This window comes from Capra hircus, chromosome 7 (assembly GCF_001704415.2).
Source record: "Capra hircus breed San Clemente chromosome 7, ASM170441v1, whole genome shotgun sequence".
Taxonomy (NCBI): Eukaryota; Metazoa; Chordata; class Mammalia; order Artiodactyla; family Bovidae; genus Capra; species Capra hircus.
In genome coordinates, this window is record NC_030814.1 from 69,935,835 (window position 1) to 70,007,923 (window position 72,089).

General features: G+C 44.0%; 1 protein-coding gene and 1 pseudogene across 3 annotated transcripts; both read left to right on the forward strand.

Moving 5' to 3' along the window:
* ZNF496 (zinc finger protein 496) lies at positions 3,411–49,354 on the forward strand. Of its 3 annotated transcripts, none has more exons than XM_018050545.1 (10): positions 3,411–3,585; positions 3,745–3,970; positions 5,398–5,514; positions 5,863–6,289; positions 6,711–6,894; positions 13,228–13,304; positions 38,100–38,232; positions 38,746–38,853; positions 39,930–40,043; positions 45,899–49,354. In XM_018050545.1, the coding sequence occupies exons 4-10, from the start codon at positions 5,900–5,902 to the stop codon at positions 46,654–46,656; spliced, it is 1,764 nt and encodes a 587-aa protein (XP_017906034.1). In that variant the 5' UTR covers positions 3,411–3,585; positions 3,745–3,970; positions 5,398–5,514; positions 5,863–5,899; the 3' UTR covers positions 46,657–49,354. The 3 variants fall into 3 exon arrangements, with proteins under 3 accessions (XP_017906034.1, XP_017906036.1, XP_017906035.1); XM_018050547.1 differs by having other exon boundaries at positions 38,121–38,232; XM_018050546.1 differs by having other exon boundaries at positions 3,427–3,585; positions 3,780–3,970.
* Positions 52,417–55,264, forward strand: LOC108633311 (annotated as a pseudogene).

Genomic DNA, 72,089 nt, shown 5'->3' on the forward strand with positions numbered 1-72,089 from the left:
CAAAAATAGCCTCTGCCTCCCTCCATTCAGATCCAATCTGCTCTGCACAGTGAAAATTAAAACCCCATCAAGCCATGCCCTCACTTGAAAACTTCTAAGTGTAAAATTCATGGTCACTCCATTCCAGTCTCCCCTTTCTCTAGCCAGGGGACAAGCCTCCTTCTTTATGGCCTTTGCATATGCTGTTCCTCTGCTGGAATGATCTTCTTGCACACCTCTGTTCAATTTGCCCTCCACCTGCTCTCTGCTCAAATGTTATCTTATGAAGGTCCTACCCAACCACCCTAGCAGGCTCCTTCTTACCTTGTTTTATTTTTTCATGCCATCTATTCATTTGATTCCTCTTCTAGCTCCTAAAAGCCAGGATTGTCTATCCACTATGATCTCCCCAAGGTTGACAAAATTGGTGGCACACAGCAAGCACTTTATAAAAATACATTCAATCAGCAACATAATAGAAACTAAATGAAACATTACTTTTGAGATGGCTCAATGGTCCTGAAGTAGCATTTACATTCAGGGTTTTCTTTCTGTTGCTTACTCGTGTCATCTGTCATAATCCCATTTGATGTCAAAGAAAGTACCTTCCCATGATCTCCCAGTTGCCTCCCCACCACCACCCCAAGCTGACACACCATGGCCCTCACTCACTAACTGCCTCCCTGTGCTTCTACATGTTTAGGGCCTTTGCTGTCATGGTGGCCTCCACTTGGGACCCTGTTTTCACCCATGCTTGGGCTTGATCAACTCCCTCATCTCAGATGTCACCATCACAATGGAACCTGCCCTGACCTCTTTCTTAATACTGTGACCATCCCCAGCTCATCCCCAGCATCCATTACCTGATATTGCTCAACGTTCTTCTTCCTCTGCAGTGCGAATCAAACACAGCAGATCACATTATTGATTTTGTCCTGCCCTTCTCACCAATCCCCTCAGCCAATTGTGTTCACAGATGCACCCTGAGACCCTGGAATAGAACCCAGCACCATGAATGCCTAGTGAGTACTCGGTACACATTTGTCAAATAACTGAATGGCCCCACACATTCAGTAAGATAGACAGCATTATCCATTTTTTTGGGTGAAGAAACTGAGGCACAGAAAGGTTAAGTATAGCCAAGATCATCTGGTTAGGAATTGACGAGGCAGGTTTTAACCTGGGTGCTCTGACTTATAACCACTGCATTGAGCAAAATTCAGTAAATAAACACAAAGCTTCTAAGAGATAGTTCACAGAGAGGTGTCAGTTCAGGGGAAGGAACTAGACAGGGCAGTGAGGACTGATCTGATGCTGTGAGTTAAGGATTTCTGGGCTCTGAATTTACCTGCTTTAGAACAACAGTGGACAAAACTATGAGCTCAGATTACCAACACTTAACAGGTAGTTCCCTCACCCAACCGATCACAGAGCTGGGAACTCAGGCATACAGCATCTGGACTTTTAGGGAAGGCTGCACTATTTGCCAAAGCACCTTAGTCTGACCTGCCTTGGCTAATCTTTGGTTCCTCCCCTAACTCTCCTCCAAGCCATGGTGCCTGGCTGGTGCTCCTAGGAAAGGGGTGCACCTGAGTTCTGTTGAATCCAGTTAAATCTGACAGGGGTAGTTCCCACTGGTATCTGCAGGTTCCAGGGAGATGGGAGACCCTGCCTACACCTGGCTGTCATTTGGGGAACCAATCACTGTTCACAAAAATGAATTCTACTCCTTTGCTTTATCTCCTGCAAAAGTCACAGAATCCAAGCATATCCCAAACAGTGGCTCCCTGTTAACTCCCTTACTCAGGAATGATTATTTGTTATTTAGAGGAAGAAACAAAAGGCTCCCAAGTCCTTGAAATGAGGAAAGCAATGCCAAGAAATCCAGTTCCAGACCCCCACTTGGTGGTCCAGTGGTTTAGATTCTGGGCTTCCAATTCAGAGGGTGCAGGTTCCACCCCTGGTTGGGGAACTAAGATGCCACATGCCAGGCAGCACCACCAAAAAATAAATAAATAGTTTCACGGTCCATCCACCTCTTTCACATCTGCTCAACCAGCCTACTTCCTTTCTTTAGGGGAACTGGTATTGTTCTGCTTGATCTGACCAGACATCAGTTATCTGCAGTAGTGTATCCTCTCCAGTCTCCCTCTACATGCTCATTCATGGCAAGAATACTGGAGTGGGTTGCCATCTCCTCCTTCAGGGGATCCTCCAGACCCAGAATCCAATCCGCATATTCAGTGGCTCCTGCACTGGCAGGCGGATTCTTTACCAATTCTTTACCACTGAGCCACCTGGGAAGCCCATCCTCTTTACCAGATAGACATCTCTTTGCCTTCTTCTATGGGAAAGTTCAACTTCAGTGCTCAGCAGATGAAAAAAGAGAAGTGTTGGTGTCAACCAGCTCTGCTCAGGACCTCCAGACATGCTTTCTCCCAAGCTCCAGAACCTGGAAGATTAAGGATGGTACCCGGAAGACCTGTCTTCGAGCTACATGTTCAGCATAGTGTGGTGGCAAGGAGCCCTGGCTAGACGTCCAGAGGCCTTTACTTCCTGGCCTTCGCTGCGACTCGACTTCAAGTCAAAGTCCATTAGCCCGTTCCCCTGACCCCGTGTGAACAGCTAGCTACACCCTACACTTAAGGGAGCAATAAGCACCCCGACCACCCACTGGGGGCCAAGACGGACAGAAGTCCCTCTGGGCCCTCCCTGGGTTGTCCTGATGCCCAGAAGGGACGTGTAACGGGTAGCTGTGAAACTCCGCAAACCCTCCGAAAGCCAGGGCATCCGATAGAGGACAGAGGAGGGAGGTGAGTCTTCCTTTCCCGAGCCTTCCTCGCCTCTCCAGCGGCCGCGGGTCGAGAGTAGAGGAGGGGTTTCGGCTGGAAGGAGGTTGGGCCTGCAGGCGTGGGGTGGGGGGTGGGGGTGCCACACGGGAATTCTGAAATGTAACGGCCCGCGGTGCGCCGCAGCCTGCTTCCACCGCTCCCCCTCCCAACTCCAGCATTCAGCCTCGGCTACCGGGTCGGCCCTTCTGGGAGTAAACAAGCCCCTTGTACGAGTCCCAAGGGGGAGAACAGAGAAGAGAGGAGCCCCAAGACCAACCTTCCCACACCGGCGGCCGCCCACAGCAGGGCGCACCCGCGCGAGCCCTCCCGCTGACCCGGTTCTCTGCCCCGCCGCTCCGCCACCCGCCTCCAGGCGCGGTCCCCGACGCTCCTTCGAGGCCCCTGCCTCCCGCCCCGCCTCGACGCGCGCCCCCGGCGCAAGCCCGCGGGGAGGCCCGGCAAAGGCGGCTTGACGGACCCACAAAGCCCCCGGCCAGGCGCCGAGGCCTGGGCGCGCGCGAAGCGGGGCGTGGCAGGGCGGGGCGCGCCGGCCGGGCCGGGCCGGGGGTGTCGAATGTCACCCCTAGCGCACACCTCGGCCGGGGGGCGGAGGAGAGAACCACTGAGATGCGGAGACCTCCCCGGTCCTAGAGCGGAGCAGGAAGTGTCCCAGGGGAGGGAGCCGGAGGGCTTCGGCCTTTCCTTTCCTCAGCGTCCGGCGGGCTCCGGAGGCGGTCAGGCCTGTACGGCCCGCCAACTGGGACTCGGCGAGGAGGTGAGTGCGGCCCGGGCGGCCCCGGCTTCTGCGGCCCGCGCACGCGACTGCGCGCTCCTCGGTCCCCTGGCTCCCAGCCCCGCGCGCTCCGGCCTCCCTTCACAGAGCTGAGCTTTGAATCTCTGGGCAGGGGGATGAGACGACACAAATGTTTTTCAGGCGCCTGCATTTGATCCCACTTCTTCCCTCTTAAGCGGAGCCGTGGTTTTCTGGATGAGCAGGAGACGGGGTCTTGGCTAGCCGGGGACAGAGTGGCCCTTGCAGAGAACCCGCCTCAGGAAGGACACCCGGGAGACCGGGCTGGAAGGATGAGGAGCTGCCGCCGTAGACTTCCGCCGCCGGAGGGCTTTGAGGTAGACGCTGAGAAGGAGTTCCATGCTGTGAGGTGAGGAGCCGGGAGCTGGCTAGAGTGGAGGTGGGTGCGGGTGTACAGGGAGGGAATAAGCGAGAGAAACCTGGATCAAAGGAAAGCTTGCCCCTTTCCCTGGCATACGGTATGCTCATCCCCTTCCCTTTTAGCTCATCCAGCTCCGTTCCTTCTCGTAGAGCTGCTTTTAAGTACGCCCCGCCCCCTGTTGGATCCTCTTGAATTAATCAACGTTAATTCATTCATCTCTCATCATCTCTGAGCTTCCTACGTGCCGCTGCCAGGGTGACAGGAACACGGCTCTCTGGTTAGGCATGATGGGCTAAGCCCAGAGCCAGATGCCCTAGAGTACTAAGGGTGGGTGCAGACCTGAGGAACCTTGAGGCCCTGGAGGTGTGTGATGGCCGAGTTCAGGGAAGGTGGAGTTGAGTAGGGCTGAGATTGGGTGTCAGATGCATGAGCAGACACTGGAGGAAATCCGGTGGTGGGGCAAACTGTAATGTGTGCTGGCATGCTGGGGAGCCTCCTAAACCGGGTGTTGGACCACATCCGAGGATCTCAGAGGCCTGATGGTGGGGGAGGGGACTGTGTGGGACCGTATTTGCCATTCGTTTTCCCTGGGTCCCGTACTCTGGTTTAGTGGCTGCTACTGTGATGTTGCCCTGCATATGTTCACTGAGGAGTTGCAGGGGCTCCTGAGCCCCTTCTCTTCATATGTGGAGGCTGTGCCATTAGTGCCCCCCCTCTGTCCTGCCTGGGGAAGGTATGTGAGATGTGTGTGGTTTTGTTCATTGTGGTTTGAAGATGACAAGAGAAGAGAAGGCAAGATGGGTGGAGGCCAGGTCGAAGGTCCAGACATCTTTAAATATATACTGAAGTTTACTATTCAGAATTACTATTCAGTAATACTATTCACTATTTACTTTAGTGAATTGGATAGACGCTCCTTTTAAAACACTGGTGCTTTTAAATACTTACTGTTATTTTTCTCTAGTAAACTCAGGATGTGCCTCTTTTGACTCTCCCCATCTCTTGTTTGGGAGCTTACCTGGTGGCTCAGCAGTAAAGAATCTGCCTGTAATTCAGGAGATGCAGGTTAGATCCCTGGGTAGGGAAGATCCTCTGGAGGAGGACATGGCAACCCACTCCAGTATTGTTGCCTAGAGAATCCCCATGGACAGAGGAGCCTGGCGGGTTACAGTCCACCGCATCACAAAGAGTTGAACACAACTGAGCAACTGAGCATGCACACACGCATCTTTTGTCTGGGTGTCTTCTGGGCTGTCTGCTTTCTTCCCTGCTTCCTGGTGCATACTCCACTGAGCAAGGCTTACTCGCTCTGTGTTGGTCTAACTCTGATAGCACTCACTACCAGCAGGGTGAATTTCCTGTCTTGGATCAGCTTTGAAGGCTTTTCCTGTGCATGTCTGTCTTTGTCTTTTCAGCTCATTTTGTAAAGGTCTCAAGGGCAAGGACGGTGACTTTGGCTCTGAAGCCTCAAGATAGCGGCCTTCTCGACTCGTCCATTTCAGGTCCCTTCCAGGAGGACCTGGCCATCGAAGGTACCACAGAGTGTTAATTACCATCTCTCTCCTGCATGCGGCCCCATTGGTCTCCTGGGATGCTTGAAACACCAGTGCCACGTTGAAATGTCACTGCTTTTCTCCTGGACTGCCTGCCTTGTTCATCCAATCCTCAGTTAGGGAAATCATATAATGATGCTTTTGGGAATGGGTTTGTTCCTTCTCTGCCTTTGTGTAAGGATCATCCACACTGACACTTGTCACATATCCTGGTGCTTCTCCCAAAGGCTGATCTCTGTGGGCTTTTTCACTTTTCCCATCACCAACCCCAGAAAACTACTACAGGAAACCAGAACATTGAAGCCAGTGATTTCTGTTTGGAAATAGGGTCGTCTTCTGCTGCTGACCCCCATCAAATCCCATCATGCCCACAGCCCTGTGCCCCCGAGTCTTGGCTCCAAAGGAAAGTGAGGAGCCCAGGAAAATGAGGAGCCCACCGGGAGAGAACCCTTCCTCCCAGGGTGAGCTTCCCAGTCCCGAGTCCTCCCGCCGCCTCTTCCGACGTTTCTGCTACCAGGAGGCTGCAGGCCCCCGGGAGGCCCTACACCGTCTCTGGGACCTGTGCCGGGGCTGGCTGCGACCTGAAAGGCACACCAAGGAGCAAATCCTGGAGCTGCTGGTGCTGGAGCAGTTCTTGGCCATCCTGCCCCGGGAGGTCCAGGGCTGGGTGCGGGCCCAGGAACCTGAGAGTGGTGATCAGGCTGTGTCCGCTGTGGAGGCCCTGGAACGAGAGCCAGGGAGACCCTGGCAATGGGTGAGCAGAGGGGGCTGGGCTAGGCTGGCTGGGAGGATGGGAAGGGAGAGGGAGAGAGTGGGGCTGGGCAGCAGATGTGGAGAGGGTGGCCACCTTGCGCATTGATGCTTTGGTGGGGTCACGTATTCCCTGGCCAGGGATGAGGAATTCCATCTAGAGCCATGTGCTTTCGTTATGTCCACGTTGAAGTTTGATAACCCCAAAAGACAGAATCCATTACCTAAAGGCTCTAATTTGTGACATGAGTATGTCGTCCCTCTTTATAGCCCTTAACAAGGTGGGTCTGTGCTTCTAGTGGTTGAGTTAATGGTCAGCAGGCCCAGGGAGTGGGAAGTTTGCCCAATCCCTGGCACAGTTGCTGGTCCTCATCTGGCCAGGGACCTCTCCACCGAGCTCTAAAGAGCCCTCTCTGGGATTGCAGCTCAAGCATTGTGAAGACCCTGTGGTGATTGACGATGGGGACAGCCCTCCAGACCAAGAGCAAGAGCAGCTGCCAGCAGATCCCCACAGTGACCTTGCAAAGAGCCAGGATGCCCAGCCCATAGCTCTGGCTCAGAGCCCTGGGCTTCCAAGCAGGCTCTCAGGCCACCTCAGCGGGGACCCAGGTAGGGTGCCCATGGGAGTGGGGGAGGGGCGTTTGTACCTGGCCCTGTGCACTTGGAAGTAGCTCTTGACATTTTTGGTTCTCTCCTGCCCCCCTGAGTGGCTCTGAACCTTTTCCAGAGTCTGGTCCTTCCCTAGAACAATTCAGTGAGAATCTCATGAGAGTGTCCTTTTCATGGTGCCAGGTCTGCCCAGAGGGACCTCTGCTGTGAGTAGGTGTATTTTGAGGCTGCATCATCTCACTGCTTTGAGGGCACATCTCTGAGTTTGTTTTGTTGGTTTGGAGATAGCTGGGCACCATCACTGTCCAGATAGGGCCTGCGTGGGGAGCTGAGTAAAGCCATGTCCTTTTCTCTCTCTGAACATCTCTTTTCTCAGCTAAATAGCTTCTGCTTTGAAGATTTTATAATGTTGAAAGAAAATATAAAAATGCCCCCTAGGGAATGGGTGATGTCTTTAGGACTTGGGGCATGAATGGTGGCTAGCCATGTCTGTACAAAGTGCACTAATGGCCACAAGCAGTTGGCTTTGGCAGCAGATACACTTGGCTTTTAATCCTCCAGCTATGACCCAGGTCTTGCTTCTAAACTCTGCAAACCTCAGTGTCCTAGTCTGTCCAATGGACATAATAAAGTGAATCACATGAACTTGTGGTTTTCCAGTACATAAGAAATTTTTATTTACACTGTAGTTTGTTACATGCACAATAACATTTATGTCTCAAAAAAACTGTACTTATTTTAATTGAAAATATTTTATTGTTAACCATTGTGTGAGCCTTCAGCAAGTTGAAATCTTTTTGCTGATGAAAGGTCTTGCCTCCATGTTGGTGGCTGCTGACTTATCAAAATGGCAGTTGCTGAAAGTTGGGGTAACTGGCAGTATCTTAAAATGAGACAGTAATTAACTTTTGCCTCATCGATTGAATCATTCCTTTCAGGAACAATTTTTCTACAGTATATAATGCTGTTTCATAGCATTTTACCCACAGAACGTCTTTCTTTTTAAAATAGAATCAGTCCTCTCACTGTCATTGTTGTATCAATTCAGTTCATGTAATATTCATCTCAAGAAACGGCTTTCTCTACTCATCCATAAGAAGCGACTCTTCAAGTTTTATCATAAGAGTTTCACAATTCAATCACATCTTCAAGCTCCACTTCTAATTCTGTTTCTTTGCTGTTTCTACCACATCTGCCATCTCTTCCTCCACTCAAGCCTTGAACCACTCGAAGTCATCCATGAGGATTGGTGTCAGCTTCTTTCAAACTCCTGTTGTGTTGATGTTGATATTTTGGTATCTTCCCATGAGTGGTTTTTTTTTTTTTTTTTTTCTGGCTGTGCTGGCTTGTGGGATTTTTGTTCCCCAACCAGCTGTTGAACCTGAGCCCTGGTAGTGAAAGCGCTGAGTCCTAAGCGCTGGTGGTGGTGGTTTAGTCACTAAGTTGTGTCTAACTCTTATGACCCCATGGACTGGAGCCTGCCAGACTCCTCTGTCCATGGGATTCTCCAAGCAAGAATACTGGAGTGGGTTGCCATTTCCTTCTCCAAGGAATCTTCCTGATCCAGGTATCAAACCTAGGTCTCCTGCATTGCAGACAGATTCTCTACCGACTGAGCTATGTGGGAAGACCCTAACTACTAGACCACCGGGAATGTTCTCATGAATGTTCTAATGGCATCTAGAACAGTGAATCCCTTCCGGGAGATTTTCAGTTTCCTTTGTTCAGATCCATCAGAAGAATCACTGTGTATGGCAGCTATAGCTTTGTGAAATGTATTTCTTACCTTAAATAATAAGACTTGAAAGTTGAAACTACTCTTTGATCTAGGAGCTTCAGAATGGATGTTGTGTTAGTAGGCATGAAAACAACATTAATCTTGGATATCTCCATCAGAGATCTCCCGGGTGACTATTCAAAAAGCAGTACTATTTTGAAAGGAATCTTTATTTCTGAGCAGGAAGTCTCAACAGTGGGGCTTAAAATATTCAGTAAACCATGTTGTAACCAGATGTGCTGTCATCTAGGCTTTGTTCCATTTATAGAGCACAGGCGGAGTGGCTTTAGCATAATTCTTCAGGGTCCTAGGAGTTTTGGAATGGTAAATGAGCATTGGTTTCAACTTACAGTCACCAGCTGCATTAGTGCCTAACAAGAGAGTCAGCCTGTTCTTTAAAGCTTTGAAGCCAGGCATTGCCCTTTCTGTAGCTATGAAAGTCCTATGTGGCATCTTCTTCCAATATAAGGCTGCTTTATCCACACTGAAAATCTGTTGTGCAGTGTAGGCACCATCGTTAATGATCTTAACTTGATCTTCTGGATAACTTGTTGTTTCACCTTGCACTTTTATATTATGGAGAAGAGCTTTTTTCCTTGAACTTTGTGAAACAGCATTTGCTAGTTTCAAACATTTTATTTATGGCTTTTTTACCTCTCTCAGCCTTTGTAGAATAAAAAGAACCACGACCTTGTTCTGGATTAGGTTTTGGCTTAAGGGAATGTTGTGGCTTGTTTGATCTATCCAGACCACTAAAACTTCCACTGTATCAGCAATAAGGCTATTGCACTTTCTTGTGTGTTCATTGGAATAGCACTTTTAATTTCTTGCAATAACTTTTTGTTTGCATTCACAACTTGGCTGTTTGATGCAAGAGGCCTAGCTTTTAGCCTGCCTCAGCTTTTTTTATTTTTAATATTTATTTACTTGGTTGGTGGCATGCAGAATCTTTAATTGCTGCATGCAAACTCTTAGTTGCTACTTGTGGGATCTAGTTCCCTAACCAGGGATTGCACCCAGGCCCCCTACATTGGGAGTGCAGTCTTAGCCACTGGGCCGTACAGGGGAAGTCCCTCAGTCTGTTTCAGCTTTTGATATGCCTTCCTCACTGTTTTAAATCTTTTAATGTGAGAAGTATGTGGCTCTTCCTTTCATTTGAACACTCAGGCCATTGTAGGATTGTTCATTGTCCTTATTTCAGTATTGTGTCTCACATAACAGAGGTCCAAGAAGAGGGGGAGAAATGAGGGAGCCAGCACAACACACACATTTATCTGTTAAATTTGCTGTCTTATGTGGGCATAGTTTATGGCCCCCCAAACAATTACAATAGTAGCCAAAGTTACTGTATAGTAATAGTTATCAAAGATCACTGATCACAGGTCACTGTGACAAATATGATAATAATGAAAAAGTTTGAAATATTATGAGAACTCTCAAAATGTGACACAGAAACTTGAAGTAAGCAAATGCTGTTGGGAAATTGGCACCAGTAAGATTGCTTTGATTCCGAGTTGCCAGAAATCTTTACTTTTTAAAACACATAATATCTGCAAAGTGCAATAAAATGAGGTATGCCTGGCTACCCATAAAATACTGACTAGGGGGCCTGAGTTGCCCTTGAATTTTTTTTTTTTTTTGGCTATACTGTGGCGTTCACACTCTTAGTTATGGCATGCAAACTCCTAGGGTTTTTTGTTTTTTAATTTTACTTATTTCTTTTTGCCTGTGCCAGATCTTTGTTGCTGTGAGGGTTTTTCTCCAGTTACGGTACATGGGCTTTTCATGCAGAGCCCAGACCCTAAGATGTGTTTCAGTAGTTGCAGCGCATGAGCTCAGTAGTTGTAGTTCCCAGACTCTAGAGCACAGGCTCAGTAGTTGTACTGCACAGACTTAGTTGCTCCGAGACTTGTGGAATCTTCCTAGACCAGGGATTGAACATGTGTCTTCTGCATTGACAGGTGGATTCTTTGCCACTGATCCACCATGAAAGTCCAGGGAGTTTTTTTGTTTAAGATTTTTTTTTGCAGCACTGTGTAGCATGTGGGATCTAGTTCCCTAATCAGTGATTGAATCTGAGCCCCTACATTTGGAGCATGGAGTCTTAAACGCTGGACCACCAGGGAAGTCCCCTGCCCATGATTTTTCGTTGTGATCACCATGGAAAAAAATTTGTGCTCTCAGGTTGAAGAGAGTGACCTGTATGGTGTGAGGGTTAGCTCAGGTGGACTTATCACTTTGTACTACACTTATAGATGGCAGAAGAAAGTATAAGGAGACCAGAAATCCATTCTTGGTGATTCACAGAAATTGTCTTTACTGTAATAAGCTTTGGAATGTAGAAAAGTTACATATTACGATCCTTTATGTGTGAAACTATACTGATTTTTGTACAAATCAAATAAACTCCAACCTTTCCTTGGTTGAAAGTCAAGACAGATGTGCTAGTGTTTTGGGGCTGCTGTAATACAGTCCCACAGACTGGGCAGCTGAAACAACAGAAATTTCTGTGTCCTAACATGGTCTTCGTTGTGTATGTCTGTGTCTTAATCTCCTGTTATGAGAGCATGAGGCATATTGGATTAGGGCTCATTCCCATTACCTCATTTTAACTTAATTACTGCTTAAAAAATCCTATGTCCAAATATATTCCCGTTCTGAGGTATTGGGGGTTGGGACTTTAATATGAATTCAGCGGAGATGCAATTCAGCCCACAACCACAGGCATGAGAAACAACCATTTGCCCAGATAAACAATGCTTCCCAGGTGGCACTAGTGGCAAAGAATCCGCCTGCCGTTGCAGGAGACCCAAGAAACGCAGATTCAGTCCCTGGGTTGGAAAGATCCCCTGGAGGAGAAAATGGCAACCCACTCCAATATTCTTGCCTGGAGAATCCCATGGATAGAGGAGCTTGGTGGTCTGTAGCCCATAACGTTGCAGAGAGTCAGACATGACTGAAGTGACCTAGCATGCATGCCCATGCCAGCAGCCTAGGTTTTGCAGGTTCTACAGGTGTCTATGAGAGGGTCTTAAGGAACTGTGTCAGCCTGCTCACTTCCTGGTAGAGTTCTGAGATAAGCCAGCTGCTGCATGTCAAAAGGGTCAGTGCTGCCATTTCCCTGAGCAATAATAAATGGACAAAGAAAGCGTGATGAGAGTTAGCTATTAGCAGTACCTTAAACGTTCAGGTGATTGATCACTGGGAAGAACTTCCAGTAAAAACCATATAGTTACTAGTCTTGAAGATTTTCCCCAAAATATAGTTTTTATTTAGAGGCTGAAAGCTTTTCAAAGTAATCCTCAAAGTATTGATATGCTCATTTATCATGCTGAAAGGTAGGGTAGGGCTGTGTTTTATCCCTCAGAAGGTGGTAGGTATGAAAGCAAAATTAAAACATCCCTTCTTCAAGGGACTTCCTGGGTGGTCCAGTGACTGATACTCTATGCTCACAATGCAGGTGTTTCAAGTTTGATTCCTGGTCAGGGAACTAGATCCCACATGCTGCAACTAAGAGTTCACATGCCGCAACAAAGATAAAAGATCCAGAGTGCCACAGCTAAGACCTGACACAGCCAAATAAATAAAATAATTTTTTTTTTTTTTTTTTAAGAAAATCCCTTCCTCAAATCCATGCCCACCAACCCTGAGCTTCTGGCAGCAGAGTGATGAGGCTGCCTCCCATAGGGAACTGCTCCCCAAATGTCACTCTGGCTGAGCTGGCTCCTGTCTTAGGCTCTTGTTCCAAGTAGTCACACCTGCCCCTGTTTGCAGAAAGCTTTGCATCCCAGGTGTGAAAGGTGAGGAGCATTGGCTTCTATTTGGCACTGATTTTGCTTTATGAGCTGGGGTTAATCTGAATTTTCTCTAACCTGAGAGATGATAGTGCATCCTTCCAAGTTTATTCTATAAAGGAGGACTTTGTGAAACACAGCTCATTTGACATGACTGCACCATAGGCCAGGTATATGGCTCACTTCTTGCAGAAGCGCAGGCAGGAGCTTGTCAGGGGAGAAAAATCACATGAGAATATAGCAGAGTCTCTTGGTAGCCCAGGATAAGGGAGAGTGAGATGATCCCAATGCTACACTCTACATTTTTTGTGTACATTTTTGTGTGATTAGTGGGTAGGGTATTGATACTCTTCCAGGAGCATCTAATAGAGATAAGAAAGATAGATTTCCTTAGGAAGCTTTGCAATTTATAAGCTTATAAATGTATAAATTTACATGACACTAGAGTCCCACAAAGTCTTTGTTGCCAATAGCTCTTACTGACCTTTTACTCCATGGAGTTTTAACCTTTATTTCCCTCATATTATGGATGATAGAGCTGAGGTCCTTGCACCTGCACGGAGTCGCATAGCTGGTTTGTGGCAGAGCCAACTGAAACCCAAGCATTTCGTTTTAAAGCCCACATTGACATGTCTGAAAGCAAAGCAGTAGAAATCCCTATGGTTTGCAAATGCTTTTTACGTACATCATCTGGTAATCCTCTTTCTACAGGTAAGAAGAGAGACTCAGATTTTTATGGGATTCTTTTCTGATCTCTTTCAGTCCTGCAAGATACTTCCATTCTTCAGGAAGCGAGTTTGAGGGACGCGCAGCAGGTGACTACCTTCCAGCTACCCCCGGTGAGTGATTTCTGGGGCAATCACTCCTGAGCCTTAGTGCTTGGCACATGTGTTTCAGTATCTATCATGTACTGTGATGGTTGCTGAACATGATCCAAAGGAGATGAAACTCATATTTCTTATTAAAAATTGATATATCTTTGATTAGTGTGACATACAGGGAAATATTGTGAATTTAATATCTAATGAGCCTTGATATGCATCTTGTGAAAAAAAGATGTATATTTTGATATTCAGTGTTGTTTTATCACTGTTGAAGATAGTTGCTGCCGAATGAACTAGAAATCACCATCATGAAAATCTTTTTTTTTTTTTTTTTTTTGGTTTTAAAAAATTTATGGTAATATAGGCGTAACATAAAATATACTATCTTAACCATTTTTAATATAGTGTTTTTAAGTGTTCAGTAATATTAAACATATTGATATTGTTGTGGAGCCAACCTCTAGTGTTTTTTCATCTGGTGGTGGTGGTGGTTTAGTCTCTAAGTCATGTCCGACTCTTGAGATCCCACGGACTATAGCCTGCCAGGCTCCTCTGTCCATGGGATTCTCCAGGCAAGAATGCTGGAGCGGGTTGCCATTTCCTTCTCCATCTGCCCAAGTTGAAATTCCTCACAAATTAAGTAACTCCCTCCATTCCTCATACCCCCCAGCCCCTTGAAGCCACTATTCTACTACTTCTGTGATTTGACTACTCCAGATAGCTCCTATATGTGGAATCATACAGCATTTTTCTTTTCGTGACTGGCTTATTTCGTTAAGCATAATGACCTCAAGGTTCATCCTTGAAGTAACATGTGCAGAATCTCCTTCTTTTTAAGGCTGAATAGTATTCCCTGCTATGTATATAATTCATTTTGTCTATCTGTTCATTCATTGATGGACACTTAGGTTGCTTCGACCTTTTGGCTATTGTGAGTAATGCTGTTCTGAGATCATGGGTGCACGTGAAATTTATATATTTTTAATTTTTTTACATAACTGTAAATTCACATATAGTTCAATTTACATGAAGTTGAATCTCATACTCACAAGAGATCCCTTACACTTTTATACTAAGTATAAGATTGCTTATACTTTTATACTAAGTAATATTTGTTATTGTTCAGTCACTAAGTGATGTCTGACTTTTTGTGACCCCATGGACTGTAGCATGCCAGGCTTTCTTGCCTTCACCATTTCCTGGAGTTTGCGCAAACTCTTGTCCATTGAGTCAGTGATGCCATCCAACCATTTCATCCTCTTGTCACCCCCCTTCTCTTCCTGCCCTCAGTCTTTCCCAGCATCAGAGTCTTTTCCATTGTGTCCGCTCTTTGCATCAGGTAGCCAGAGTTTAGGAACCTCAGCTTCAGCATCAATCCTTCCAATGAATATTCAGAACTTATTTCCTTTAGGATTGACTGGTTTGATCTCCTTGCAGTTTAAGAGACTCTCAAGAGTCTTCTCTTGCACCACAGTTTGAAAGCATCGGTTCTTCAGCACTCAGCTTTCTTTATGGTCCAACTCACATCCATCCATACATGACTGCTGGGAAAGCCATAGCTTTGACTATACAGAACCTTGTCGCCAAAGTGATGTCTCTGCTATTTAATATGCTATCTGTGTTTGTCCTACTTTTCCTTTCAAAGATCAAGTGTCTTTTCATTTCATGGCTACAGTCACCATCTACAGTGATTTTAGAGCCCAGGAAAATAAAGTCTGTCGTCGTTTCCATTGTTTCCCTATTTGCCATGAAGTGATGGGATTGGATGCCATGATCTTAGTTTTTTGAATGTTGAGTTTTAAGCCAACTTTTTCACTCTCTTCTTAGAGCTTCTTTAGTTCCTTTGTGCTTTCTGCCATTAGGGTGGTGTCTTCTGCATATCTGGGTTATTGATATTTCTCTCGTATTTCACATGTTAGTAAGGTAATGCTCAAAATCCTTAAAGCTAGGCTTCAACAGTACGTAAACCAAGAATTTCCAGATGTACAGCTGGATTTAGAAAAGGCAGAGGAACTAAAGATGAAATTGCCAGCATCCACCGGATCATAGAACAAGCAAGGGAATTCCAGAAAAATGTGTACTTCTATTTCATTGACTGTGCTAAAGCCTTTGACTGTGTGGATCATAACAAACTGTGGGAAGTTCTTAAATGGCAACATCTTATGAAAATATAGTGTCACAGCTAGCGAATTGACATGGATACATAAAGGATACAGGTCATTTGCTTCATTGGAGAATCCTTCATTTTGCCTTTTATAGCCAAACCCACTTCTCTTTTACACCATGCTCTCATCTTTCTCTGACAACTGTTAACTTTTTTTACATCTCTGTAACATTGTCATTTCAAGAGAACTACATGAATGAATTCATACAGTATGTAACATTTGGGAATTTACAGCCTAATTCTGTGGAGCTTCAGCCAGGGTTTTGCATGTATCAGAAGTCTCTTCCTTTTGTAGTGCTGAGTAGAATGTCTTGGTATGGCTATACTGCAGTTTGTTTAACCAGTCACCCATTGAAGGACATCTTGGTTGTTTCTACTTGGGGCTCTCTTGCTGATCCTGCTCACAGTGCCAGTTGTCTTGCTTTTCACACTGTCCACACTGTTCGCTGAACCCACAGTAGGCAAGGCATAAGCTAAGAGGCTGGCTGGAAGAAGACTTGAGGAGCCATAGGAACTGCAGACACGTTTATTCTTTCCTGGCTGGCATGGCAGCCATAATACAGCCTCTCTCCTGGCTGTTGTGGCAGCTATAGCAGCAGCCACAATGTAATCATAATGTGGCCATAACAGACCCATAGTATAATCTCATATAACATAATCATGATGTTCCTCCAGCATGGCCCCAATGTAGCTTCAGCCAGAGTTTTTCATGGTGAAGCTCATACAGGGATACCCCACAAAGTAGCCAAGGGAGTACCTCATGAGTGCATGTGCAGTGCTATACAAATGATTTCAGCTGTTAATAGTCATTATTTACAAAATGTGAGGCGAGAGAGCCTGAATACAGCCATCTTGGCTAATTTACTCTCTCCCCACAGGGGCCATTTTGCATAAAGCTGCTGTAAATATTTGTGTACAGGTTTCGTGTGAATGTCGGTCTTAGTTTCTTTGGGATAAATGCTCAGGCATGCAGTTGTTAGGTTTAATGGGAAGTGCTTATTTAGTTTTGTCGGGAAACTTTTATTTTCCAGAGTAGCTTCCTTTTCAAGAGTAAGTGTTCATTTTGCATTCCTATGAGCTATGTATGAATAACTACATTGTCTACATCCTCTCACCGTTTGTTGTCACTTTTTTTTTTTAGCCATTCTGATCAGTAATATTGTGGTTTAAATTTGCATTTCCCTCATGGCTAATAAAGTTGGATATCTTTTCATATGCTTCTCCACTGTCTGAATATCCTCCTATGTGAAATGTTTCTCTATGACTTTTGCCCGTGGTTCTAATTGGACCATTTACTTTTTTACTATTGTTTTAAGAACTCAGTATATATTCCAGATACTTGTCCTTTGTTGTTGTTTTGCAGTTTTTTCCTCTTACTCTGAAACTTGTCTTTCCATGCCTTTAACAGAGTTTTTAACAGAGCAAAAGTGTTAAATCTGGATTAAGTCCAGGTTGTTAGTTTTTCCTTTTAAGTATTAGGCTTTTGGTATAAAGTCTAAGAACTCTTGGGTTAGTATTAGATCCCAACGATTTTCTCCTATTTTTTCCTAAAATTGAGATAGTTTCACATTTTACATTTGAGTCCTTGACACATTTAATCCATGATCTGTGGTACATTTACATTTAAGTCAGTGACCTCTAATTTTGTGTAAATGTGAGATTGAGGTCAAGGTTCATATTTTTTACCAGTGGATATCCACTCGCTCCGATACCATTTGTTGAAAAGGCTGTCTCTCCCTCACTGAATTGCTTTTGTCCCTTTGTCAAAATCTGTTGAGCATATTTGTGTGAGTCTTTTCCTAGGTTCTCTATTCTGTTCCATTGATCTATTTGTCTCTTTCTCTGCTAGTACTGTACAAGTTTGATTACTGTAGCTATATGCTAAGTCTTAAAGTTGGGTAGATTGATTCTTTTATTTTATTCTTTTTTTTTTTTTTCAAAATTATTTTAGCTATTTTAATCCCTTTGATTTTAGCTATTTAAATTTCTTTTCTCTGTAAATTTTAGAATAATCTTGTCCATGACTATAAAGGATCTTACTGATATTTTGATAGGGGTTTTGTTAAACCAACCTATATATCAGTTTGGGGAACACTGGCATTTTTATCGTCTGCATCTTCCAATCTGTGAATGCAATATGGTTCTTCATTTACTTTTTTTAAAATGTATTTCATCACTGTTATATAAATTCTTAGTATATACATTTTGTACATGTTTTGTTAGATGTAGACCTAGGTACTTCACTTTATCAGCAGTTGTAAATTATAATATATTTAAAATTGTGGTGACAACACATTTATTTATAGGATAAGAAACATACTTGATTCTTGTAAGTTTATTTTGTGTTGTAAGACCATGCTGGAATCATTGGTCAGTTTGAGAAGGGTTTTGGTGGGGTTTTTGTTTTTGTTTTTAATTTTAAGCAGTCCTGGATTTTCTGTGTAGACAATTATGTCATCTGCAAATAAGGGCAGTTTTATTTCTTTCTTTTCAGTTTTTCTTTTATTTCCTTCTCTTGCTCTATTCCACTGGATAGAACTTCCAGCATAATGTTGAATAGCAGGGGCAGGAACAAACCTCCATCCTTGCCCTATTCCCCATCTTAGGGGGAAAGCATTTAGTCTTTCACAGTTAAGCATGTTAGCTGTAAAATTTAAATAAATTCTCTTTATCAAGTTGTGCAAGTTTCTTAATTCCTGTTTCTCTGGAGTTTTTATTATGTGTGATGTTGAATTTGTCAAAAGCTTTCCTTTATCAGTTGATATGATCATGTGAATTTTCTTTAGACTGTTAATATTGTGGATTATATTAATTGACTTTTGAATTTGAGCCAGCTTTTCATCCCTGGAATAAATGCTTTCTTGTCATTCATGACTTCTTGGTGTGAAATTCTCTTTGTATATTGCTGAATTTTATTTCCTATTATGTCATTAAGGATTTTTACTTCTTTATTCATGAGAGATGTCTGTCAGTGGTTTTTGTTTTCTTTACTGTCTTTGCCTAAATTAGCCAGGGTAATACTAGCTTCTGAAGATTAACTGTAAAGTATTCCCTCTTCTTGTTTTCTAAAAGAGATTGTGTAGAATTAGTGTTCATTCTTTGAATGTTTGGTAGGATTCTTTAGGGAAACTACATGAACTATAGAGGTTTGAGGGTGGAGTGGGGTGTGTGTGGTATTTTAATTATAGATTCAACTTCCTTAATGGTTGTAGGACTGTTCATGCTATCTATTTCACAGTGGATGAGTTGTGGTGATCTGTGTTTTCTTTTCCTTTTTAAAAAATATTTATCTATATTTATTTGACTGCATCAGATTTTAGTTCCAGCATGCAGGATCTACATTGCAATGCAAAAGCTTTAGTTATGGCACACGTGCTCTAGTATTTGTGGGCTCAGTTGGCCCCAAGGCATGTGAGATCTTAGTTCCCTAACCAGGGATCAAAGCTGTGTCTCCTTCATTGGAGGACAATATTCTTTAATTGGTAAACCACCAGCTGCTGCTACTGCTGCTGCTAAGTTGCTTCAGTCGTGTCCAACTCTGTGCAACCCCATAGATGGAATCCCAGCCCTGTCCCTGGGATTCTCCAGGCAAGAACACTGGAGTAGGTTGCCATTTCCTTCTCCAATACATGAAAGTGAAAAGTGAAAGGGAAGTCACTTAGTCGTATCTGACTCTTAGCGACCCCATGGACTGCAGCCTACCAGGCTCTACCATCGATGGGATTTTCCAGGCAAGAGTACTGGAGTGGGGTGCCATTGCCTTCTCCGGTAAACCACCAGGGAAGTCCCCAAATGTAAGCATTTCTTATGTAAGCATTTTCATGCTATCCTGCTTTAACAACATCCCACAAATTGTAGTACAGTGTGTTTTTGTTTTATCAATCACTTTAGTGTATTTTTAAATTCTCTTGAGCCTTATTCTTAACCATACTTTAGAAGTGTGGTGTTCAGTTTCCAAAGATTTGAAATTTTTCCTTTTATCTTTCTATTATTGATTTCTAGTTCAATTTCATTGTTTTCAGAGAACATATTGTATGATTGCAAATTTGTTGAGTTTCTCCTCTTCCAGGATTTTGATGATCCAGCATAGGGTTGTCTTGTGAGCATTAAATTCTTAATTCCTTAAATTCTGTGAGCATTTAAATTAAAACAATTTTGTGGTTGTTGAGTGAAGTAGTCTATAAATGTTGCTTAGATCTTATTTTTGATGGTGCTATTGAGTTCTTCTATATTCATGCTTCTTTTCTTTTTTTTTTAAATTGCCTTTTTTTTTTTTTTTTTTTTTTACTTTACTGGATCTTTGTTGCTCAGTTCGACTCAGTAGCTTGGTTCTGTCCGACTCTTTGCAACCCCATGGCCTGCAGCATGCCAGGCTTCCTTGTCCATCACCAACTCTGAGAGCTTTCTCAAACTCATGTCCATCAAGTGAGTGATGCCATCCAACCATCTCATCCTCTGTCGTCCCCTTTTTCTCCTGCCTTCTATCTTTCCCAGCATCGGGGTCTTTTCAAATAAGTCAGTTCTTCACATTAGGTGGCCAAAGTATTGGAGCTTCAGCTTCAGCATCAGTCATTCCAGTGAATATTCAGCATTGAATTTCTTTAGGATTGACTGCTTTGATCTCCTTGCAGAATGAGGAACTCTCAAAAGTCTTCTCCAACACCACAGTTCAAAAGCATCAATTCTTTGGCACTCAGCTTTCTTTACAGTCCAACTCTCACATCCATACATGACTACTGGAAAAACCATAGCATTCACTAGGTGGACCTTTGTCAGCAAATTAATGTCTCTGCTTTTTAACATGCTTTCTAGGTTGGATGTAGCTTTTCTTCCAAGGAGCAAGTGTCTTTTAATTTCATGGCCACAGTCACCATCTGCAGTGATTTTGGAGCCCAAGAAAATAAAGTCTCTCACTATTTCCATTGTTTCCCCATCTATTTGCCGTGAAGTGATGGGACTGGATGCCATGATCTTCATCTTTTGAATGTTGAACTTTAAGCCAACTTTTTCACTGTCATCTTTCAGTTTCATCTAGAGGTTCTTTAGTTCTTCACTTTCTGCCATAAAGATGGTGTCATCTGCATATCTGAGGTTATTGATATTTCTCCCGGCAATCTTGATTCCAGCTTGTGCTTCATCCAGCCTGGCATTTCAGCATTGACTTACTCCTTTCCCAATTTGGAGCCAGTCTGTTGTTCCATGTCCAGTTCTAACTGTTATTTCTTGACCTGCAAACAGATTTCTCAGGAGGCAGGTAAGGTGGTCTGGTATTTCCACCTCCTGAAGAATTTTCCACAATTTCTTGTGATCCACACAGTTAAAGGCTTTGGCCTAGTCAATAAAGCAGAAGTAGATGTTTTTCTGCAACTGTCTTGCTTTTTCTATGATCCAGAGAATGTTGACAGTTTGGTCTCTGGTTCCTCTACCTTTTCTAAATCCAGCTTGAACATCTGGAATTTCACGGTTCATGTATTGTTGAAGCTTGGCTTGGAGAATTTTGAGCGTTACTTTGCTAGTGTGTGAGATGACTGCAGTTTTGTGGTACTTTGAACATTCTTTAGCATTGCCTTTCTTTGGGATTGGAATGAAAACTGGCCTTTTCCAATCCAATGGCCACTGCCAAGTTTTCCAAATTTGCTGCCATATGGACTGCAGCACTTTCATAGCATCATCTTTTAGGATTTGAAATAGCTCAACTGAAACTCCATCACCTCTACTAGCTTTGTTTGTAGTGAAGGCCTGCTTGATTTTACATTTCAGGATGTCTGGGTCTAGGTGAGTGATCACAGCATCGTGTTTATGGGTCATTGAGATCTTTTTTGTATAGTTCTGTGTATTCTTGCTACCTGTTCGTAATATCTTCTGCTTCTGTTATGTCCATACCATTTCTGTCCTTTATAGAGCCCATTTTTGCATGAAGTGTTACCTTGGTATCTCTAATTTTCTTGAAGAGATCTCTAGTCTTTCCCATTCTATGTTTTCCCCTATTTCTTTGCACTTATCACTGAGGAAGGCTTTCTTACCTCTCTTTGCTAGTCTTTGGAACTCTGCATTCAGATGGATATATCTTTCCTTTTCTCCTTTGCCTTTAGCTTCTCTTTTTTTCTCAGCTGTTTGTAAGACCGTTGCAGACAGCCATGTTGCTTTTTTGCATTTCTTTTTCTTGGGAATGGTCTTGATCCCTGTCTTCTGTACAATGTCACAAACCTCTGTCCATAGTTCATCAGGCAGACTGTCTATCAGATCTAAATCCCTTGAATCTATTTCTCACTTCTACTGTATAATTGTAAGAGACTTGATTTAGGTCATACCTGAATGGTCTAGTGGTTTTCCCTACTTTCTTCAATTCAAATCTGAATTTGTCTATAAGGAGTTCATGATCTGAGCTCCCAGTCTTGTTTTTGCTGACTGTATAGAGCTTCTCGACCTTTGGCTGCAAAGAATATAATCAATCTGATTTTGGTATTGACCATCTGGTGATTTCCATATGTAGAGTCTTCTCTATTAGCCTTTGCCCTATTTCATTTTGTACTCCAAGGCCAAATTTGCCTGTTATTCCAAATGTTTCTTTACTTTCTACTTTTGTATTCCAGCCCCCTATAATGAAAAGGACATCTTTTTTTGGAGTTAGTTCAGAAGGTCTTGTAAATCTTCATAGAACCATTGAACTTAAGCTTTTTCAGCGTTACTGGTTGGGGCATAGGCTTGGATTACTGTGATATTGAATGGCTTGCCTTGGAAATGAACAGAGATCATTCTGTTGTTTTTGAGATTGCATCCAAGTACTGCATTTCGGACTCTTTTGTTGACCATGATGGCTACTCCATCTCTTCTAGGGGATTTTTGCCCACAGTAGTAGATATAATGGTCATCTGAGTTAAATTCATCCATTCCAGTCCATTTTAGTTCACTGATTTCTAAAATGTCTACGTTCACTCTTGCCATCTCCTATTTGACCACCTCCAATTTGCCTTGATTCACGGACCTAACATTCCACGTTCGTATGCAGTATTGCTCTTTACAGCATCGAATTTTGCTTCTGTCACCTGTCACATCCACAGCTGGGTGTGCTTTTTGCTTTGGCCCCATCTCTTCATTGTTTCTGGAGTTATTTCTCTACTGATCTCCTGTAGCATATTGGGCACCTACCGGCCTTGGGAGTTCATCTTTCAGTGCCCTATCTTTTTGCCTTTTCATACTGTTCGTGGGGTTTTCAAGGCAAGAATACTGAAGTGGTTTACCATTCCCTTCTCCAGTGGACCACATTCCGTCAGAACTCTCCACCATGACCCGTCCATCTTGGGTGGCCCCACACAGCATGGCTCATAGTTTCATTGAGTTAGACAAGGCTGTGGTCCATGTGATCAGACTGGTTAGTTTTCTGATTGTGCTTTTCACTCTGTCTACTCTCTGATGGTGAAGGATAAGAGGCTTATGGAAGCTTCTTGATGGGAGAGACTGACTGAGGGGGAACCTGGGTCTTGTTTTGATGTCCAGGGCCATGCTCAGTAAATCTTTAATCCAATTTTCTGTTGATGGGTGGAGCTGTGTCCCGTCCCTGGTATTTACCTGGGGCCAAACTATGGTGGAGGTAATGAGGACCTCCTTCAAAATATCCCATGCCAAGTACTGCTACACTAACTGCCCTGAACCCTGCAATAGGCCACCACCAACCCACACCTCTGCTGGAGACTCCTGGTGCACACAAGTTTCTGTTTGTGCCCTCCGATAGTCTACTTCCCAGTCCTGTGTAAGGTCTGGCAGCTCTATGGTGGGGTTAATGGCGACCTCCTCTAAGAGGACTTATGCCATACCCAGCAGGGTCTGCTGCACCCAGAGCCCCTGTCCCTGTGGTAGTCCACTGCTGACCCATACCTCCACAGTCAGTCAGTTCAGTCATGTCCGACTCTAAAACCCCATGAACCACCGCACGCCAGGCCTCCCTGTCCATCACCAACTCCTGGAGCCTACCCAAACCCATGTCCATCGAGTCAGTAATGCCATCCAACCATCTTATCCTCTGTCATCCCCTTCTCCTCCTGCCCTCAATCTTTCCCAGCATTAGGGTCTTTTCTAATGAGTCAGCTCTTCGCACCAGGTGGCCAAAGTATTGGAGTTTCAGCTTCAACATCAGTCCTTCCAATGAATACCCAGGACTGATCTCCTTTAGAATGGACTGGTTGGATTTCCTTCCAGTCCAAGGGACTCTCAAGAGTCTTCTCCAACACCGCAGTTCGAAAGCATCAATTTTTCTGTGCTCAGCTTTCTTTATAGTCCAACTCTTATATCCATACATGACCACTGGAAAAACCATAGTCTTGACTAGATGGACCTTTGTTGACAAAGTAATGCCTCTGCTTTTTAATATGCTCTCTAGGTTGTTCAAAACTTTCCTTCCAAGGAGTAAGCGTCTTTTAATTTCATGGCTGCAATCACCAGGAGACACTCAAAATAGTTCTGTCTCAGTCTCTGTGGGGTCCCTGGGTCCTGGTGTGCACAAGGTTTGTTTGAGCCCTCTGAGCGTCTCTGGCAGGAATGGGGTTTGATTCTAAATGCAAATTCGCCCCTCCTGCCCTCTTGCTGGGGCATCTCCTTTGCCCTTGGGTTTGGGGTATCTTCTCATAGCTGCTCAAGCGCCACGTAGCCACCGCTCCAGCGCCTACTGTCTTGATGGGGTTTCTCTGAACTTGGATGTGGGGTATCTGGTCACGGCCGCTCCAGCGAAGTCAGCCGCCGCTCCTGGTCTTGGACATGGAGTATCTCCTCAGTTCAGTGTAGGCTTCAAACTCCTATGAGAATCTAATGTTGCCACTGATCTGATAGGAAGCAGAGCTCAGGCAGTAATGCAGTGATGGGGAGCATCTATAAATACTGATGAAGCTTTGCTCACTTGTCCACCACTCACCTCTTAACTGTGTGGCCCAGTTTATCTAACAAGCCAGAGACCTTTACCAGTACATGGCCTGGGCATTGGGGACCCCTGGGCCAGGGTGATCAGACATGATCTAGGGGGTGGTAAGGGATGAGGAACCCAATCAGTTGTGGAAGACAGAAGATTCTGGTTAAACTGCTGTGCTGTGCTAAGCTTAGTTGCTGGTTAAACTGACTTAATGCTGAAATTGGGTTTTATGAGGAAGTGCACAGAGGGCATAGGGGAAGGTTCAGGAGCCTGACTAAAGTTTGATCAAGCGAAGAATTTTTGTCATATAACTTTTTAGTGGTAGTGTTGCAGAAAAAGTATGGCACACATGAGAGGATGGTCATGTCCTAGGTCTTGAATGATTCCCTGGGACAGTCCACCAAGTGAGGATCCTTGGCTTTGTGCAGGAGGGAATTCACTAGCAGACCATAGTAAGGTGGAAGCGAGTTTAGAGAAATACGACTCTGTAGATGGGCTTCCTTGGTAGCCCAGGCAGTAAAGAATCCACCTGCAGTGTGGAAGACCAGGTTTCATCCCTGGATTGAGAAGATCCCCTGGAGAAGGGAATGGCTACTCACTCCAGTATTCTTGCCTTGAGAATTCCATGGACAGTGGCTATAGTCAGTGGGGTCACAGAGTCGGACACGACTGAGCAATGAACACTTTCACTTTCACACTGTGTGGACAGTGTGGGTCATTTCAAAAGTTGAGAGCAGCAGCCCCAGAGCATGAGAGCGGGTTCTGGGGAAGTACGAGGCGCTGGGAGAAAACACTCCACGGTGTGTATGGTCTGGGAAGGCAGGAGTGGCCCTGAGGTGTGGTGGTGGTGATTTTTATTAGCTGAGGAACTTCATAGGCTAACGAGTGGGAAGATTATTCTGATTTGGGGAAGGAGCAGAGATTTCCAGGAATTGGGCCACCACTTACTCTTTGGCCTCTTATGGTTGTCCTCTGAACTGCCATGGCCTCTGTGGATGTGTCATTTAGATGCTAATGTGTTTCAAGAGTGTATAATGAGGCTCAAGTCCACTAGAAGGGAAATCTTCCACCCTCCTGGGCCTAGTTGGTTCTAACCAGTTTATATCCTATTCTGTTGTTAATGGTTGTGTCATTCTTTTAATGGTTGTGCCCTGCCCTCTTCCTTCCCATCTTACTTTCTCTAGGTATTATACGTAACTTATCCCAATGCTTTACATCCCTTCACCCTTCCCATTTTATAATACAATAGATTTAAATATTTTTTCTGCATACATTAAGAACCATGTCTGATATTTAGAACTATGTTAGAGTGTTACAACCTTTGCTTCAACTGTCAAACATTATTTAGTAAACTTAAAAACAAGGAAAGCCTATTGTCTTTGCTCATATTTTGGCTTAACATTTTCTTCCTTTCTTATGTTCCACAATTCCTTTTATTGTTTCCTTGTTTTCCTTTCTGTTTAGGGAATTTTCTTTAGCCATTCTTTTAAGATAAATCTGCTGGTGGCAAGTGTAACTATTTTTGATTCCTCTGGGAATGTCTAGATTTTCCCTTCACTCCTGAAGTATATTTTCATCAGATATAAAATCTACAGTTGACAGTTCTCTTTCAGCACTTGAAAAGTACAGTTGGTACACAGTTTCTGACCAGAAATGTGCTATCACATGAATTTCCTTTCTTGCTATGGAAAAGATCACATTTTTTTTAAATTTTGTCTTTAGGTTTCAGAAGTTTCTTATGATGTATCTTTCGGGTCCTTCACTATCTCCTGGAGTTTGCTCAAATTCATGTCCATTGAGTTGGTGATGCTATCTAACCATCTTATCCTCTGCTGCCCTCTTTCTTTTGCCTTCAATTTTTCCGAGCATCAGGGTCTTTTCCAATGAGTTGGCCCTTCACGTCAGGTGGCCAAAGAATTGGAGTTTCAGCTTCAGCATCAGTCCTTCCAATCAATATTCAGGACTGATTTCCTCTAAGATCTACTGGTTGGATCTTCTTGCTGTCCAAGGGACTCTCAAGAGTCTTCTCTTAACACCACAGTTCAAAAGCATCAATTCTTTGGCTCTCAGCTTTCTTTATTGGTCCCACTCTCACATCCCCACATGACTACTGGAAAAACCATAACTTTGATTATGGACCTTTGTCAGCAAAATGATATCTCTACTTTTTAATATGCTGTCAAGGTTTGTTATAGCTTTTCTTCCAAGGAATAAGCGTCTTTTAATTTCATGGCTACAGTCACTGTCTGCAGTGATTTTGGAGCCCAAGAAAATAAAATCTGCCACTATTTCTACTTTTTACCCATCTATTTGCCATGAAGTTATGGGCCTGTATGCCAGGATCTTACTTTTTTGAATGTTGAGTTTTAAGCCAGATTTTTCACTCTGCTCTTTCATCCTCATCAAGAGGCTCATTAGTTCTTTGCCTTCTGCCTTCAGAGTGGTATCATCTGCATATCTGAGCTTATTGACATTTCTCCTGGCAATCTTGATTACAGCTTGTGATTCATCGAGCCCAGCATTTAGTCTGATGTACTCTGCATGTAAAACATACTCCCTTCCCAATCTCTTGAACCAGTCTCTTGTTCCATGTCCAGTTCTAACTGTTGCTTCTTGACCTGCATACAGGTTTGACAGGTAAGGTGGTGTGGTATTCCCATCTCTTTAATTGCGCTCATTAAGTACAACTAAAATCGCAGGAAATTATACATTTTTTAAAAAACACAGCAAAATCTTAAAGGTGGAGAGAGGAAAACGAGCAGGTAGGCTACCATAATACTGACAGGTGAGGGAACAAATCAAGCTTCCCCCTTAACTTGTCTCCATTGGCTCCAAAGTCAGAGGGCTCCTGAGGGGGTTGGTAGTTCCTGATACTGGTTGATTGTTCCTGATGCTGGTTGGTAGTTCCTGATACGGTCTCCACTGATACAGTGTTGGTAGTGAGGAGGACTGTTATCAGCAGAAGGGATGGAAGTTCCAGATCCCTGCTTTGCGTTCTCTGAGACCTCCCCAGCGGGAGTGTTTGGACACTTCATTGCAGCCTAATAAGGGTGGAACTTTAGACTCTCACTCTCTCACTCCTATCATGAGCAAGGTTGGAGGGTTTTTTTCTGTGGTGCTTGGCTGGAGTAGAGCAGGTATTGTCTGTCTAGCTACTTTCTCAGTCCTGTGCCTGAGAGAACAGGCTTTTTGTTAGGGTTTTATTTTTATCTGTGCCTATTGGGGTTTTGGAGTCACTGGCTCCTTCAGCTTCAAGTTTTGATTTGATATATGAGGCAGAAAGAAAAATGAGGGTACTCACCACTGTTGTTCCTCCTGATCCAAGGTTTCTAGCTGGTGTGCCTCCCTTTTTCCACTTCTCATAGTCTCCTGTGTTTGTTTGTTTTTAATATATCATTCCCTAGGATTTTAGTTTTACTTAGTGGGAGTACTTAAAGAAAAATATGTCTCCTCCATCTTCAAGAAGGAAACGGGTCTCCTCTGCAAATCTGATTTTAAATGGACCTATATATTTACCCCACCCATTCTTGTTATAAAAATTGGCACAATTTTAGAAAAGTAAAAGAATATTGCATGTTTCCAGTTTTCTGAGATTTCTGAGTATTTTCATGAATTTCTTTCTTTTCTCTTTTTTCTGTTTTCTTATTTCTTTCATATTTCATCAATAGTGTCAATTACTATCTTTTCTTTATCAATTTCTCATATTGAGAGACTTCCCAAGGAGGGGGAAAATAAAACTTTTTCCTCTACTTTCTAAGGTTTAGTGGCCAGGAAACTGCAAATTGAACTGATAGAAGATAGGTTAACAGGTGAAATTTTTTTATTTTGTATGCCTATGGGATGCCTTACAGGAATGAAAACTAGAAAGCAGTCAGATCCAGAGATTTATATACCATTTTAACCATGTGCGTGTGTGCTCAGTCATGTTAGACTCTGCGATCCCAAGGACTGTAACCCACTAGGCTCCTCTGTCCATGGAATTTTTCAGGCGAGAATACTGGGAGTGGGTGGCCATTTCCTCTTCCAGGGCATCTTCCTGTCGCAGGGATTAAACCAGAGTCTCTTGTATCTACTGCTGCTGCTGCTGCTAAGTCGCTTCAGTCGTGTCCAACTCTGTGCGACCCCATAGATGGCAGCCCAGTAGGCTCCCCTGTCCCTGGGATTCTCCAGGCAAGAACACTGGGGTGAAAAGTGAAAAGGAAGTTGCTCAGTCGTGTCCAACTCTTAGCAACCCCATGGACTGCAGCCTACCAGGTTCCTCCATCCATGAGATTTTCCAGGCAAGAGTACTGGAGTGGAGTGCCATTGCCTTCTCCACCAGCAGGAAAATTCTTTACCACTGCACCACCTGGGAAACCCATTTTAACCACAGGCAGTTCATTTATGGAGAAATGACAAGAGGATTTTGAGCTTCAAGGGCTAATAAATTGTGGGAAGGTAGATATGTAAACTAATGCAAGATAAAGATGATTTAGTTAACTTTGCTATGCTCTCTCTGGGCTGATAAGAGTCTGGAGTTCTGTGTGTTGATTGAGTCACCTTACCTCCCTGGTAGGAGGGGAGGCATACTTTCACAAAGGAACATTTACGACCGGCCTTTAGGCAAGTGGGGGGAGGGTACTTTTTTTTTTTATTTTTTTGCAGTCTTTCTGTTTATCCATTCCCTGCCTGCCTGCCAAGTCGCTTCAGTCATGTCCGACCCTGTGCCACCACATAGACGGCAGCCCACCAGGCTCCCCCGTCCCTGGGATTCTCCAGGCAAGAACACTGAAGTGGGTTGCCATTTCCTTCTCCAATGCATGAAAGAGAAAAGTCAAAGTGAAGTCGCTCAGTCATGTCCGACTCTTAGTGACCCCATGGACTGCAGCCCACCAGGCTCCCCCGTCCATGGGATTTTCCAGGCAAGAGTACTGGAGTGGGGTGCCATTGCCTTCTCCAATCCATTCCCTACAACTCAAAAAGATTTTTGGGCCAAAGTGGTATATTTCAGGATGGCATATTTCTTATCCCCTCTAAGACCAATATCAATTTCTCTCCTGCAGGCCCTTGAGAAGAGAGCCTGTGACTTCCTGAGTCTTGTCTTCCATTCTGTGGAACTTATCTTGGAGGACAGATTTCCCCCACACTGGCCTCTGGCCAGCAGTAAAGCCATTTGAGAAATGTGAGCTCTCAGGTTCCACCCTAGACCTGCAGAGGTGGAATGTGCATTTTTACCAAGATGCTTGAGTGATATGTATCCAAGTTTGAGAAGTCCAGTTCCAAACTTATTCAGCCTTAGAAAGTTTTGATTTTTTTTTTTGCCTCACTGCGCAGCATGCAGGATCTTAGTTCCCTGACCAGGGATTGAACCCATTCCCCCTGCAATAAAATCAGGGAGCCTTAACCACTGGACTGGCAGGGAAGTCCCTGAAATATTTGTGTTTATTTTTAACTTTTTCTTTGGCATTGATATAAAATTTGGGAAGATTGCCGGAATAGTAGACTTGCAAATAGCCTTACTTTATTTATTTGTAATTGTATTATATTTTTATTTTTGGCTGTACTGAGCCTTCCATTTTCATCTAGTTGTGGTGAGCAGGGGCTGTAGCTGTGGTGCACAGGCTTCCCATTGCAGGGGCTTCTCTTGTTGCAGAGCATGGGCTCTTGGGCACACAGGCTTCATGTGGGCTCAGCAGTTGCAGCTCCTGGGCTCTAGAGCACAGGTTCAATAGTTGTGACACAGTGACTTAGATGCTCTGCGGATCAGGGACGGGACCCATGTCTCCTGCATAGGCAGGCAGACTCTCTACCACTGAGCCACAGGGGAGCCCTGGTCTTTGCTTTAATTCCCCCATCCTCTCACTTTCTCTCGCTTGTCCCTCCCTCTCTCCCACTGTCTTTCTGTCTCTGCCTCACCTCTACCCGCCCACCCGCCCCGCCCCCCCCCTTTTTTTTTTTTTTTCAGAATTTTTAGGGAGTTATATGCAGACATTCTACCCCTTTTATCTCTTTGTTCATGCCAAGGGGGCATATTTCCTAAAAGCCAGGGCAGTTCCTTCCATAACCATAATGCAGTTACTACATTTTGGAAATTCAGCATTGAAATAGTAATCTTAGAATATCATGCTTCTGAATTAGTTGTCCTGTGTCCGACATTTTCTCCTTGGAATTTCCGTGTTTGTCACAGTGTCGATAGTTCTGAAGAGTGAAGACTAGTTGTAATGCAGACTCTGCTCAGATAGGTTTTAACTCACATTGAGATTCAGGTTACATGTTTTGGTGAAAGTGCCAAGCTGGGTTGTATCTTTCTCCATGTGGCATGTTTTGGCCACATATGGGTGGTTTTCCCCAGATAGGTGATGCCAGCTCTGACCTCAGGGGTAAGGATCTCAGGTGATTTTTAATGTGACCCGCATATATAGAATTTATGTATAATTGTTACATAGATTTTTTTAATATAATATAGTTTTTTTAAATCTTTGCTGAAATGATGGCTAAAGATGGTCTCTATATTTTCACTTTTTTTAATCTAGTTTTTGTGCTATAATTTGCGTACAACACACCTATTTTGGGGCATGAATCTGAGTAAACTTTGGGAGATAGTGGAGGAGAGGAGCCTGGCATGCTACAGTCCATGAGGTTGCAGAGTCAAGACATGACTTAGCGATTGAACAGCAACAACACCTGTTTTAAATGTTAAGTGTAGAGAGTTTTTGACAACTGTCTACACATGTAACCATTAACCAATCAAGATATAAAATATCTCCATCATCCTAGGAGGTCCCTGTGTCCTTTTGCATGCTCTTTTTCCCAGACCAGCATTGATTTCCTTTTTGTCACAATAAGGTTTGTTCTTGTTTTAAAATTTTATATAAATGGAATCATGCAGTATGTATCTTTGGAATCAGGCTTCTCTTTCTCAGCCCAGTGATTTAAGCACCATTCATCTTATGTGTGTTAGTAGTTTGTCCCTTCTTATTGCCAAGTAGTATTCCATTGTATAACTGTGTCACAGTTAGTTTATCCAGGGTAATTCTCTGGCAGTCCAGTGGTTAAAACTCCCCTCTCTCACTGTGGAGAGCCCACACTGGTCAGGTAACTAAAATCCCACAAGCCACATAGTGTGGCCAAAAACAAACACACATAGTTGCTTTATCCACTCACCTGTTGGTGAATATTTGGGTCACTTCAGTTTTTGAATGTTATGAATGAAGCTTTTATGAACATTCATATGCAAGTCTTTTTGTGAATATATGTTTTCCTTTCTCTTGGGCAATTATCTAGGAATGAATATGGTATATACACTTGCCATAGGGGAAGTGTATATAATGAATTATAGGAGAACTGGCTGTTTTCTATAGTGATCTAACCACTTATACTCCTACCTGCAATGAATATGAGTTCCAGTTTTTACATATCTTCACCATAACCTGGCACTGTCATTTTTAAAAACATGTATTTTGGTTATTGAAATGGATATCTTAATGTGGTTTTGATTTGCACTTCTCTGTTGGAAATGGCAACCCACTCCAGTGTTCTTGCCTGGAGAATCCCAGGGACGGGGGAGCCTGGTGGGCTGCCGTGTATGGGGTCACACAGAGTCGGACACGACTTAGCAGTTGACTTGGAGAAGGAAATGGCAACCCACTCCAGTACTCTTGCCTAGAAAACCCATGGACGGAGAAGCCTGGTGTCCATGGGGTCGCAAAGAGTCGGACACGACTGAGCGACTTCACTTTCTTTCACTTTCTCTGTTGACTGATACTGTTGGGTATCTTTTCATGTACTTGTGCATCATTTCTGCATCTTTTGTGAAGTGTCCAAATGTTTTCCCTGCTCATTGGGTTGCTTGTCTTTCAGTGTTTTAGGAACTTTTTAAAGCGTATATGTTCTAGATTAAGTCCTTTGTCAGATACATGTATTGAAAGTATGTTTTACCAGTCTTCAGCTTGCCTTTACATTGTTTTAATGATGTCTTGAAGATCGTAGCTTCCCTGGTGGCTCAGATAGTAAAGTGTTTGCCTGCAGTGTGGGAGACCTGGGTTTGATCCCTGGGTCGGGAAGATGCCCTGGAGAAGGAAATGGCAACCCACTCCAGTACTCTTGCCTGGAAAATTCCATGGACAGAGGAGCCTGGTAGGCTACAGTCCATGGGGCTGCAAAGAGTTAGACATGACTGAGCAACTTCACTTTCACTTTTGAAGATCATATATCTTCAATTTTAGTGAGATTGAATTTATCAGTTTTTTTCTTTTATCATTTAATACTTTTTGTGTCCTACCTAACAAATCTTTGTCTAGCCTACGGCCACAAATATTTTCCTACTGTGTTTTATAGTTCTGGGTTTTGCATTTAGGTCTTTGCCTCCTTTTTTTTTTCTCTTTTTCCCCTCCAGCTGCAATGAGCAGCATGTGGGAATCTTAGCTCCCTGACCGTGGATTGAGTCCCCTGCCATGGAAGCATGGAGTTTTAATCACCAGACAGCAAGGGAAGTCACTTTGGTTCCTTTTAAAATATTTTGTGTATGGTGTGAGGCATAGGGTTTGTTTTTTTTTTTTGGTTTGGTTTGGTTTCTTTATGTTGATATTTATTTGCCACGACTTACTGAAAGATTTCCCTTCCATTGAATTACCTTGGTACCTTTGTCAAAAATTGATTGTCCACATATGTCTAGACATCTGGGCTCTAACAGTGCACTGATTCATGTTTTGATCCTTTATGTCTAGAACACTATAACATTATACTTTGTCCTTGCAGTTGGTAGTGAGTCCTCCAGGTTCATTTTTGTTTTACAGAGTTCCTTTGGCTACTCTTGAGTTCTTAGTATGTCATAAATTTTTGAATCAACACATCAACTTAAATAAATAAAGCCTCCTGGAATTTTTATATGAAATTTTACTGAATTTATAGATCATTGTGGGGTAATTGACATCTTAATAGTTGGAAGTCTTCCCATCTAGAAACATTTAAATCCTTCCATTTACTTAGTTCTTCAGTGTTTGGATAGGGTACATATTTAGTAAACATTTTCCTTAAGAATTTCATGATTTTTGATGCTATTGTAAGTGGTATGGTTTTTTAATATTTCATCTTCCACTTGTTCATATATGGAAATAAAATTGATTTTTGAATATTGACACTCTATCCAGCAACCTTGTTAATTTTACTTATTGGTACAGAAGCTCTGTGAAGATTCCAGGGGATTTCTGTGATTGGATTGTTGGACTTTTGACCTCTGGGCTCAGATGAAATTTACCTTTCTTTTTGAAACTTCATCAAAGAGAACATTGGTACTGGTATTTTATATACATTTTTTTCATGTACTAGTAAAGGTGAATTTTTTTATATGTTTTAAAATATTTACTTGGTTCCCTCACCTTTTTCTTACTATATTAGAAATCTATACCAGTTGTGTTGTAAGGGCTCCATGTATTTTATGTATTCATTGCCTTTCATTAATGGTGTATCTTTGTTCCTAGTCTGTCATTTGTCTTTTAATTTCATTCATGCTGTTTCATTACTATGAATATTTATAATTTATGTGGAGTATCTGCCAATTACTTTTTCATATGGCCTCTCTATTTTTAGTGCTTGAAAGCTTTTTAGTTGGGGAATGGGCCTCAAGGCTTTTTTTTTTTTTTTGTCTTTTTTTTTTTGTAGTAATTATGATAAAAGATCAGAATCTAATTTTATTTCTAAGCAGTTAGCAACTGTATCAGGCACATCAGATGAAAATCATATTTTTTCCCCCAACTGATTAGGGTCCTGTTTTTACTTATAGATTTTTCCCATAAGTAAAATTTATTAATTAAATTTTTACATATTATCAAATTTTGTTTCTGAACTTTTTCTTCTCCTCTGTGTTCTAAAGCTACATTTCTGATATTGAAGCTCTTTTCTAAAATGATCACCCTACTAACTTGTTAAACATTTTCTTGCAATTCTTTCTGTGTCACTAATATTACTGATTACTCATACCACCATAAAGTGATTGAAGCATATTTAGAATTTTTCTAATTGAAATCATATTATTATTTTTTATTTTATGATAGTTAAGTATAGCCACAGTTAATAACAAGCTGATTTTACTTAAAAAAAGGAAGAGCAACTCATTAGATAAACAAGCATCTTCTCAACATTGCTAATTGTTATTGTTATTGTTTAGTCTCTAAGTTGTGTCTGAGTCAATCCCACCAGGCTCCTCTGTCAAGGGATTTCCTAGGCAAGAATACTGGAGTGGTTACCATTTCCTTCTCTGCTAAATCGCTTCAGTCGTGTCCGACTCTGTGCGACCCCATAGATGGCAGCCCACCAGCCTCCCCCGTTCGTGGGATTCTCCAGGCAAGAACAGTGGAGTGGGTTGCCATTTCCTTCTCCAATGCATGAAAGTGAAAAGTAAAAGTGACGTCGCTCAGTCGTGTCCAACTCTTAGCACCCCGGTGTTCATAGCAGAACTATTCACAATAGCCAAACATGGAAGCAGCCTAAATCTCCTTGGACAGATAAATGGATAAAGAAGATGTGGTGCATATATACAATGAAATACTACTCAGCCATAAAAAATAATGGAATATTGCCATTTGCAGCAACATAGATGCAACTAGAGATTACCCTACTAAGTGAGTCAGAAAGAGAAAGACAAATACCGTATGATATTATATGTGGAATCTAAAAAAATGGCACAAATAAACCTATCTACAAAATAGAGTCACAGACATAGAGAATAGACTTGTGGTTGGGGAAGGATGGAGGGAGAGGGTTGAACTAAGATTTTGGGATTGGTAGATTCAAACTTTTAAATTTAGAATGGATAAACAGGGTCCTACTGTATAGCACTGGGAACTATATTCAATATCCTGTAATAAACCTTTATGGAAAAGTATGTGAAAAAAAGGAATGCATATTTGTGTATAACTGAATCCATACAGCAGGAACTGGCACAACATTGTAAATCAACTATACTTCAGTGAAAACTAGCCTAAATAAATAAATGAGCCTCTTAAGACAAAACCCAACTGACCAGTAAATCCACAACGAGATGTTCACTGAGGTAAGGGGAGTTACACGGCCATGCCTGCCTCATGCCCACAGTGTTGCTAGAACCTTAGATTCCTCACCATACTCGGTGTATTGGCAAAGGGGTGTGGGAACAGGCATGCCACTGGGTTGCCAGAGGGAATGTCCTTTAGGTGCTGTTCCTGGAAACCAGTGTGGGAATGCTTAGCGTCAGTCAAAGTGTGTGTTCCCATTGCTCCCTCTACACGTACACTCTGGAGACACTTACAGATGGACAAGGTGACAGATGAGAACTTACAGAGCAATGCTGTCGTTTTATGCTGTATTCGTATGTAGTGGGAGTTCGAAAGACATGCACAGAATATTAAACACCAATTGCATAGCGAAGCCTCCTTCTGGGAAGGTTTAGTGGTGGGACCTTCATTTATACTTACATCTCTAATGATTTACTAGAAGTAGAATTACTAGATCACAGGGTATCCTTCTGCTACATTCTCTCAAATGTTGTTCAAGTGTTCATTTTTCCCAATTGTGTATAAAGGCCTACTTTGCTATATCCTGAAGTACCTGGGGGATAATCACACTTTTAATTTTTTCTAATCAATGGATTTTGGCAAAAAAAAAAATTATAAATAAGTAATTGTAAGCATACACTTAGGGTTATATGAGCATAATACTGTTGACTTTTATTTATATTTGGATGATTGACATTTTAAAGCAATGCATGTTTAGAAAGACTTCTAGGGGCCTATTAGAAAGCTTTAACCCAGTAAATTCCTATCTTGACTTCTTGTCACAGTTACCTGTTTAACTCTTCATGATTTTTTTCCTTGAAAGGATAATGCTATTTCATAATTCAGAAGATGCTTATTGAACTAGTGTTGTTTCTTGGATGTTGTAGAACAGTTTCCTGACCATGGCTCTGTTGACATTTTGGCTAGATAATTCTTTGTCGCATTGGGCTGTCTTGGGCACCACCGCCCAGGGATGTGTTAGGCAGCATCCTTGGCCTCCACCCCCTCGATGCCAGTAGTGCCCACCCCTCAGTGGTGATAAAAATGTCTCCAGACGTTGCCAAATATCCTCTGAGCACAGAATCAGTCCCCCCTTGGTTGAGAACCACTGTGCTAAAAACAAAAAAAAAATTGTACTGATGTAGGAGAATAACTTTTTAGTAGTAGGAGATTCACATTGATGCATGTTGGGAGAAACGTACTGTGGACAAAATGTTAATTTATTGACTCTAGCTGCAGAGTTGTATATCCTTCATGTTTATTGTATTACTCTGTTTTCTCTATGCTTAATTTTGAAAAATTAAAAAGTATGTATGTGGCTGGGAGGAAGGGTCCCAAGATACTGGAGGAGATTCACTGAAAAGTCTCCTGGGACTCCCCTTGGTGGGCCAGTGTTTAAGACTCCATGTTTCTAATGCAAGATACGTGGGTTCAATCCCTGTTCAGGCAATTAAAATCCTACATACCGCATGGTCAGAAACAGAAAACTAACAAAAATTCTCCTTACCCAGCCTTCCCCATGCCCCTTCCTCCTGGCACATGGCCCCAGGGCAGCCATATGGCAATAACTGGTAATATTTTGAAGTCTTTTCCAATTAAATGTATAAAGGACTTTTTAAAAAAAAACCAAATAGAATTTTATTTTAAATGCTTTGTGGATTAAAACCCTTTGCAGAAAATGTGTGCACGTTAAGCCAATGTATAGTGACATGCTTAGTAGAAATGTATTTATGTATTCCTCTTCTGGAATTAGAAGGTGCAAACAGAAATGTCAGCTAGACCAGTAATTGTCCATCTTTCACATTTTACATTTCCCAACTATTCTGTCAAATGATCGAAGTTCCAGATTACTACAAACAAAATGAGTAATTTTTCAGTTATGTTTACATTTGCCATTAATCTATTGTTATATCAGTATTTACAGGAAATTTGAGAACCTAGCATCATGCTCTAACTGGCAAAGAATTGTAAAAGACTTCTTTATTTTTATGGTCTCTTGATATTATGTGGATGTACCATCATGTCACAAATCAAAGTTAATTTTTGATACATTCCCATGGTTCATGACACAAAGTATAAGAAAAGTCTCAATATTACACTTATCTGGGAAGTCCTAGCTCACTCTGCAGAAGCAGCCAATGGTCAAGATTTCTAGGTGGGACCTAGACCATCTTTGCACGATGCTTTTTTCATGTAACAATACACCTTGGAGGACTTCCTACTCAGGACAAATAAGCTCTTATTTTTTTCTAATACTGGTGATTATGCCTTATAGGATATTCTGCAGCATACATAAACAGTCTTCTGTTGAGAATAAATTTAACTGTCATCACCAGTGCTGCAGCAGAGGAGCTTATATAGACCTCATGCTGCACATGTGCAGAATAAACTCTAGAACTGGGATCTCTGCATTACATTGATCATCTGGGGACATTCTGCATTTGCCTGCTTGGGGTTGTAGATATGCAGCCTCTCCAGCACTGTGTAGGAAGACCTGTCCTATACATCCTTGGCCACCCTGTGAGGTATTCACTGTTTGGATTCTGCCTAACCATATACATCTAAGGGTGGATATCAGGCTAGAATTGGGGAGACTGTGAGCTCTGGAGCAGCCTCTCTGCTTTGTCTTTATCCCAGCTGTATATGTTGCTAGGGGCTCTGCCTCAGACTTATCTTCCTTCCCACATCCCTCCCCTAGCTTGTGCCTGGATTGAGGTGTACTTGTTCTGTGGTTTCAGAACCGGGTTTCTCCTTTCAAGGATATGATCTTCTGCTTCTCAGAAGAGGACTGGTCCCTTCTAGACCCTGCCCAGACTGGCTTCTACGGAGAATTCATCATTGGAGAAGACTGTGGGGTCTCACTGCCTCCAAGTAAGACTTCACTCAGCTCTCTCCTGAGACCTGGGACCTGGGGGTCCACATCTCACCTCACTGACCACCCCCATACCCTAATGGGAGGCACCTGTGCACAGTGGTGTCAAGGCCACTCTGCAGATTAACCATTGCTTGGTGCTATCACATGAAAGTTAGGCTTGTTACCTGACTGTTTTACAGACACAACCAAATATAACTTGTATCCCTTGCATTTACTCTTCTTCTGTCGTTCTTATTCTGACTCTTTTCATTGCTGGTTTTCTGATAGGCCTGAAAGAGTTATCCTAAGCCCACAACTTCCCCTTTAGTGTCCCCTCCCCTGCCCTCTCCCTGCTTGCTCTGGTCCTTCCACTTCCCCTGCATGGCCCCTGTTGGTGTTCTTGGTGTGTTGTGTGTCCCTCCAACTTCTCTCTCCTCTACCTGTCTCAGAGTCACCACTGTCCTCCCACCCTGGTTTCCTGTGGGAGCAGAGGCCTGATGAATGCATATCCTTCCCTTTTCTGTGAATAGATGATGCGGCTGCCCAGCTGGATCTCTCCCAGGGAGAAGAGAACGAGCCACGTGTTCCAGAGTTGCAGGACTTCCAGGGGAAGGACATGTCCCAGGTCTCCTACTTGGGTGAGGAATGATACCAGAACTCAGTGGAATGGACGGCTGCTGCCAGCCAGAGGCAGGCCTGTTCCTTCTTCCACTCTCTGAGCCCTCTGTCACCCCTGGACCATGTCTTGGTAGAATGAATCCTGCCTCATCCCTCATTCCTTATGGAAAGAATGTGGTATTTCAATTTTCCCAGGTGTGGGGATTGCCTTTTTTCAACCAGGAACTAGGATATAATAGGAATATCTTTCTCCTCTGCTGTAAGTAACACCTGGCTTGTGGTAACAACGCAATTACCCCTTTATAAGTGAGGTCAGATACTCTCCAAAAGTCAGGTAGGAGAAGAGGAGGGCATGCCACCTCTTGGCTGGGCACTGGGCACAGTGCCTCTGGATGCCTCACCTGTCTTCTTCCAGCCACATACTGCAGGAAGTATAAGGAAACTGAGGCTTGGGGAGGTGCTGGGGTTTGGTTGACATGCCACAGCTTAAAAGCAGCATTTCCCACCCGCCTATCCCCACCCCCAGCCTTCCATGTCACCAGAGCTTGTGTTTGTAACCACTGTGCTTTAATGCCGTAAGATGCCTGCTTCTTCAGGGGAAAAGCTTTGTACCATGCCAGCAGTACTCCCAGGCCTCCTTTCTCTTGGGACTTTGAGCTGGCACCGAGCAGATTCCACTCGCCACCCCCACCTGGAGCAAGCAGCCAGGGCCTCTGGTATGCCCAGTCTCCCATCCCGTCTCTGCCCCAGCAGACTGTCCAGACTGTGTTCATGCAGTGTCTGCGTGAGTACTGGAAATCCCACCACAGAAAGTGAGAAGGACAGCATGGATGGCAGTTCCTTGTCCACAGTTATGCAGATGGGGCAGAACCCAGATCCACGTTCATGCTGTCTAGCTTCACAACCCATGTTCATGGTGTTGGCCCATTTTGCCTGCAGATTCATTTGCTCACCACACATTAATTTACTGAGTGACTGCCCTGAGAGAGAGCCCAGGCCTGCTCTTGGATCATAGCCTGGCATCTCTTAAGATGCCTCTTCCAGGTAGTGCTGCAGCAGCAGGAAAAATGAATTTTTCATTTTCTTCTCTGGAAAGACTTTCCAAGTCTCCAGCCATTCCAGGTAGAAGAAAGAAGAAAGCGGGATGAGCTGCAGGTGCCAGAGTTCCAGACAAGCCAGCAGACAGTGCTCCCTCAAAGCACCTGCCCAGGTAAAGGAATTCTTAGGAGGGTGGGGGTGGGTGCATCTGTGTGTGATGTGTGGCTTGAGTATGTATGTATGTGTGTAGTATGTGGGTGCATGTAGCATGGGGGTATGATGTGTACATGTGCATCTGTGTATGTGTGTGCATGAATGTGGTAATGGCATGTATGCTGTATGTGTGTGTCGTATGTTTGGTGTATTGTGTGTGAATGTGTACATGTGTAGGGTATATGGCATGTGTTGTACACATGTGAGCATGCCTGCTGGCATTTGTGTATGGCACATATATGTTTCTATAATGTCTGCTGTGTTGTGTGTGTGAAATTATGCATGTGTGGTATATGTGCATGCATGTGTGTTGGATATGTATGTACGTCTGTGTTGGTGGTGGTGGGGGTGATGTAGGTTCAGGAATTGAACTTTCTGAAATTTCTGCTGACAGTTCCTGAGAGTTCCTGAGGCTGCTTGCCCTAGTTTTGTTTTTCTAGGATCTTTTCCAGCTGACTCCCAATCTGAGGCCCTCCCCTCCATGCCTTTCTCTTGAGGGCTGGTTGAGGCAGGGTGCTGACATAGTGCTTTTGGACACATGGTCTGTGTATTTCGTCTCTGAGCATAAAGACCAGAGTCCCTGGACAGTGTTGCAATTAAAGAACAGGTTAGCAGAATGCTAAAAGGAGGACCACTGGAGAGTGTGCCCGGCAACATTTAGACTCTGAGTCTCCAGTCCTCACTTAAATCCACTGTGTCACAGAGGGTTTTTTGCAAATACAGTGACTCATGCACAGTTTGATACCTTTTGGAGGCAAGATTTGCATGATATTCTGGTATTTCCACCTAGTATCATGCAGAGTTCACAGTCATTTGTATTCACCCCGTATCCTGTGTAGACTAAAGGAATTTTCTGTTTTTGTAAATCTACAGCAGATCTAGGTTGACAGTACTCCCTCCCCACAAGCTTTGATGCCCTGGTTTTCTGATTAGCCTGCTTCTGCGTGCCGGGGGTGATCATCCCTGTGTGGCTTATTCCCAGTTCAGCTTCATTCTCAAGATGAAGTTTGAATCCTCTCTGCTTCTGCCTGCTCATAGGAGGTCTCAGCCCTGGCAGCATACTTACAGAATGCAGATTTTCATTACCACAGGGGAATTTTCACTCTCCCATTGCTGAGCTCTGATACCGAATCTATTTTGAAATGACAAGAAGCTGAGGGTTGCTATCTATCTAAGATCAGTGAGACATGATAGATTCCAACCAGTTCCATTTGTGTCAGTCCAACCACACATTGTAATGCTACCACTGAGACTGGATATCTTTTCTTGTTTATTGTGTTTTTTCTGTGAATTGCCTAGTGAATACTCTGTGGTCCTTTTCTTTTTTCTTCATTTTTGCCCTTCCCTCTTCACATTTGGTAAGCTCTGTGTCTTTATGGCCCAAGCACTACACCAGTGTAAGGTCTTTTTATGATTATATTCATGTATCTTTATGCACCTTCTGAGATAAATACCATCTTAGTCAGCACAGGCTACTAGATCAGAATACCAAAGAGATATTTTCTGTTAAACAGTATAAATTTATTTCTCCCAGTTCTAGAGGTTGAGAAGTCTGAGATCAGGTTAGCAGCAGATTCAGTGTGTGGTGAAGACTGTCTTCCTGGCTTGTAGTTAGCTTCCTTCTCCCTAATGTGCTCACATGACCTTTCCTTGGTACACAGAACTCTTGTCTCCTCTTCTTATAAAAGTACTAATCCCATCACAAAAATCCCACCTGCAAGATCTCATATAAACCTAATTACCTTCCAAAGACCCCACTTTACATACCATCACATTGGGAATTAGTGCTTCAACATACAAATTTTGGAAGGACACAAATGCTTGGCCCATAGTATCAAACTGAAGATCTGAGCCCATGTGGTTAGGCTCCAGCCCCCGTGCTCTTTTCCCGTGTCTGCGTGCCTTTTCCGTGAATTGCCTTCCAGGTGCACGCGTGTGTGCTCAGTCGCTTCCGTCGTGTCCGGCTCTTTGGGACCCCATGGACTGTAGCTCGCCAGGCTCCTCTGCCCCTGGGGTTCTCCAGGCAAGAGTACTGGTGTGGGTTGCCATGCCCTCTAGGGGATCATCCCAACCCAGGATCTATCCTGCATCTCCTGCGTCTCCTGCATTGCAGGTGGATTCTTTACTGCAGAGCCACTGGGGAAACCCTGTCCCAATTATTTGTACATGATTCTTACTACTTTTTAACTTTATGTGTCTTTTAGCACAGAATTTTTAAATTTTATTGATTTATTTTTGACTGCACTGAGTCTTTACTGCTGCTTGCCAGTTTTCTCTAGTTACAGTGAGCAGGGGCTACTCATCATTGTGGTACGTGGGCTTCTCATCGCGGTGGCCTTTCCTGTTGTGGAGCATGGGCTCTAGACACTCAGGCTTTAGTAGCTGTGGCACATGGGATTAGTTACCCTGCGACAACATGGATCTTTCTGGAGAAGGGGTCAAACCTGTGTCCCCCACATTAGCAGGCGGATTCTTAACCACTGGACTGTCATGGAAGTCTGCACATAAATGTTCTTTTAAGAAACATTTTAAATATGTAAATACAATTATTCATCTCTTTTTTTGTGTATCTTGCTTAAGAAAGCCTCCCCATCCTAATGTTATAAGGATATATTTGTTATGGTGTCTTTATTTACTTATTTTTTTACATATAGCTTCCTATCCTCCTGCTTCTCTCCTTAGCACCTCCAGCTGACAGGGAATGATTTATTCCCAAGCCAAGGCTTACCCTTCTTGAGGAGTTAGCCATCAACCTGATGATGAGCTCTTTGCTCTTGAAAGTACAAAGCAGCCTTTGCTCCTTGGCCTTGGAAGAGCATGGTCATAATCTTAGTACACACCCCTACCCCCACCCCCAGTTAAGCACAGTTCCCCTGAACCTGGGGCTATTTTATCTCTGTTTTAAATTTTTCTCCTGTAAGATAGAGATAATAGTCAAGTCTACCTTATGGGGTTATTGTTGAAGATTGATACAATACAGGTAAAAGCACTTATAACCAGTAACTTTTCCCTGTTTTCTCTACTGTTATTCTAACAGTTTAGCTTCTCTCTTGCCCTGCACCTTCTGCCAATCACCCATATTTATCTCAGTGCTGAGCTGAGACATCCCTAATTTTACGTTTTCTCTGCCGTGTTATGGACACACCTCTGTAAGTCTCACCTCATCTACTAGAAATTCTTTACACTGTTGTGTCAATGGCACACAGCAACATTATTATTGAATTATTTCCCCCTTTTTAGAAACTATGCATCCATTTTTGGTCACTTCATCTGGTTTCAGGGGGCTGTCCTCCCATATGTGGGCTTCCCAGGTGGTGCTAGTGGTAAGGAAACCATATGCCAGTGCAGGAGACCTAAGGCACACAGGTTCGATCCCTGGGTTTAGAAGATTCCCTGAAGGAGGACATGACAACCCATTCCAGTATTCTTGCCTGAAAAATCACATGGACAGAGGAGCCTGGTGGGCTACAGTCCACAGTGTTGCAAAGAGTCGGACACTTCTGAAGTGACTTAGCACATATGCATGAATCCCATATGTACTATATTAGTCTCCTAGGAATGATATAATAAAGTACCACAGACTGGAAGGCTCAAACAACAGAAATTTATTTTCTCAATATTGTGGAGGCTTAGAAGATTGAGATCAAGTTTTCAGTGGAGAGGTTTCTCCTGCGGCCTCTCTTCTTGGCTTGCAGACAACTGTCTTCTCCCTGTGTCTTTGCATGGTCATCTCTCTGCATGTCTATGTCCTAATCTCTTCTTCCAAGAGGTCTCTTGCATATTATCTCTTGAAAGATCTTATCTCCAACTATAGCCACATTCTTGATTACTGGGGGTTAAGACTTCATCATGTATTTTTAGGAGGGTGCAGTTCAGCCTGTAATACTTCACCCTCTGTTCCCCCATAATCCATACTTCTTGTTCCTGTTCACTCTCTGTTCTCCCATAATTCATACTTCTCATATATAAAATACATCCATTCTATCCCAACACCCTTAATCTATTCCAGCATCAGCTCGAAATCCATAATTTAATCTAAATATCATCTAAGAAGAAAGACTGATGGTTCCCAAGAAAGTCTGAATCCTAACAGGGCAAATTCCATTAGATTTTGGGGTTTGAGATCCATCTTTGGCTCAGTGCTTTGTCCACCCTATGCGCCTGTGGATGCAGTGGCAGTTCTGTCAACCTCTGAACTGCCTTTGGGGCTGGCTTCCTTTTCTTTCAAGGATAATCCATGTTTGCATCCAGATAGCTCTATTAGTTTGTTTTAGAAGTTTGATAGAGGTAGTAGTGTTAGTTGCTCAGTCTTGTCCAACTCTTTGACCCCATGGACTGTCTGAAATGAAAGCCTTCCTTTATTTCATCCTCTTTCCTTTTTATTCCAAGATGGATATTCTCAGAAACACTGTTGGCCGCCCATGAAATTTACAAGGGTCCAGGCCATCAGACAAGATGGTCCTCTACAGACTGTTCCTGGATTATCTCATCTCCACTCTTGGCTTCTTAGATGGTCAATAGGATCTGTGGTTGTCCTGCCACCCGCTTGGTATTCTCTCCAGAACATACTTTCTCATTTTTTGCAGGATAGATAGACTGAAACTTTTCTAAATCTTCAAGTCCCTTCCCACTCCCCCATTTCACATTGTACCCAGTCCCCTCACACTTGTGCTCTGATGTATGGGTAAATACCCGCATAGACTCTTCCACTGCCCAGTGTCTCTCCTGCTTGCTATGGTATTGGGTCTTCCTGCTATGTTCTGTCCAGTTTCACCTGCTCTCACTTCCCTAAGCTGCCACAACTCTCCTCCTTCTAGCAGTTAAGTCCAGAATAACCATATTCCTATTATTGTCTCAAAGGACCTGGCACCACTATTCCCCAGCCCTGTTTTAGACCTGAGCCCCTCATTTCAAAAAAATGAGGAAACAGCTGTAAGGAGAGCCGTGTAGTGGTCTCTGGGCTGCAGGCAAGGACCTTATATCAGGGTCCCCACTGCCCACCCAACTCCTCCCCACAGTACATCTTTCCAACATCACAGACTCAAGATCCATTGAGCCAGCTTCATTTACTTTATAAAGTCCAGTGCATCTTTATGCATTACCATTAGTGGCTGTTGGTTGGCCTCTGATATGATACTGAGAGGAAGAGATGACCTTGAGTAATCTAGAGCCTTTGAACAGCCCTACCATCATAGCAGGGCTCAATATCACTAGCCCTGAGCCCTTAAGCACGTGACCTGAGTTTGCCTATGTTTATAATGGCAAGTAGTACATTATTGGCTTGTGTCCAGGATCAGATGGCCTTGTGCATGTCAGAAGTCTTGTACAGCCCCTAGGGAATTTAAGTGCCTAGTATATGGTAGCTGGCAGCCTTCTGTCACTGTTTATAGAATATAGGACCCTTATCTGTCTCAAGGCTTTTAATGCACCCTGACAATTTTTCCCTTGTCTGATTAAGAGAGGCAGAGTTAAATGATGTGTAAATGGTCAAGGTTTACACAGATAGATACAAAGTCTTAGAGCTTGGAGGGATCTCAGTGGCTAGAAAAGAAATGAATAAAAGGACTGGGTCTGGGGATTTAGGAGGAAAAGTTAGGGAAGTGAGAGAAGAAAGAGGTATGCAGAATGGGTTAGCAGTGTGGCCCGTGCCAAGGGATTCCTTCTCACAAGACATACCATAGAGATACCTGCAGGGGAAGATTCCTTACAGAAATGTGGGTTTCTGGACCAACGCAGAACCGTCTTGGGTAGGGTTTGCAGGGGCTCAGATGTGGCCTGGACAGCATCACTGACCACCTTGTTGCTTTCTGGTAGTGGGAGGTGATGCACCATTCCCCGAGAATAGCCTGGATGAGGAGGTGACGATCGAGATTGTGCTCTCCAGCTCCGGAGATGAGGACTCCCAGCTCGGCCCCTACTGCACAGACGAGCCACGGAGCCCCACAGAGAAGCAGCACAGCCTCCCCATCTCCCACCGGAGTGGCATTGAGGCAGCGGGTGAGGTGCAGACCTCCTCTAAAAAGTCCTACGTGTGCCCTAACTGTGGCAAAATCTTCCGCTGGAGGGTCAACTTCATCCGACACCTGCGGAGCCGCAGGGAGCAGGAGAAGCCACACGAGTGCTCGGTGTGCGGGGAGCTGTTCAGTGACAGCGAGGACCTAGACGGGCACCTGGAGACCCACGAGGTTCAGAAACCTTTTAGGTGCGGTGCTTGTGGGAAGAGCTTCCGCCTCAACTCCCACCTGCTCTCACACAGGCGGATACACTTGCAGCCAGACGGACTCGAGTTAGTGAAGAAGAAAGAACAGGAGGCGTCAGGGACCATGGGTGGGGATTCTGACGACCCGCTGACAAAGGGCAAGGCCAAGCTGCGCTGCCAGTGCTGTGACTGCGGGAAGGTGTTCCAGCGGCCTGAGCACCTGGCCCGGCACCGCAGTAACATTCACATGGACAAGTCCCGGCCCTTTCAGTGCAGGTACTGCGTCAAAAGCTTTTCCCAGAACTCTGACCTCCTCCGCCACCAGCGGCTGCACATGAAACGCCGGTCCAAGCAGGCTCTGAACTCCTACTGAGTCGGGGGCTTAACACACATTTTTGCGTGCAGCTCCAGCGTGGGTAGAGTGTATCCCACTTGTGCTTGGTACTGACCGGTTTCAGACTCCTCCCCAGGACAGAGACCACGTCCTCCTGACCTTTAACTCTCAGGTAGAAACGAGATAGTGGCCAGTTAAGTATTTGCTCTGTCTCTGCTGTGCCGAAAGCTAGGAGAGTGTGTCAGCACCAGCTTTGACTTGCCCGGTGTTTCGGGTCTAAGAGAACCCTGTTCAGTGCTTCCCACATGGTAGAGGGACTGGGGTACCCCCTACCACAGGAAACCTTTGAGGGGTCTGTCCCTTGCCAGCTTGCAGTGCACTCCCTTCCCACCCCGTCTGAATTCCTACCCTATCCTGCGGTCTGGAGGTAATTTCTCCCTACCTGACAGCAGGAAGCTGCCGGTGGGGTGATGGGTTAGGAGGAAGATAATAAGGTGGGGCTGGACCTGTGGGCACAAGGGCAGGAGGGCCAAGCACACCAAGCCATGTCACGTCATCAGAAGTCTGTGTCCCAGGCACCATCTGGTCCATAAGAACACCTCAGAATGATCAGATGGCCCTTCCAGGCTCAGAAGCCTTTGTGGGGGACTTTATAGCTTGCCAAAGGGAAATCTTTCTTTCATGGTGGTGACTGGTTATTGGGAATTGTGAGCTCATTCAAGGCAAAGCCCACGTTAAAGGCCACATTTTAATTTGTTTGTTGGCACACACTACAAAGAAAGTGTCCTTTCTTTGTACCCTGAAGGTCCTTGGTATACTTGGTTGTGGGATAGAAGTGACAGCATCATCATTTGAAAGGCGCTTAACTTTCCCTTCCCCATTGTGTCATGTCTAGGAAAGGAGAGCTCACTCAGGTCCGGTAAAGGAGAGCTCAGGTCCCATGAATGAGAAGTTCTTTTGTCTGGATGAGCTGAGCAGGAGAAACAGAACTTTTGGTGAAGTCATTCTATATATATATTAACTTCGTGTGCCAGTTGTATTAATTCCTTAAGGCTGCTGTATCAAAGTACCAAAAGCTGAGTGGCTCAGAACAACAGAAATTCATCATCTCAATTCTGGAGGCCTGGAGTCCAAGATCAAGGTGTCAGAAAGGTTGGATTCTTGTAAAGGAAGGATCTGTTCCTTGCCTCTCCTTTAGCTTCAGTGATTGCTAACAGTTGTTGATGCTCTTTGTCTTGTCGAAGCATCACCCCATCTCCTTCGTCTTTACATGGTGTTCCTGTGTATGTGTCTGTCTTCAAATTTCCCCTTTTCATAAAGATACCAGTCATATGGAGTAGGGCCTGCCCTACTGATTCCAGACTGTTCCCATTTTAATTATATCTGCAATGACCCTATTTCCAAATAAGGTCACATTCTGAGGTAGTGGGGTTAGGACTTCAATATGAATTTCGGGGATGGGAAGACAATTTAACCCACAACACCAGATAATCCTGAGGTTCTGGTGATATTTCTCATTCTCAGATGAATTAGTACAAAGTTGATTTAGCTTACTCTGAGTTGCATTGGAAGCAGAACTCAGATTCAAGATTCTGTTCCCAGAGTGGGGGGATCCTCTGCAGGATAGCCTTTAAAGTTCGTAGCCTGGGGTTCTGGACTGGTAGTGACACTGGTAGTGAAGCCTCAAGCAATGAAAACCATTGTCTTGATCCTGAAAGACTGGCCAGGTTGGCTCAGCTCAGTGATGAAAAAGCATGGAAGCTGTGGTGTATCGGTGGCTGAGTCAGAAAGCCGGCCACCAGGCCTGTGTTTTATATTTATATGTCAGGTCCCATTAGCAGGCAGTAAGGCCGGGCAAATGAATGCAAGACCCTTTGCTCATTGTCACTTCATTATCACATCAAGAGATAACAAAGCCAATGAAATAGTCACAGTTTTACAGTTATGATTGCTGTGCCTGTATAGATGGATCTATATTCCCAGGAACAGTAAATACAATAAAATAATTTGGTTATATCCTGAACAAGAAATAAACTATTGGGGCTCTTTGTTTTCTAAATAGTTTCCCTCTTGGGTTGACCTTGCCAGAAAGTGGGAAAATATGTATCTTGAAGGACAAGGGAAGAGAAAATTTCAAATAGAGGCCAGATTCTATGTACATTTGCCCTACCCACCTATGCACTCTTGCCCAACAGTCCCATTAAGGGAGGAAGTTATGAACTCACCCACTTTAGATATTTGTATAAAAGAAGAAAACTGGTCTATTTAGTATATTTTATCTGTAAAATCAGATCATAAGTAAGAAAGACAAAAGGGAGTGTAACAGAATTGAAACCCATGGGGAGGCTATGCATCTGATCAGTACCCACCAAATATTGTGAGGGAGTATCGAATTCACTGACGCAAACCTGACCAGGGTATGTAACTAATCAGAAGTTCACCTTCCCCCTGGATTCAGAAGCCCCTCTGGGTGATGCAGCTCAAATCCCAGGTTCTTCCCGAGCAGAGGAACCATTGGGTTCTGGAAAAAGCTTCTCCAGAAGATAGAACTGACCCACTTCATCCTTTCTACCCTCCCTTCCTGGGTGGCTGGGCAGACAGATGAGCTGTGTGCGTACCTTCCCATGGATGTTCAGAGACCCCACATCCGAAAAGCATCTGTCCTCCCTCTTCCTCTGATCCCTTGGCATTGTTCCCATAAATTCACAGGTGCAAAATAAAAATTTGACTTGCTGAATTAATATTCGTGTTTGACTTTTCTATTGAAAGAATATGAGTAGCACAGCTGAGAGAGCTAGTCAGTTGGCCTGACAAAGAGAACTTGAGGGCTTCCCTGGTGTCTCAGTGGTAAAGAGTCTGCCTGCCAATGCAGGAGTCTCGGGTTCAGTCTCTGATCTGGGATGATCCCACATGCCACAGAGCAGCTAAGCCTGTGCGCCACAACCACTAAGCCCATGCTCCACAATAAGAGAAGCCACCACAATGAGAACCCCATGCACCACAACTAGAGAGCAGCTCCTGCTCGCCACAACTAGAGAAAGCCTATACAAAGCAAGGAAAACCCAGCACAGTGAAATAAAATTTTTAGAAAAGAACTTGAAGTGGGAGGATGCTGAAAATAGCCCTTCTGGATGTCAGACATTACCTTATAAAATTTTTAAGCCTCAGATAGGTAATTCTGATCACCTGATCTGATCACCTCTCTTTTTAGAAGAGAGAGGAAGTAATGGCTTTTTGTTTAATGTTTCGTTTATATATATATATATATATATATTTGGCTGTACCAGGTCTTAGTTGTGGCATGTGGGATTTTTCTGGCATGCAGGATCTTTAGTTGCAACATGTAAACTCTTAGTTGTGGCATGTGGGATCAACCTGGGCCATGGAATCTTAGCCACTGGACCACTAGGGAAATCCCAGTAACCAGGAACAGGATTAGGATACGCTCCTGATCGCACCATAGCTGATAGCTGTTTCACCCAACTTCAGCCATTTTCATACAACCTCTGTCTCCTAACCTCTTGCCCCAGCTGGGAAAAACCAAAATGAAGCCAGTGGTGGAAAGGTCCCTTGCTAATAAGTTTTCAACTACAAATTGGCACTTGTCAAGAGCATTGCCAGTGACTGAACAAGGGCATCTGCCTCTGCGGAGAGTGAACCCTGTGCTGCTGCAGCTGTTGACCTTCAACACCCCAGGGGAGTTCAGGGTGGAGTGGAGGCACTTTGTGCTCCAGGGAATCGCGTGGAACCAGGTCTTCAGATAGTTTTTCAGGAACTGATTTCATGATCCCAACCCTTGCATCTTCATATCTTGAAAAGCACTAAATCACTAAATGATGCCATCAGCTCCTCATGACTGGCAGAAAGACTCATAAAGTGAACATTTGATTGCACTGAACTCCCCTTTCACCAAAATCTTATGTATTGCCCTTCCCCCACTGCCTCTTTGGAGCAGTCTCAGAGCTATCTGAGGTGCTGTCCTCCAGGTTGCAGTCCTCATTTTGCCCCCAAATAAAACATCTCAAAACTCTCAAGTTGCTCATCTTTTTTAATGAACAAAATCATGATACAAGTGGAAGAGAAGGCACAAGTCTGTGCCAATCTTAGACTTGGAGATTGGTCCTGGTTGCTTTTCTGCCATGAGATAGTTTCCATCCTCTACCGAAAGCAGAATTTTGATCAGGCACAAACACTTCTGCTTGCAGTGTAATACAGGGAGTTTGATGACATTTATGTCACCTCCCCCCCACACACACACATACACACACCCCATTCCACCAAACAAGCCCAGGTGTTTTTCTGTTAGCAACAGAAGTTAATGCTGTGCCCACCAGTGCTCCAATGCAAACAAGTCTACAGATTAGGTAACGTGAACCTGTGCTTGGCCAGGAAATGAACATCAGGATGAAGTTTGGATGACCAGGCTCTCCTGCTGCCTCAACCCACATCTAAAGCATCCAGCATCTGCTGGCTGGTTATTAAGGGCCATAAGTTCATCAAGTACAAAGCCCTGGGTTCCATCCAAACCTGCTTGACCATCCCATACAGACTGGGAATTTTATGATCTCTAACTAATGATCATCAGTTGTTTTTCCCTCAGGCATACGAAACAGAAGTTAATTACTCCCCTTTCCTGGATCTGAGTGCTGATAATTTGTCAGACCCAGAACACATTCCTCTGAGAGCCAGGAATTTGGAACAAAGGATATAATTTTAGGTTAATGGAGTGGGATGTTTATTGAAATAGTCTGAGGTCTCAGAGTTCCTACACTAACTGCCGAACAATTTCTACCTCAGTATTACAGGCAGGTTGGTAACCTTCACAAGTCAAAGGACTGTACTCTTAGCATGTAAGTAAATGGCAGGGGATTGCCCTTTTCCATTGAAGAACCTAAGCTACTCCATTTGGGGAAAGAGCCTTTGGAAATCCCCTGACCTCAACCCACCACCCATGAGCCAGTCAGACCCCAGACCAGAATCTCCTGACTTAACGTTCAGGAACTTGTGGTCTACCTAGGTAACAGAGACCAATCAGAAACCAATACACAACCCTTCAAAAGAAAGTGACCAATCAGATGTCCCCCTACCTAGAAATTCTTTTTTTTTTTTTTTTTTCAGGAACACTCCCTGTATAAGCAATGTAATCCAAAACCGGGGGCTCCTCCCTATAGCCGCTGCGTTGGTAATGGTGGGAGCCCCAGCTCGAGCTTAGTAATAAAGACTCTTGCTTTTGCATCGGATATCGGCTCCCTAGTGGTCTTTGGGAGATTTCACGACTTGGGCATAACATTTGGGGGCTCGTCCGGGATCTCCCACCGGCTCCACGGGAGATGATCCGGAGAGTCATCTACAGCCGGTAAGCTTTTTTTCTTTCTTTCTTTTAGTTTCTGACAGGGCCAATTTTCTAAGGCCGGTATATGACTCAGGTAGACGCGCCGACGGGTCACCGGTGTGGGTCATTGGGAGACGTCCCCAACCCCCTCGGAGGGGACGGAGTGGAGTGCCCCTGTTCTCTGTAAACGATAGCAGGTCGCTCCCGCTGAACGGCTGGAGGCCGTCGTCTTCTTTCAGTTTTGCCTCCGGACTCCCGGAGGTCTATTTCTCCTGTCTCTGTCTGTGTGGCTGTCCGTATTGTCTGTGTTAATTTACCAACATCTGACTGATCCAGGAACGATGGGGCAACGTCAATCTAGCCCTACTCTATCTCTGATCACTGACCGTTTTAAGGAGGTCAAGATGCGCGCTCATGACCTCAGTGTAGAAATTAAAGAATAAATTAATCACTTCTTGCAGCGCAGAATGGCCGACCTTCCATGTAGGCTGGCCCTCAGAAGGCACCTTTGACTTGGGAACTGTACACCGAGTCTGGGATATCATCTTCTGACTGCGGATTGGACACCCTGACCAAGTTCCCTATATCATAGTATGGGAAAATATCATCTTGTGCCCCCCTCCTTGGGTAAAACCTTTTTTGCCTCAACAGGGATTTTCTACCACTCAGGTGTTGGTGACACGTGTAGGAAAGAACCTGAAGAATCCCCAGGAGCCTGAACCAATGGCACTGCTATACCCCATCTTGCAGGGGGGAACAGAAGAACTTCTCTTTCCTCCCCCTTACCAACCCCCCGAACCACCACCGGCCCCCGTCATCCCTTCACTCAGGGATGAAACACAGGGCGGGGGACCTGCACAAAATACTCGCCACCGGCGAGCCATGCCCCAGGAGAGGCCGGCAGACTCAACGGTTGCCCTCCCTTTATGAGTGGCTGGTCCCCCTGATGAGGGAGGAAACCAACCTCATCAATACTGGCCCTTTTCTATTAGTGACCTATATAACTGGAGATCCCAAAATGCTAAGTTCTCAGACAACCCTAGAGATCTAACTAACCTTCTAGAGACTGTGCTTTTTACTCATCAGCCCACCTGGGACGACTGCCAACAGCTGCTCCAGATTCTCTTCACCACAGAAGAGAGAGAGAGAATACAGAATGAGGCCTGTAGAAGTATATGACTCCCTGAGTCCCAGGGGCAAATGGAGAACCCACCACTAATATAGATGAAATTAACACCTCTTTTCCTTTATTGCTACCTGACTGGGATTACAATACAGCACAAGGTAAGGACAGGCTCCAGGTCTACCACCAGACTCTTTTAGGGGTGCTTAAGGCAGCTGCACAGAAACCTACTAACCTAGCTACAGTGGGAGATGTTCAGCAGGGCCCCACCGAGAGTCCAGCTGCCTTCTTGGAGAGGCTGATGGAGGCCTTTAGACAATACACCCCCATGGATCCAGAAGCAGAAGGCACTCAGGCTGCTTTGATAATGCATTTTGTCAACCAGGCGGCCCTCGACATTAGGAAGAAGTTACAAAAACTAGAACGCCTGGGTGAAAAGAGTATCCAGGATTTAAGAACAGTAGTAGAAAGAGTCTACAACACCCGAGAAACCCCCGAGGAAAAGCAAGCCAAAGCAGCAGATCGCCAACCCGTAACATGGCACGCATCCTGCTGGCTGCAACAGTTCCTGACTTGGGGGAGAGGGAGCGCCAGTAGCGCCGCCTGGCTGCTGAAGGTAAGAGCCGTCCCCGTACGTGACCAGCATTAGGAAAGAACCAATGTGCCTATTGTAAAGAGGAAGGACATTGGGCCAAGGAATGCCCTAAGAAAAAGAGGGGACCATGAAAGACCCCCATCCTGGCCGTTGGAAGAATCGAGCGATTAGGGAGGACAGGGTTTGGTGCCCCTCCCCGAACCCAGGGTAACCCTAAGAGTGGAGGGGACCCCAATTGACTTCCTTGTCAGTACAGGGGCTCAATATTCGGTTTTGCTAGAGCCCCAGGGAAAACTGGCCCGAAAGACCTCTCGGGTGCAGGGGGCTACTGGAATGAAACAACACCAATGGACTACCCGAAGATCAGTGGACTTGGGTGCAGGCCGGGCATCCCACTCTTTCATGGTCATTCCGGAATGCCCCTTCCCGCTGTTGGGAAGAGACCTGTTGACCAAAATGGGGGCCCAGATTCACTTCCTCCCGGGGGAAACTAAAATACTTGACCAGCTGGGCAGACCGATTCAAGTACTGACAATTCAATTAGAGGATGAATATCGGTTGCACCAAAAACCGACGCTCCCCCAAGCAGACATTCAAAAATGGCTAGACAAATTCGCTGATGCGTGGGGCAAGACAGGGGAACCGGTTTGGCCGGACACCGCCATCCTATATATATAGATCTCAAGCCAGGGGCCGACCCCATCCGGGTCCGACAATACCCCATGTCCCTGGAGGCCCGACAGGGAATCCCCCCCATATCCGCAGGCTCCTAGCCCAGAAAATCTTGAGACCCCGCCAGTCGGCCTGGAACACCCCCCTGCTCCCTGTCAAAAAACCAAATTCTCACTACTATCGGCCAGTACAGGATTTACGAGAAGTCAACCGCTGAGTTTTAGATATTCATCCTACTGTGCTGAACCCATACAACCTCCTGAGCTCACTCCCACTAGACCATCACTGGTATATGGTCTTAGATTTAAAGGACGCTTTCTTCAGCCTCCTCCTGGCGTCCAAGAGCCAGGACCTTTTTGCTTTTGAATGGTCTGACCTGGAAGAAGGAATTAATGGCCAGCTGACCTGGACCCGGCTGCCGCAGGGATTTAAGAATTCTCCCACCATCTTCGATGAGGCCCTCCATGAGGACCTGGGTGAATTCAGACAACACCACCCTCAACTAACCTTGTTACAACATGTAGATGACCTCTTAATTGCAGCAAAGGACCAACAGACTTGCCTTATGGGCACCCGAGAACTATTGCGGACCCTTGGAAAATTAGGGTACCGAGGCTCAGCCAAAAAGGCTCAGATATGCCAACCAGAGGTCACCTACTTAGGGTATGTATTAAAGGAAGGACAGAGACGGCTGTCAGAGGCACGAAAGGAGACAGCACTCAAAATCCCTACCCCAGATTCACCTCGAAGGGTGAGAGAATTTTTGGGGTCTACTGGGTTCTGCCGTCTTTGGATTCCAAATTATGCTGAACTGGCTAAACCCTTATACGAAGCCACAAAAAGTACCATCCCTTTCGGTTGGGCGGAGCAGATGGAGACCGCTTTCAAGACTATTAAAACGCCCCTGCTGTCAGCCCCCGGCTAGGGTTGCCTGACGTTACAAAACCCTTTCTCCTGTATGTAGATGAAAAACAAGGAGTGGCAAAGGGGGTACTGGTGCAGCATCTGGGACCTTGGAAGCCCGGTGGCTCACTTGTCTAAACGCCTAGACCCCGTGGCGTCAGGCTGGCCCCCATGCCTCTGCATGATTGCAGCAGTGGCCCTAATGGTCAAGGATGCAGATAAACTGACACTGGGGCAAGAGTTGCATATCACCGTCCCCCACGCCATTAAGGGCGTCCTAAAACAACCCCCAGATAGGTGGATCAGCAACGCTCGGCTGACCCACTACCAGGGATTACTGCTAAACCCCTCCAGAATCATATTTCTGCAGCCTACTGCTCTCAATCCGGCTACACTGCTTCCTAACCCGGATTTGGAAGCCCCAGTCCACGACTGCAGCGACGTACTAGCCCAGGTACATGGGACGCGAGAGGACTTGCAAGATTGCCCTCTAGAGGATGCTGAAGTTACCTGGTATACGGATGGAAGCAGTTTCGTCAGAAATGGGCTCAGGTATGCAGGGGCAGCCGTAACCACAGAAACCCAAATCGTGTGGGCGGAAGCACTACCTCTGGGCACTTCGGCTCAAAGGACTGAACTAATTGCCCTAACAAAAGCCCTCCCTTTGGGGATGGACAAAAAACTTAACATCATTACCAATAGCCGATATGCCTTTGCTACTGCCCATATACACGGAGCCATCTACAAAGAGAGAGGCCTCCTCACGGCCGAGGGTAAAACGATCAAAAATAAAGAAGAAATAAAAGCCCTCCTCTCGGCATTGTGGCTTCCTAAAAAACCAGCCATAATACACTGCCCGGGACACCAAAAGTCAGACACCCTGACCTCAAGGGGAAACAATTTGGCAGACAGAGCAGCCCTAGAGGCAGCCCAGGGCACCGTGATAGAAGCCACACTTCAACTGCCCGACCCTGGGAGCCCTGTTCTGCCAGCTTTACCCAACTACTTACCAAGAGACTTAGACTGGATAGAAAGTTTGCCTATGACCCAACAACTGGCCGGGGTGGAAGGCCCCGGACAGCTCCCTGATCCTCCCGGAGGAACTAGGAAAGCAGGTGTTACTGGGGCTGCATCACGCCACTCACCTGGGAACCCGCAAGATGCAGGACCTGATTAGACGTGCCAAGATTACCATGAGAGACATCAGATCGACGATAGAAAATGTATTAACCTTCAAGGCCTGCCAGCTCGCCAACGCTGCCCGTCACCCAGCCAACCACGGGTCTAGAGAGTCGGCCAGGAGCATACTGGGAGGTGGACTTCACTGAGGTAAAACCGGGTAAACATGGATACAAATATCTACTGGTATTCATAGATACCTTCTCAGGGTGGATAGAAGCTTTCCCCACCGAGAGAGAAACAGCACAGGTGGTGGCCAAAAAGCTGACTGAAGACATCTTGCCTCGGTTTGGGTTTCCTGCACAGGTAGGGTAGGACAATGGGCCAGCCTTCGTATCTCAGGTAAGCCAGGGGGTAGCCTGGGCTTTGGGGGCTAGGTGGAAGTTGCATTGCGCTTATAGGCCCCAGAGCTCAGGACAAGTAGAGAGGATGAATAGGACACTCAAAGAAACATTAACAAAACTAGTTGCTGAGACTGGCAGGGACTGGGTGGCTCTCCTCCCCTTTGCCCTATACCGGGTGTGAAACTCCCCCTACCAACTGGGACTTACCCCCTTCAAAATTATATATGGGATACCTCCCCCAATAATTCCTAACCTAAAAATAGAGGTGCTAAAAGAGATAGATGATCAAAGATTACTCTTTTGTCTCCGGTCCTTACAATACTCCCACAGGGACACATGGAAGAAGCTCAAGGCATTCTATGAATCAGGCCCACCACCTGAACGCCACCGCTACCAGCCAGGAGACTGGGTGTACGTGCACCGCCATCGTCAAGAGACCCTAGAGCCCAGGTGGAAAGGGCCCTTCCTAGTTGTCTTGACGATACCCACTGCTCTCAAAGTTGACGGCATATCCACCTGGGTTCACTACACCCACGTACGGCCTGCGGACCTGTTCGCGCTAAGAGAAGAATTCCTCCCCCAATGGAAGACCAAGCTGGAAAAAACAAATCCACTCAAACTCAAGCTACAAAGGCGATAAAAGTACTGTTTTTGCTCTTGTCCCTATGGCTTAGTGCTGCTGCTAACCCTCATCAACAGATGAACCTGACTTGGATGGTTCTAAGCACAACTATGGGAAAAGTAATTAACTCCACCTCGGCCATTCATCCCCAAAACACCTGGTGGCTGGACTTGGAATTCAACCTCTGTCTTCTGGCCATGGGATCTTGGGACATTGGCGAATGGGAGATAAAGAAGCCCAGCAAGCCTGAATGTGGGGCTGGCACTAATAGGTGCAATACTTGGCCCTCCACTAACTCAGGACCTGGATGCAGCCACTACATTCAACTGGCAAGCTTACGGGAAACATCCTTCTATGTGTGCCCCGGAGGGAGACGGAACCAGGCGACTATCAATAACTGCAGGGGGGCTGACAAGTTTTACTGTGCCGCTTGGGGATGCGAGTCAACGGGGACAGTTGATTGGGAGCCCCCTATTCGTGGTGACTTGATTACCTTGGGTCATGTTCCGGGGCCCACAGGGTCAACTGGGGGACATGGAAGGGAGTCCCTCATAACTGGGCCTTGTATGAACTTTCTTTGCAATCCTGTGAGGCTCAAATTCTCAATGGAAGGAAAAATGTTCCCTGGTTGGGAAGCCAGACAATCCTGGGGCCTCCGGCTATATCAGTCAGGATATGATAATGGGTTGCTGTTTACCATCAGGTTGAAAGTAGGATCCATACAGATTGGCCCAAATCAGGGCATAGGGCCCAATTCAGTCTTAATGCCACGAGAGCCTACCCATGCCCCCATTCGGCCTGCCCACACCCCCGCTCAAGAGCTTACCCAAATGCCTCCCAGGCCCTACATCACTAATACAAACAACTCCCCTCAAGTTAGCCTTACGGGACCTAATATTAAAGATGATCAGGACCCGTTATTTAATATGATAATCAACACCTATCAGGTCCTAAATTCCACTCGCCCGGACCTGACTAGCAGTTGCTGGTTATGTTATGACATCAGACCTCCCTATTATGAAGGTATAGCTTTCCTGGGAATTTACATTCAAACCAGAGACCACAGAGCTTGTCAATGGCAGCAAAAAGGAGATGCCAGATTAACCCTCCAACGAGTAACCAGGCAGGGCCTTTGCTTAGGGAATGTCCCCCAAACCTACCAACGCCTCTGCAATTCTAGAGATTCTATAAAGACAACCGGGTACCTGGTGCCTCCCCAAGAAAATTGGTGGGCCTGCTCCACAGGCTTAGCCCCTTGTATTCACGGGCAGGTGCTAAATGGCTCCAAAGATTTCTACGTGTTGGTACTATTAGTCCCCCGACTGTTCTATCACTCCAGTGATGAAATCCTCCTGAAACTAGAAGCTTCACACTGGTCCAAGAGAGAGCCAGTCTCAGCCTTAACCCTCACAGCCCTACTGGGGTTAGGGGTGGCTGGGGCAGGAACTGGGATATCCTCTTTAATAGTGCAGAATTAACACTATTCTAGCCTAAGAACAGCCATTGGTCTTGATATTGAAAGACTAGAAAGCTCAATCAGCCACCTCTAAGAGTCACTGAGTTCTCTGGTGGAAGTGGTACTGCAGAATAAAAGGGGATTGGATTTGGTTTTTCTCCAACAGTTGGGCCTATGTGCTGCGTTAGGGGAACAATATTGTTTTTATGTGGATCACTTGGGGGTAGTCAGGGAGTCCCTGGCCAAGATAAGAGAAAGGCTGAGTCAGAGAAAAAGAGAAAGAGAAATGTCTCAAAATTGGTTTGAATCCTGATTCAACTCATCCTCCTGGTTCACAACTCTCATATCTTCCTTGGTGGGGCCCCCGATTATCTTGTTACTGCTACTCACCTTTGGGCCATGCTTACTAAACAAATTGGTGGCCTTCATTAAAAGCCGCATCAACACGGTGCAGTTCATGGTACTAAGATCCCAATATACAGCCCTGCCAACAGTCCCCTTAGCGGGAGACAATATAGAGCTGACCCCAGACCCTTGATTGGATCTGTCCTGGATTATAGAGAATAGGGGAATGAAGAACCTAAGCTACTCCATTTTGTTAACAGAAAAACTCCATTTTGTAAGGTTCCGGGAAAAGAGCCTTTGGAAATCCCCTGACCTCACCCCACCACCCACAAGCCAATCAGACCCTAGACCAGAATCTCCTGACTTAACGTTCAGGAACTTGCGGTCTACCTAGGTAATAGGGACCAATTAGAAACCAACACACAACCCTTCAAAAGAAAGTGACCAATCAGACGTCCCCCTACCTAGAAATTCTTTTTTTTTCAGGAACACTCCCTATATAAGCAATGTAATCCAAAACCCGGGGCTCCTCCCCATAGCCGCTGTGTCGGTAATGGTGGGAGACCCAGCTCGAGCTTAGTAATAAAGATTCTTGTTTTTGCATCGGATATCGGCTCCCTGGTGGTCATTGAGATTTCACGACTTGGGCATAACACCATCACTCGCTAAAAAAGCAAACAAAAATTTTGATACAGTTGTGTCTATACTAGCCTATTATATACAGGTCATGCTACATCTCGTCAAAATATAAAGGGGCCAGGATACCTGCCCTGAAAATGTTGCAGGTCAGAAAAAGTGCAGATTTAATAGCTGGGTTAAATTGATCCTATCCAAATCAAGCTGCATCCCCTTTGAAGGTGTCTGTGTGCTCAGAAGAGATGGGAGCCTGCTTCCAGTCCATCGAAGGTAAATTCAACATGAGATTTCTACATATTTTTAAGTGTTTTCCCTGAGTATTTTTGAGGAAGAAAATCTGGGTGGAAAAATATGTAAACTCATATGGGAATCACACCAACAGTTTTCATCTTCAGCAAACTTTAAGCTGTCAAGTTGCAGAGAGGGGGAGTGGGATGTGGGGCTGCTGAGTGGCTGGACCAGATTTATCTTGGACTCACTTTTTTGCCACTCATGTTTTTCTAAAATGGCTTGCCTAATCTCAAGATGATATTCTGGAGTCATGATCTGAAAACTTCACTGGCAACTTCCTGCTTGAGAAGCCAAAAGTCTAACCAGATGTGCACTCACCAAATTTATAGATGCAGAACCAGGTGTTCCAGCAAAGATGGCTACTGAAACAAGAGAGCCAGGGGCCCCAGCATCCTTAAATCTTTCTCTCATGCCTTTGGAGAGTTTCACGTAGTTACCTTTGGTGGCAACACATAACTTTGGCTTGGGCACACTCTCCTTTGAGAAAGTGCTAGGCAGGTAGGCAGTATTGGAGTTCAGAGAGGGTGGCATAGATCCACACTGTAGTTGGAAAGGAAATTGCTCAATGTTTTCTCCACTGCTAATCACCAAGAGCAGATATCTCATTGAGTTTATCTGTCCTCATTGTCAGCTCAGTATCTGGTACAGAGTGGGATATCGGTAATGTGCAATGTGCACCTTGTCACTTTTACCCTCCCAAGAGAGAATGGACTCCAGTTGGACTCCTGAAAACCAGCTTGGGTCCAGATGCTGAGAAGAGCCTGCAGCTATCCTGACACCGCTGCTCTGACACCAACAGGGTGGGTATCCACTGTGGATAGGGAATATTGCCTATCATTCTGTAAACTAGGATCAAGCCATCAGCCACTGTAGCCCTACCACTCCCTACTCTCCTGACTGTGTGTCCTGAGGGGAATTCATGAAAGAGAAAACCAGGAAGCATTGTGTGCTTTGCATACTGGCCCTATATAATCAAAACGCATATCTAGAGAATAATTTCTTCTTCTTTTCTTACAGAAAAGCACTAAAATTATTAACTTGAGATGTCATTTTGTGATTAGCAGTAATAATGCATTTACTCTCCCGCTAGGATGGACAATCTGAGAACATGGAACACAAAATTTTTGTTTTATTCACTTTTTTGGTTGGAGTTGAGGTTTTTTGTTTGTTTGTTTGTTTTTTTAACTGGATTTTAAAAGGCAGGGGGAAGCAAATTACTTTTTTGCAACTTGGAAAGAAAGGTCATGGTCACTTGGAAAGAAAGGTCTAAGACTGAGGCTTCTAGGAAGCCAGACAGCTGCCTCCTCCCTGTTCAGATCTCCTTCAGCTTTGTCTTCAGGGAAGGGCCCTCCAGGGGATATCAGTGCGGGGATATCAGCCCAAGTGCTGCTCCCTCCCCACCTCCTCCTCTCTGTTTGGATCACCAGATATGGCTGAGGAAGCCAGAACCACAACCCTGGCTGAGTCTCAGGCTATAGATACCAAGGGTGTACTTGAAACCAAGCAGGACTCTGTGAGGCGCTCCTGGGCACAAAAGCCTTTCCATGTCCCTGATTTCTGTTTCGTAGGAAATAGGCTTCATTCATCCTGGAATGTGAAGTCTAGTGGGCCTAAGGAAGCATCACTATGAACAAAGCTAGTGGAAGTGACAGAATTCCAGTTGAGCTATTTCGAATCCTAAAAGATGATGCTGTGAAAGTGCTTCACTTAATAATGCTAGCAAATTTGGAAAACTCTGCAGTAACCACAGGACAGGGAAAGGTCTGTTTTCATTCCAGTCTCTAAGAAACACAGTGCCAAAGAATGCTCAAGCTACCACACAATTGTACTCATCTCACACACTAGTAAAGTGATGCTCCAAATTCTCCAAGCCAGGCTTCAACAGTATGCGAACTGTGAACTTCCAGATGTTCAAGCTGGATTTAGAAAAGGCAGAGGAACCAGAGATCAAATTGCCAGTATCTGCTGGATCATCAAAAAAGCAAGAGAGTTCCAGGAAAACATTTACTTCTGTGTTATTGACTATGCCAAAGCCTTTGACTGTGTGGATCACAATTAGCTGTGGAAAATTCTGAAAGAGATGGGAATACTTGACCACCTGACCTGTCTCCTGAGAAATCTGTATGCAGGTCAGGAAGCAACAGTTAGAACTGGACATGAAACAACAGACTGGTTCCAAATCAGGAAAGGAGTACATCAAGACTGCATATTGTCACCCTGCTTATTTAACTTCTATGCAGAGTACATCATGAGAAACGCTGGGCTGGATGAAGCACAAGCTGGAATCAAGATTGCCGGGAGAAATATCAATAACCTCAGATACGCAGATGACACCACCCTTATGGCAGAAAGTGAAGAAGAACTAAATAGCCTCTTGATGAAAGTGAAGGAGGAGAGTGAAAAAGCTGGCTTAAAACTCAACATTTAGAAAACAAAGATCATGGCATCTAGTCCCATCACTTCATGGCAAATAGATGGAGAAACAGTGGAAACAGTAACAGATTTCATTTTGGGGGGCTCCAAGATGGTGACTGTATTCATGAAATAAAAAGACGCTTACTCCTTGGAAGAAAAGTTATGAGCAACCTAGACATCAGATTAAAAAGCAAAGACATTACTTTGCCAACAAATGTCCATCTAGTCAAGGTTATGGTTTTTCCAGTAGTCATGTATGGATGTGACAGTTGGACTATAAAGAAAGCTGACCACCGAAGAACTGATGCTTTCGAACTACGGTGTTGGAGAAGACTCTTAAGAGTCCTTTGTACTGCAAGGAGGTCCAACTAGTCCATGCTAAAGAAGATCAGACCCAAATATTCATTGGAAAGAGTGATGTTGAAGCTGAAACTCCAATGCTTTGGCCACCTGATGCAAAGAACTGACTCATTTGAAAAGACCCTGATGCTGGGAAAGATTGAAGGCCAGAGGACAAGGCCACAACAGAGGGTGAGATGGTTGGATGGCATCACTGCCTCAATGGACATGAGTCTGAGTAAACTCCGGTGATGTACAGGGAGGCCTGGTGTGCTGCAGTCCATGGGGTCACAAAGAGTCAGACACGACTGAGCGACTGGACTGAACTGAACTGAACTGAACTGAGACTTCATTCAGCCTCCTTACTTTCCCTGAGTTCAAAAAGGCAGGTCCAAGCATTTGCTAATCTGGAAAAGGAGGGAATGCAAAAACAAGGGAGGAGTAGTCAAGAAACAATAGTGCAGCCTTGGGACATTGTCTTGGTTCCTCCTCAAGAAATATAGTAACAGTTTCTTTAAGTTCTGCTGGAACCAAAGCCCTACCCTATTGGAGAATGGTAACTTCCTTCTGAGTAAAAGATCTCTGGAGCACTGCCCTGTTATCTCACTATCAACCGATCAGAAGAAAGTCACACATCACCTCACATTGTGCCTATAAAAATTTTCCCTCCTAAACCATAGGGGAATTCAAAGTTTTTAAGCCTGGGCCACCTATTCTCTTTGCCTAGCCCCTTAGTATATCTTTCTTTGCTCCAAACTTTGATGTTTATTTTTATTTGGCCTCACTGTGCACCAAGCACATGAACTTTCAGTTCAGTTCAGTCACTCAGTCATGTCCAACTCTTTGTGACCCCATGGACTGCAGTCAGGCTTCCCTATCACCAACTGGTGGAGCTTGCTCAAACTCATGTCCACCGAGTTGGTGATGCCATCCAACCATCTCATCCTCTGTCATCCCATTCTCCCCTTGCCTTCAATCTTTCCCAGCATCAGGATCTTTTCCAATGAGTCAATTCTTCCCATCAGGTGGTCAAAGTACTGGAGCATCAGGTTCAGCATCAATCCTTCCAATGAATACTTAGGACTGGTTTCCTTTAGAATTCACTGGTTGGATCTCCTTGCAGTTCAAAGGACTCTCAAAAATATTCTCCAACACCACAGTTCAAAAGCATCAATTCTTTGAGTACTCAGCCTTTTTTTTTTTTTTTTTTTTTTGCTCAGACTTTTTTATGGTCCAACTATCACATCCATACATGACTACTGGAAAAACCATAGCTTTGACTAGACGGATCTTTGTCAGCAAAGTAATGTCTCTGCTTTTTAATATGCTGTCTAAGTTGGTCATGGCTTTTCTTCCAAGGAGCAAGCATCTTTTAATTTCATGGCTGCAGCCACCATCTGCAGTGATTTTGGAGTCCAAAAAAATGAAGTCTATCACTGTTTCCATTGTTTCCCCATCTATTTGCCATGAAGTGATGGGACTAGATGCCATGATCTTTGTTTTCTGAATGTTGAGTTTTAAGCCAGCCTTTTCACTCTCCTCTTTCACTTTCATCAAGAAGTTTTTTAGTTCTTCTTCACTTTTTGCCATTAGAGTAGTGTCATCTGCATAACTGAGGTTATTGATGTTTCTCCCAGCAGTCTTGATTCCAGCTTGTGCTTCATCCAGCCCAGCGTTTCTCATGATGTACTCTGCATAGAAGTTAAATAAGCAGGGTGACAATATACAGCCTTGATGTACTCCTTTCCTGATTTGAAACCAGTCTGTTGTTTCATGTCCAGTTCTAACTGTTGCTTCCTGACCTACATACAGATTTCTCAGGAGACAGGTCAGGTGGTCAAGTATTCCCATCTCTTCCAGAATTTTCCACAGCTAATTGTGATCCACACAGTCAAAGGCTTTGGCATAGTCAATAACACAGAAGTAAATGTTTTTCTGGAACGCTCTCGTTTTTTCGATGATTCAGCAGATACTGGCAATTTGATCTCTGGTTCTTCTGCCTTTTCTAAATCCAGCTTGAACATCTGGAAGTTCACAATTCACATACTGTTGAAGCCTGCTTTGGAGAATTTGGAGCATTACTTTACTAGTGTGTGAGATGAGTGCAATTGTGTGGTAGCTTGAGCATTCTTTGGCACTGTGTTTCTTAGAGACTGGAATGAAAACTGACCTTTCCCTGTCCTGTGGCTACTGCAGAGTTTTCCAAATTTGCTAGCATATTAAGTGAAGCACTTTCACAGCATCATCTTTTAGGATTCGAAATAGCTCAACTGGTCATTATTAGAGAAATGCAAATCAAAACAACAATCAGATATCATCTCACACCAGTCAGAATGGCCATAATAAAAAGAAAAATCTACAAACAATAAATGCCAGATGGAAAGTGGAGGAAAAGGAACCCTCGCACTATTGGTGGGAATATAAACTGATACAGCCATTATGGAGAACAGTATGGAGATTCCTCAGAAAGCTAGGACTAAAACTACCATATGCTAAATGTCTTTAGTCATGTCTGATGCTTTGTGACCCTATGGACTATAGCCTGCCAAACTTCTCTCTCCATGGGATTCTCTAGGCAAGAATACTGGAGCAGGTTACCATGTCCTCCTCCAGGGGATCTTCCCAGCCCAGGGATCAAATTCACATGTCTTACATCTCCTGCATTGGCAGGAGTTTTCTTTGCCACTAGTGTCACCTGGGAAGCTATACCTTGAGAAAGTCACAATTTTAAAAGACAGATGCACGTGTGTTCATTGTAGCACTATTTACAATAGCCAGAACATGGAAGCAACCTAGATATCCATTGACAGATGAATGGATAAAGAAGTTGTGGTACATAAACACAATGGAATATTACTCAGCCATAAAAAGGAACAAATCTGAGTCAATTGTAGAGAGCTGAATGAGCCTAGAGCCTGTTATACAGAGTGAAGCAAGTCAGAAAGAGAAAAATAACTGCAGTATCTTAAAGCATATATATAGAATCTAGAAAAATGGTACTGATAAACCTATTTGCAAGGAAAGAATGAAGACACAAAGATAGAGAATGGATCTGTGGACACAGAGAGGGAAGGAGAGCATGGGATGAATTGAGAAAGTATCATTGACATACATGGACTACCAAGTGTAAAATACATAGCTATTGGGAAGCTGCTGTATAACATAGGGAGTCCATCCTGGCACTCTGTGGTGACCTAGAGGCAGGATGGGTGTGTGTGTGTGTGTGTGTGTGTGGCTTCCGTGGTATACATAGTTATGACTGATTTGTGATGTTGTATGGGAGAAACCAGAACAACATTGTAAAGCAATTATCCTCCAATTAAAAATAGAGAAAAGAATGAATTTTAGTCAGTTGAACTAAGATGAATGATACTAGAGCCCTAGTTCACTAGAGTGAACTAAGTCAGAAAAAGAAAAATATCCTATATTAACACATATATACGGAATTTAGGAAAATGGAATGATGAACTTATTTGAAGGGCAGGAATAGAGACACAGACATAGAAAACAGACTTGTGGACACAGTGGGGAAGGAGAAGACAGGACAAATTGAGAGAGTAGCGTTGAAACATATACATTACCATGTGTAAAACAGCTAGTAGGAGGTTGCTGTGTAACACAGGGAGCGCAACCTGATGCTCTGTGACAGACTGAGGGGTGGAATGGGGTGGGGTGGGAGGGAGAGTCAAAAGGGAGGGGATATTTGTATACTTATAGCTGATTCATATCATTGTATGGCAGAAAACAACACAACATTGTAAAGCAATTATCCTCTGAAATATATTAAAAAAAAAAACCTGTCCATACCATCAACAAGAAAAATGCAGAAGGCTGATAATTAGAAAAGAGTATATTTGGGATTTTAGAAATTGCAGCTCAGAAGACAGATTTGGGTAAAACCCAAAAGTGTTCTGGAAAAGAGGCAAAAGCGACAAGGAAAGCTGTCTGGCAAGAATTATGACAAACTCTGAAACAAGGAAGAAATTATTTGTCTTTCAGGGATAAGGTGCCATAAGTTGTTCTAGGCAAGCATCCAATAAGTCTTTTGAATTTCTGGCAGATGTTCTGGATGCCTACATTAAGACAATAAGTGGACCAGATGTGGGCTTTAGGCAACCACAGGTGGGGTCAGGACCATTGGTTCCCCTGTCATTTATAGGGGGCAGAATCAAAGTGGAGAACTAGAAGGATGTGGAGTTCACATATTCTCATAAGTACAAGAAAGTATTGGAGCAATTCTCCCAGAGCACCTGCTGAGCACCTGAGGGAGACCTCAGATACTGGAGGAGATGGGAGGAGTACTTGTGAAATCAGGCCAGGGGTTGAGTCTGAGCCCCTGGTTGATAGCACTGAGTCCAAGCTGCTGGTCTACCAGGGAAGTTCAGGTCCCAGGGAGTATTAATGGTTGTGAGCTCTTCTTGAAATTCTCATCTTGACACCAAGATCTGACTCTGCCCAACTGCCTGTACACTCCAGTGCTAGACACTTCAGGTCAAACAGCTAGCAAGAGAGGAACACAGCCCCACCCATCAACAAAAATGTGATGATATAGGAATGTGTTATTTAGGAAAGAGAAAAGTAAAAACTTACAAAACCAAATAAATGAAGAAGAAATAGATGACCAACCTGAAAAAGAAATCAGAGTAATGATAATAAAGATCCAGTATGTACCTGATGGTCCAGTGGTTAAAAGTCCACTTGCCAATGCATGGGACACAGATTCAAACCCTGCTCCAGGAAGACTGCACATGCCTCAGTGCCACAGTTACTGAGCCAGTGTTTTAGAGCCCAAGAGCTGTAACTTTTGAAGTCCACACATCCTAGAGTCTGTGCTCCACAACAAGAGAAGCCACCACAATGAGAAGCCTGCAAACCGCAACTAGAGAGTAGCCCCTGCTTGCCGCAACTAGAGAAAGACTGCTCACAGCAACGAAGACCCAGTGCAGGCAAAAATAAATTAACAAACACATAAATAAAATACTAAAAAAAGAAAAACAATCCAAAGTCTTAGAAATAACATGGAGGCACAGATCAAGAAAATTTGTCTCCATTCTTTCCTTGCAAATAGGTTTATCAATACCATTTTTCTAGATTCCATATATATGCTTTAAGATACTGTTTAACAAGGACCTAGAAGAGCTAAACAAAAAATAATGATGAAAAAAACACAATAACTGAAATGAAAATACACTGCAAGGAATTAATAGCAGAATAACTAAGACAGAAGGATGAAAAAATGAAGTGGAAGATAGAATAATGAAAATAACTGTCATGGAACAGAATAAAGAAAAAAGAATGAAAAGAAATGAGGACAATCTCAGAGGCTTCTGGGACAACATAAAACAACAAGATTCTGATTATAGGGAACCCCAGAAAAAGAAGAAAAACAGAAAGGATATGCAAAAAATGTTTGAAGAGATTTTAATCAAAAACATCCTTAATATGGGAAAGGAAATAGCCACACAAGTCCAGGAAGCACATAGAGCCCCTTACAAGATGAACCTAAGGAAAAACATACCAAGACACATACTAATCAAACTAATAAAAAATAAGTTGAAACAATCAATGAAAAGGGGTGGTGGAGGATGAGGGCGGCAATAGCAACAACAAAAAACAAACCTGGAAGACAGAGAGAAATAATACAAATCAGAGCAGAAATAAACAACACAGAAACAAAGAAAATCATAGCAAGAATTAATAAAGTTAAAAGCTAGTTCTTTGAGAAGATGAACAAAATTGATAACTTTTAGCCAGGCTCATCAAAAAAAAAAAAAAAGAGAGAGAGACAGAGAGAGGACTTAAATCAGTAAAATTAGAGATGAGAAAGGAGAAATTACAACTAACACCACAGAAAGACAAAGGATTATAAGAGACTATTACAAGCAACTATATGCCAACAAAATGGACAAGCTGGAAGAAATGGGCAAATCTTTAGAAAGGTAGAATCTTCTAAGACTGAACCAGGAACAAATAGAAAACATGAACAGATCCAGCACAAGTAAAGCAACTGATAAGAAGGGATTACTTTCCAAAATATACAAACAGCTCATGCAGCTCAACATAAAAAAAAAATAAGAACCCAATCAAAAGATGGGCAGATTTAAATAGCCATTTCTCCAATATGCACATGAAAAGATGCTCAACATCACTAACTATTAGAAAAATGCCAATCAAAACAACAATAAGGAGTCACCTTATGCTGGTTAGAATGGCTATTGTCAAAAGATGTACAAACAGTAAATGCTGGAGAGAGTGTGAAGAAAAGGGGATCCTCCTGCACTGTTGATGGGAATGTAGATTTTACAGCCACTATGGAGACTAAGATGGAGTTTTCTAAGAAGTAAGTCTTGGGTGGTGTTCAAAATCAGAGGAGTTAATGAATCCTTATAAAGAGAAATCTTTTGGGAATGGTCAATCATCTCCAGCTATCCAGCTATCATTATCGCTATGGAGGGTGTCATAGTGTAGCAGTGAAGCATACAAACCACGAACAGTTTGAAAGAGGCCAATAGAGAACAAATTTAAAAAGCCAGTATAACTAGGTGCAATCCAGATCACAATAAGGCATCAAGACAAGAAGGGTGCCAACTGAAGAAGATTTTATGAGTCGAAGCTTTTTTTTTTTTTTTTTGCAATTTGAAATGTCTCTGATTATTTCATTGGGTGTTCAGGTAAACTTTCTGAGTAACTCATACAGCATTAGGCATGAAGATTGCATGTAAGCTGTTATGGTGATTTCTCTGAGGTTTATGTCATGTTATCCAATGTTAGCTTGAGTGTCTTCAGAAAAGGGGCAGTTTCGGTTCTTAACCATTTCAAGTCAAGAGAATGGGAGAAAAATGGAAACATTTGTTTGAATAGTCGATAGTGAGAAAACTAGAATAATTCAGGACATTTTCCAGTTTACAAGTAAGTATCATGACAAATTGTGGGAAATTCTTAAAGAGATGGGAATACTAAACCACCTTACCTGTATACAGGACAAGAAGCAAGAATTAGAACCGGACACGGGATTACTGATTCAAAATTGGGAAAGGAATAAGTCAAGGCTGTATATTGTCACCCTGCTTATTTAACTTATATGCAGAGAACATCATGCGAAATGCCAGGCTGGATGAAGCACAAGCTGGAATCAAGATTGCCGGGATAAATATCAACAACCTCAGATATGCAGATAACACCACCCTAATGGCAGAAAGTGAAGAGGAATTAAAAAGCCAGTTGATGAAGGTGAAAGAGGAGAGTGAAAAGGCTGGTTTAAAACTCAACATTCAAAAAACGAAGATCATGGCATCTTGTCCCATTACTTCATGGCAAATAGATGTAGAAACAATGGAAACAGTGACAGACTTTATTTTACTGGGCTCCAAAATCACTGGTGACTGCAGCCATGAAATTAAAAGATGCTTGCTCCTTGGGAGAAAAAGCTATGATCAAGCATATTAAAAAGCAGAGACATTACTTTGCTGGCCAAAGTCTGTCTAATCAATGCTATGATTTTTTCCCACTAGTCATGTATGGATGTGGGAGTTGGACCATAAAGAAGGCTGAGCACTGAAGAATTGATGCTTTTGAACTGTGGTGTTGGAGAAGACTCTTGAGAGTCTCTTGGACTGCAAGATCAAACCAGTCAATTCTAAAGGAAATCAATTCTGAATATTCATCGGAGGGACTGATGCTGAAGCTGAAGTGTCAATACTTTGGTCACCTGAAGTGAAGATCTGACTCATTGGAAAAGACCCTGATGCTGGGAAGGATTGAAGGCAGAAGAAGGGAACAACAGAAGATGAAATGATTGGATGGCATCACCGATTCAATGGATATAAGTTTAAGCAAGCTCCAGGAGTTGATGGACAGGGAAGCCTGCTACAGTCCATGGGATTGCAGAGTTGGACATGACTGAGTGACTGAGCAACTTGACTATAGTCTGACCTGTGGCATCCCAACTTGTAATCCATTTACAAAAAGTTTTGAGGATCTTACCTGGACTTATGAAATTCTTTTTTATTTTTTAAACATTTGCCCCATAGACTTCATCTTTTTTTTTTTTTTTTTTTTTGCTTCACTGGGTTTTTGTTGCTGCACACAAGCTTTCTCTAATTGTGGAGTGTGAGATATACTCTCTAGCTGTGGTGCATGGGCATCTCTTTCTGTGACTTCTCTTGTTGCAGAGCACAGGATCTAGGGCGTGCATGCTTTAGTAGTTGTGGCACGTACGGTCAGTTGCCACGAGGCATGTGGGATGTTAGTTCTGAGGCACAGATGGAATCTGTACCATCTGCATTGGCAGGTGGATTCATTTTTTTCTTTATTTTTTTTTAATTGAAGGATAATTCTTTTACAGAATTTTGTTGTTTTCTATCAAACCTCAACATGAGTTAGCCATAGGTATACATATGTCCCCTTCCTCTGGAACCTTCCTCCCATCTCCCTCCCCATCCCACCCCTCTAGGTTGATACAGAGCCCCTGTTTGCCCTGAGCCATATAACAAATTCCTGTTCGCTATCTGTTTTACATATGGTAATGTAAGTTTCCATGTTACTCTCTCTGTACATCTCCTCCCTTCTCCCAAGTCCATAAGTTTGATCTCTATATGTTTCTCCATCGCTGCCCTGCAAATAAATTCTTCGGTACCATCTTTCTAAACTGTGTATATATGTGTTATTATAAGATACTTATCTTTCTCTTTCTGACTCACTTCACTCTGTATAATAGGCTCTAGGTTCATCCACCTCATTAGAACTGACTCACCTGTGTCCCTTTTTATGACTAATATTACATTGTATGTATGCATTACAACTTCTGTATCCATTCATCTGTTGATGGACATCTAGGTTGCTTCCATGTTCTAGCTATTGTAAATAGTGCTGCGAGGAGCACTGAGTGCATGTGTCTTTTCCAGTTTTGGTTTCCTCAGGGTATATGGATGGAATCTCCATATCATCTTCTATAGTGGTTGGATCAATTTACAGTCCCATCAACAGCACAAGAAGGTTTCCTTTTCTCCACACCCTCTCCAGCATTTATTGTTTGTAGACTTTTTGATGATGGCCATTATGACCAGTGTGAGGTGATATCTCATTGTAGTTTTGATTTGCATTTCTCTAATGAACAACATTATCTTTTCTTGTGTTTGTTAGCTATCTGTATGTCTTCTTTGGAGAAATGTGTTTCAGTCTTTTTCCCACTTTTTGATTGGTTGTTTTTCTGGTATTGAGT

Excerpts from the sequence above, each read along its gene's own strand:
- ZNF496 (XM_018050545.1), top strand. The coding sequence starts at position 5,900 with ATGCCCACAGCCCTGTGCCCCCGAGTCTTGGCTCCAAAGGAAAGTGAG. Across the intron at positions 6,290-6,710 it reads CAGGGAGACCCTGGCAATGG|CTCAAGCATTGTGAAGACCC; the intron begins GTGAGCAGAGGG and ends CTGGGATTGCAG. Across the intron at positions 13,305-38,099 it reads CTACCTTCCAGCTACCCCCG|AACCGGGTTTCTCCTTTCAA; the intron begins GTGAGTGATTTC and ends CTGTGGTTTCAG.